Source organism: Cuculus canorus, chromosome 11, assembly GCF_017976375.1.
Source record: "Cuculus canorus isolate bCucCan1 chromosome 11, bCucCan1.pri, whole genome shotgun sequence".
In the NCBI taxonomy this organism is placed as follows: Eukaryota; Metazoa; Chordata; class Aves; order Cuculiformes; family Cuculidae; genus Cuculus; species Cuculus canorus.
In genome coordinates this window covers 11,749,482-11,819,820 of record NC_071411.1, presented here as the reverse complement: position 1 = coordinate 11,819,820, position 70,339 = coordinate 11,749,482, and the positions used below count along the sequence as shown (strand labels likewise).

General features: G+C 40.3%; 2 long non-coding RNA genes across 7 annotated transcripts in view; both read right to left on the bottom strand.

Moving 5' to 3' along the window:
* Nucleotides 1-13,259, bottom strand: part of LOC128853313 (uncharacterized) — an 18,808-nt gene extending 5,549 nt beyond the window's left edge. For 2 of the 6 annotated variants that reach the window (XR_008451770.1, XR_008451771.1), the window contains exons 1-6: nt 13,103-13,259; nt 12,462-12,687; nt 11,158-11,356; nt 8,317-8,378; nt 3,846-3,949; nt 193-2,878 (exon numbers count right to left, since the gene is read on the bottom strand). This is a non-coding gene — a long non-coding RNA (uncharacterized LOC128853313). Of the gene's footprint in view, nt 2,879-3,845; nt 3,950-8,316; nt 8,379-11,157; nt 11,357-12,461; nt 12,688-13,102 lie in introns of all 6 variants that reach the window. The other 4 variants (XR_008451769.1, XR_008451767.1, XR_008451766.1 and 1 more) reach the window with 4 other exon arrangements.
* A 3,328-nt stretch (nt 13,260-16,587) lies between these two features.
* LOC128853287 (uncharacterized) lies at nt 16,588-65,413 on the bottom strand. The gene is made up of 3 exons (XR_008451727.1): nt 65,232-65,413; nt 63,323-63,603; nt 16,588-16,702 (listed from the first exon to the last, which is right to left on the bottom strand). It is a non-coding gene; the product is annotated as an uncharacterized LOC128853287 (long non-coding RNA).
* Nucleotides 65,414-70,339: the final 4,926 nt, after the last annotated feature.

The following is a 70,339-nucleotide window of genomic DNA, read 5'->3' as shown; positions in this document are numbered from 1 at the left end:
CCAGTAGGTTTCAGAGCCCCAAGAGATGCCACAGGGCTGGAAGCCCAGGCAGTGATTGAGAGATGAATGAGCTATGGGTTACAGACCATGGGGCATCCACTGTGCCACTGATGTGCACACCCACTTTTTGCATAGACATGGACCTGGTGGTAGCGATGTTTTGGCTCCCATCCATATCTAAAATATCCAAACCTCCAGAAATTGAGATCTCCATCTTATCCTGCCCCACATGGCCGTGGCTCATCGTTGTCCTGTCTGCTGCGGGTGGTGGTGGGAGGAGAGGTGATCAGCAGCACAACGGGGGGGGCAATCAGGAGGAACAGATCACAACAGGCAGCAATCTGGAGACTGTAAAAATGAATAGTTTGTGTTTCACTGATTTTGATGTGGTCATTTTGATCTGTAAATTATATAGCCAGCTATTTTTCCAGTTAGCCATTATTCTGTCAAGCAACCGGCTGCCAGTTCCAGCCCTCCTAACAATATGCATGGCTGTAAACCTTGAAAGCAGCTGTCTCCAAAGCAAGTCAGTTCAGGAAGAATAGGGAAACAAATTACATAAAAGCAGATTAACTTCTTTTTAACTTCCTTCGGGATATTTCCTCCTCACCGCCTCTGTAATCCCATTTTTTAAGGGAATTTGGTCTCTTTATTTGTTGTACTTATCAGTGTGACTTGAATTTAAAGCTTTATAATTCATGTTTCTGCCCATGGACCTGTTGCAATTAGAATGCTTGGGTTTTTTAAATGGCAGAACTGGCTCTTTGAGCGTTTTTCAGCCTGTTGCAGCGATACATCCTGGAGGAAAAAGACAGCCAGTGCATGCTTGATGCATTTACTTGAGTAGCTCCTCGGTGGGTAGTGGCAATGTTCTGGCAGTCTTGGGGTTTTCATTGTTTTCTCTTTTAACTTACATCTACTCGGATATATAATTCTCAGCATCTCACAGATGGACAGCACTGAACCAGACACACCTGCCAGCCACAGGCTGCGTTTAATCAGGACTGACACGATGGAAAGATACCACATAAGGACATTTCTAACAAGAATGATATTTCACAAAGGTCCAAAAAGTGTCATAATTTCTTCCTAAGGAAGCCAATTATTTAGAAGTGACTTCTAAAATAATGCTGAAATGCTTCTGTGTGCATTTCCTTACCTAGCTTCAGTACAATAGGCCTAAATGCAATATAGCTTTCCATACCCCCTCCATTCTGTTCAAAAAAGTTTATCTTTTGGTCTGAAAGTTAAAAAAATAGGGAGAACAGCTTACCAAGTGGCTAAAACGAGTAGGAAGCACTCCTGTATGGTGAGTGCTGCACACCAACGGCAGAACAGGCACCAGCATGAGGCCGGAGCATCCTGGCATCCAAGTGGGGTCTGGTCACAGCTCAGGCACCCCAGGCTGCACGAAAGGTCCTACCACTTCAAATCAAGTGATAAGAGCTTTATTTAGAGGATGTCTCTGACTTTATTCCATATCTAGTGTGAAGAAGTGGTCAAAGGTGAAGGTCAGGCGACGAAGCTGCACAGAAGTCCGGTGTGGGACCATAAAAGGGTGAAAAGCACATGGAGCCCTACCCAAAATTAGGGTGCTGCACGGGAGGGTGGGAGTCCTGGGTGACACATCGCTGAGGCCACAGGTATGAGCAAGAGTGTGGTTGGAAAGTGAGAAGAGTGGAGGACACGATGTTAGGGCTGTTGTTTTAGAAAGCCAGAGGGTACTCAGAAGTGGATGCAAAGGCTGCTCGGTGTTTGTGGCCAAGGTTCACTTATTCTTCCCTCTGTAAAGATCCTCCTCTCCTTTCCTTACCCAGAGAAAGACCTTGGGGCTTACAGGGGAGCTGCTCTACTGACCTGGCCTTGCCTTCCCTGGATCACAGGCAGCTCGCACTGCTTCTCCACTGCCATAATCCCATTGGGAAGGGCTCAGCACAGTGGAGGAGTCTCGAGGAGGGAGCTGGGCATCCATCCTGTTTTGATTTGCCAGGCTCAGTGCTCTGGGAAAATCGCGTACAACGTGGGAGGAGAGGAAGACTGGTCCCTTTGGGGAGAGCGAAAGATCAGAGAATTAAAAATTGAATGAGCTCCCTGTGCCCTCTGCAATTAAAGGGAACTTAAAAGAATTTCAATTTGGTGATATCATTAATTTCCCCTCTTCTTCCTCCCTCCTACTGCAGTTCAGAAGAGTCCTTTTCAACCGTTTATTGACTGTGTGATGAAAGACTGAGCTGAAGAGACCCTAAGAAGAGGAAAGTTTGAAAAGTTTTCAGCCCTTTCATCAGTTCTTTAAACAATGTTCAGAAAAACATGAGAGAAAGACTGTGTTTGCGAGAAACATTGTAATTACAGCTGCGTGCATTGGGCTTTGCTGTCCAAATGCGATTCAAATACTTGCAGCCCTATGCCTTGTGAAGATTTATTTTGCAATTTTGGCACAAACAAGGTTGTTAAGAAACACGTTTTTACTTACCCAGCTATTTCCTTTATTTACCATGGAACACAATTGCTTTAGTACACTTGATAGGTAGGAAATGCCACATATTATAGTTTAAAAAGAAATGTTTGTTCAGAGAACAAGCACACAGCATGAACCAGGGATTTTGGGGAGAGTGGAATCACACAGTATGCCAAGAACCTCCAAAATAAAACCCGAGCACAGTGCACCCCACACATTCTTGTTTCATCCAAGGAGTCTGCGCCTGTCAAAGAACTTACAGCAATGTTTTTTAACACGTCCATCTTGTTTTGCCAAAATTTCCATCTTTCTCAGGACCACACCTGAGAATTTCTGCCCTGTGTTTCTTTTCCTGTAATTCCTTGCAGTCTTGTCCTGTAGCTGGAGGGCAGCTGAATCTGGATAAGTCATAAGATTGTCCTGTAGATGACGGGAACAACAGAGGGATGGGTTTCAACACCAACATAACAACTAGTGTATAGAATGTTTTTGTCTGGGTCTACTCAAAAAACACAAAAAATCCCAACAGGAAGAGCTGCCAAGTCTTGCTTTTCATTACTCTTAAAATGGAAGAAATTAACAGAAATATCCTGAGCCCATCAAGTTTCCTGGGCAGAGTTTGCCCACAGAAAGGATCAAAGACTTCAAACAACTCCATTTCATTGGCATAGATGGATCAAAGGCGCTTTCAAAGTCTAGCCAGCCAAAAGACAGTGACAGGGACCAATCCCTAATCAAAAGTATGTGGATAAACATATGCGGTTTGCCGGTAACCTCTTATCAGAGCTTCCATCATGTGACAGCTTCGTTGTCATGGCAAGAGATGAAAGTCTGACAAGGAACTGCTCGCTCCTGGATGTGGTGGAGGAGAAGGCACAGCCATGTGCTCTCCAGCTAAGCATGGGGGTCAGCGCATGCAAACAGCTCCCAGCTTCTCACAATTACAGTTAAAAAGGAAAACCTCCAGAACTATAGACCTTGTCACCACACTGGTGTGAAGACACCAAGTCGGAGTCCATGGGGCAAGGCTGCCAGCTGGCTGCAAGCTGACAGCCCATGCCAACAGTGACCATCTGGGCTGCCCTTGGGACTGGCTGGAGAAGGCTCCTCTAAGTATTCATTTTTGTTGAGTAAAGCTTTTCTGACATACTGTTAAAATCTTCTGGAGTCTGTTAATCCATTGATACAGTGAGGGGCTGAAGGCACCTGACATTTGACTACTGCCCCGCAAACTTGGCAGTAGTTACCAGTAGGAAGCACAAGGAGGATCAGGAACTAAAAGAACGAGATCTGTGGGGCAGAACTGAGTGGAGCAGAAAGGGTTTAACATGGTAAACAAATTAGAAAGCAGTCCTAATTATTTCAGCAATCAAAAGCAATGACTTACCTTACACTAGGCGGCTACCTAGTGCCATCACAGACATTTTGCTTGTTTATCTTCTTGTCTTCTCAGACTAGAAGGAGAAAGTGGAGGACTCCATTCCTGGCCATCTGGCATTAGTGCAAAAAATACAGTAAGAGATACACAGTCATTAGTAACTCCCTTCTTGATGATAAATTCACACATATCTCAGATTTGTTTTTTTTTCTACTGACCCATGACTATGACCCTAGGAGATTGCTCCATTTACAATCCCAACCACAATCAGCTTACTTCAGATTTTTTATTAAAACTGTGGTTCTGACAGAGTAATTTTTCTCAGAATTAAGGATGTCATACTTTGGAGTCACAGGCAATGGGTCTGGCCGCTGTCCATGCTTTCCCTTGAAGGCTGCCCCTAGCATCTGCCATTGGTGTGACTCAAAGCTCCGGTAGCTGATGGTGGAAGTTCCCCAAAGAGCTCATGGACTGACCATCAGAGACAAGCCAGCTTGGCTTGGTGATTGGCAATACTACATTTTTCCACTATTGGCTTCCCTAGCACTACAAATTTAACCTAGATCTGGTGTAATTACATGATCACACCACTATATGTGGGGACCAAGTCACGGCTGTCCTGGAAGCTGAGTAAAGTACCGAGGTCAGTGTGAGATCCCTCACATTTCAGGCATGATGCTCTCTCCCTAGCAGCTTTCTCCCTTATATTCTTGTATTTGTCTCAGAAAGCTTGAAAAAAAAAAACCAACCCAAAAATAAGCTCCCATCCAAGTTTGATTCTTCTTCTCTCGTACAAAACTGCACTGTAAATTGCCCTCAATGCTGCTGTACAAATGAGGCATCTGCTGAGAGCACCACACACACGGGAAACAGTCTCCTAGCAATAAGGAAGATGTAAAAGCCCTCAAAATAGCTCCTCCTTCCATTTCTTTTCAGTGACTCACACTGTACAGTTTGGGTGTTTTGTTAGTTTGTGGGGTTTTTTTTACTTTCTTACAGCAAAACCACTCATACTGCATGTGTCAGGTGAAATGAGGCAAGGAAAAGGGTGCATGCGCTGCCTTCATTTAAGAACGCATGAGCATCCCAGATGTCCCACACAAAGCTGAATGCATTTCACATTTTCTTGCTGACATAAGTGAACAAGCTGTAAGTGTTGCAATGATTTGCAGTTACGAGGCATTTTGCACAGCCTGGGCAGGCTAACCAGCTCTGCTGCTTCCTACGTCGTACCAACACTTAGTGGATATGCTGCAAAACAGAAGGTAAATAGTTTTGAACGTGTCTTGTGTTTGGAAATCAGGAGGAACTGCACTCAAGGCAATGGAGTGATGCAGCTCTTAAATTGGTGTGAGGGAAGAATTATGTTGTCTGAGCTGACAAGGGTTTAGCAGCAGTGATAAGGGAAAAAGAAGCAGGTTTCCTGTGCCGCTTTTGGATTTACACCATCTCACAGCCGAGCTGCTGCGAAGGACTGTGGAACTGTCCAAGAAGACAATAATTATTTAAATAACATACACACCTAATTGAATGGTCAAATTCATGTCCAGCCCCAGGAGAACTATGTAGACATGTTTCTGGGAAACCCCCATAATTTTCTTATCTTTTTTTTTCCATGAATAACCCTCATCCTCTAATTCTGATTGAAAACTATCTAAAAATAGGTCCAGAGAAGAACTCTAATGAATTATGCAATGGACATATGCTCACACACCAAATCTTGATGTTTACTTCATCTGATGTCATGCAGAAGATTGAAGCTTGGGACTGTGCTGGGAATGATCCCAGATATGCTGTAGGATTCTAGGTCACATCACTTCATTTCTGATCAGGCGTGGGAGCACCTGGGAGAGCAGATGGCTAGACAATGTAGCTATCACTGGTGGTTTTAATTTTCCTGGATTAAGAAGCAAGTACTATTCAAGTAGTTTGATTTGCTAAAGACACAGCAGCAACCTCAGCACAAGAAAACCTTCCAGAGCTTTCATGACAAACTGCTTTCTCACAATTTCTGGCAGGACTGCAAATCTACAGGCAACTCATTCACCACTTTCCAGTTATTGCCATTTTTATCGTACATCTCTAAAAAATATTCTGCCAAAAAGACAATTTAAAATCTAGCTTCCAACCATACCAAATGCAGTGTGCTTTCTCCAAGTGTGACTCTAAACAAGGAGAGAATAAAAATCTTCTGTGTTTTGTAACTCTTTGCAATTATGTCTCCTTACCACTGTGCATCCGCAGCCTTGAGATCTGCTAGCTGCACACCTAGGTTGATTCCAGAGAATCCTCATCCAGCATTACCTTATTCAGAGAATATGCTGCATACCACCATCCTCACCCAGGTGAGCTGGCTTGCAAGCCAACAAATTAGCTGCTGTCTCCTACACTTTGGTCAAAAATGCAGCTGGCGTGAGCTGGGGCTACTCATGAAAGTCACAGCTGGCAGCACCAAGCCTTAAGAACTGTTAATTTTAGCAACAATCTCTCACTAGGGCTGAACTTGGGGGAATCGCGTCCTGAGCAGTAAATAATGAAAGAAGTGTTATCCTGGAGAAAGAATTGCTTATCTTAACACACTACAATTCTGTTCTGTAAGTAATTAATTAGCCAGTAGTGAAAAAGAGCACTATCTAAGAGAAGGATACAAGGGGATAAACTTATTCCTAGTATAACACTAATGCCTTCCATGGAAATACATTAGGAGTGGATTTTGTCCAGTGTGGATGTACAATATATAACAACTTCATCCCTAAACCACCCAGACAGATGAGAAGATTATCATGAGGGTTCCCAGATTTAGAATTCATAAATGAATTTCTTGGTTCTCTATAAAAAAGGGCATAGCAGGATTATGCAGAGAAAATGACACATTCATATACCAGGTTTTAGTTAGAAGCAGATTCAAGATAAAATTAACCAGTGGTAGCAAATGTATCATAATAAAACAACACCGATACTAAAAAAAGGGGGGGGGGGGGGGAATTACTCACTTACTTTCACACCTATCAAATTTAGAGGAAAGAAAAAAAATCTACAGTACCACTGTGTGTATTATCAGGACAGTCAATGAGACATGAAACAAGGACGAACTCCATTTGCCTGGGCAAAAAGCCCAGTTTGGAAGTAATTGCTGTAGTGGTGTAGCAGCTGCAGATATAGCCAGATCAAATCCAAAGATCAAATGCTTATTTCATTTTGATAAAAGTCATTAAACCACAAATCAACTTACTTTGGAGTACAGTCAGGAAATAACTCTGTATATACCATCTGCACATAACTCTCCCATAATAAATTAAAGCAGTGACAGCAGCTTTCTTATGTGAAATCCCCAAACTTATATTTCATTAAGTATCAACATTTCTCATTTAGGTTTTATTTAGCAGATAAGCCACCAGACCATGTTTAAAATCAGACCAGAGGATTTCTGAGCTGAGAGGGGGTGTTGAGACCGTCTGCCTCACTTGACAGCTCAGGACCAGGCTTTCAAACGCACGAGACATCTCTCTGCTTTTGCATCTCATGATGATAGATAGAGAAAGGAATAGCATTGAAGCCTTACTATAAAATTCTGGAGGCACCAAGGATGCTTTGGAGGCTATCAAAGATAGTCAAAATATAAGCAAGTGAGAAAGAAAAAAAAATTGTAGAATGTAGTAATTGCATTGGAGCAATTTAATTACTGAAGTGCACTTTTTTCAATACATTAACTTGGCGATTTAATCAGTCTATGGAGAGTTTCTGGACATCCATTTGATAGAGCTGCTCAGCAGGCACAGCCTGCACAAAGCTGGTGTAACACCAGCAAAATGCCCCAGAGCACTCCTTGGGTTGGTAGAGATTTGCCACAGTGGGTACAGGTTGGGAAGGAGGATTTCGTAGCAAGCTTTCTACTCCTCCCTGCTTTGATTTGAAGGTTAGAGAACACTTCATTAATTAGATGATCCCAATACAGACCATGATGCTACCATGCATCATGGTTTCTCAGCAGGCTGATGCAGGTTGTGTCACAGAGCCAATACAAAGTTAATAGCCTTCCTGCACTTATCTAGCCTTGCCTAAACTCAAAGTAATCAGGACTATATTATGAGAGTCAAATTATAAGAGTCTCAGTCTTTTTGGATAGCATTTTATTCTTCTTTTTAGTTCATCATTTAGAATTTAAGAGAATAATTTTCGTAGTAATGCACATCTCTGCCAGAATCTGTGCCAGTTATCTATATCTACAAAACAAATTTCAGCTTTCAGGTTGTGATTATGGCAATCAATCTCAAACTGTTACCTGTGCCCTTCAGAAAGTTTCTGTATTACTTATTGATGGATTTAGAGCTAAAAAGATCACTATTAAATTCATGATTAACAAAAAGTTGTCAAGATAACATTAGCCCAACTAACGCATAGATTGTGAAATTTTCATATAAATTCTTTTTTTGGTGGTAGTTGTTTTTTCTATTTCCCTGCTGCAGAAAAAAGGACTCACCTCCTGGTCCTGTGTTGAGCTGCCACCACTCCTGGGTTGGTGTTCTGTCCTCTGCAGAGGGCCTAAAGAAGAGTTTGGTTTGGGTTGAGGAAACCAATACTCACTTTTGACCGTCGTCTGCTATCTGACACATACTCTTTTAATGAGTTTCTCTTCCACCTGCATTAATGATTTGATTAGAAATTTTTGCCATATAAGTGAGAATTACTTCTAATCTTCAAATTATTAGACTTCTTAGCATCTAGGAATGATTTTTGAAGATAAAAAGGAAAGTAATAAATTAGTTTTGAAATATTCTTCTGAAAACTAATGTAATAGTATAACCATTGGATTTTTTAATAAAACCTCATCAATTTGAAGTAATATATTTATATTAATGGATTCTCTGCCTATGCTAAGCCTCGAGATGTTCTTAATTCAAGCCAAACTTTTCAAATATTAACTAGGAAGAAAGGGAGTTAGTCTACAATGCACAGTCATCAGGAGACCAAAACAAAGTTAGTCTACCAAAGGTGATGATATTAATAATGACATTTATGCTGCAGGAATTTAATTAGACCGAAAAAGAATTTGTAGTAAAGATGTCACAATAACTCAAAACAAAATGAAAATCAGTCCAAAGTCATTCAGTCCTTAATTACTTCAGGAGCAGTGGATTAAAGATAAACTTAGAAGAATCAGTAGAGTGATTGACTATTAGGGGCCACTAGAATGTATAATGTCATGTTAGATTTTTCACTTTTTGATGCTTTTAGCTAAGACAAAGTGTAAAGTATTTTTTAAAATAGAGGAGCTGATTTTTTTTTTTTTTTTGCTTTTAATAAACCTAATGACAGTCACAAGCCTTGGCTGTTGGCATTGATTTTTTTCCTAAACATAATGAAACAATGAGCTGCATGACACCTTTGTTATCCATGGAAAATGGCAACTCTGTGTACAGACAACATTCATTTTATATGTACTGCCTTTTGAAAAATGAAGTGCAAAAAACTGTTTCTGATCATCCACAATAAGTTATTTTCTTGGCTTGTTCCGTGCAAAACACATGAAAGGAATAACAAAGTAGAACGTTCATAAAAGAACCAGGAAGATTTTCAAGCTCTGTTGATTGATCTGTATGTGTTCACATTGACATAAGAAGAAAAGGAATTTTTGCAAAACATCTTGCAGTGACCAGTAAATGGATTGTAACACCATGGGACTCTGGTAGAGCTTTTCCTGCTGAGCCCTCGTGTCCTGCCTTGTGTCAGGGGCATCTAGCTGCTTCCTAACCTCACTGATGTCAACAGCAAAGTCGCACTGACTTTCAACTTTAAGCTCAAGACATAATAAATCGACCAAGCAAAAGTAGAAGCCAAACACTAAGGCCATGCAAAGGACCTCATTTTATGTTCTTATTAAATCAGGAGACTGAAGGAGGAAGTAGGTTCATTGAGATCAAAATCCTGGGAAGCTGCCATCTCCGACCAGGAAGTCCTGCATCAACCAACATCTGCTACAGATCCTCTCCCTGACTCAGGTACCAAAGCAAGTTAGGTAAGTTGCCAATTCTTCATCTTCAAGTAGTATTAATTTTAAACAAAAAGTAGGTAAAAAGAAAACTTGCAGAAAAAAACAGTAAAGTACTATCTGCCTGATTCGGTGCATCTTGCGGGATGGCTCTCATGACCCGTTTTGATGTCACACAGTAGGTTTTCTTTTACTTTGTCCCAAGTGGAACAGACTCAGCAGATCATGGAAATTCAAAATTAGGAAGAAAATACATTTAGTACGAAAATGTAGCATTACATAGATTGCAAACATCCTAACAGTAATAGCAGAGGCTATTTTGAGAATGTTATTCAACTATATTCCTGCTTTAAAAAAATTCTATATCAAACTCTATCTAAAACAAAAAGACAACAAAGAAATCAAACCAGCAGCTCTCACTAATTTGCATTCAAAGTGGTTAATTTGCTAGATTGGCTAATGGATTGCTTTTTATTGTAAACTTCATGCAACTATATCAATACTCCTTTCTAATCTAAAGAAATACCCAACAACCGTACTAGATTCCTATTGGCACACTGCATCCCTGCAAACACCTACAGAGCCTTATTAGCATCAGCACCAGTATTTTAAATAAAAGCAAAGCTGTACTTGCCTAACATTAAAAGTATGGTCTTAAACTGTCCATCTTCAAAAGTTCCTCTCTCTCTTTGTCCTTACTCAAGGACAGAGACATTTCCCCATCTTTAGGATAGCTTAAAATGCTGTTCTCAGCCTTTTGGTGCTCGGTGCATATGGTGCTCCCCATGCCATTTCCCATTGCAATCTTTCTGCCACTTTCCTCGCTGGCCTCAGGCTTTCTGTACAGGTGCTGCAGCAGACTGCTTCTTTACTGCTGATTTGTGCTGTCGTTATTCACTCTCTACTCTTCTCCTTGGCTCATGTCATGCTGTTCTCTTCTATGCTGGATTTTTAAACCAAAGTATGAACAGCATCCTTCAAAAAACAAAGGGGGGGCAGTGTTAAATCCAGTAGGCTTTTCTTTAGACCTTCTATAGGGTTGAAATAGGTTGAAGGTTTTTAGACTTGTATCTAAACATTTGTCATTAAGGGAAACAACAAATTACGTTACATACATCAGTGGTATGAAAAAATGCTGTGAGTTTTGGAGCAGGATTCCCACAGCCAGTCAAGAGACAGAATTTATCTCACTGGTGCATAAAACAGATTACTGTTTCTTCTAACCTCATTTTGTTTTGGTTTCCTTATTAGAATCAAAAGAGATTTCTGAGTGAGGAGCCAAACCATAGTGTCAGTCGGTGATGTGTAACTTGCAGGGAAGACAGCACTTACACCCATCTCCTCAGCAGTCTTGTGACACTGGTCCAGCAGTGGTATGAGGGGGATCAGTTGTCAAGAAGGCTTAGCAGGACGAAGGAAAAGACAGTTCTTCTATCATGAGTAGGCAGGGAAGTGCACAACCACAGCAGATGGCAGAGAAGAAGCAACACACAGTGGCTTGTGCTGGCTGACTAGCTGTCAGCTGGCATCTCTGGAAAAAATAACCAAACTGCCATATAATTACATAGAGTTCTCATACTTTCTTTCTCCTTGCATAGAGAATCCACCTTCATAACTTTTGGAGGACTAAAGGCACAAAAATAAAGGCATTGCAACAGCACAATGCACTGGCCAACTCCTGATGCGAAAAATCAGTTTGTGCTTTGCTAGGCAGTAGCGTGGCTGGACCACTGCTGGCTCCATCGCCAGCTGGTTTAACAGAAGCTCAGACTTCTCTGCCCGGCCATCTCTTTCACCACAACACATACCTCAGCAGCACTACGCATAAGTCTCATACTCTTGACATCAAGGTCCAAGCTAGAGCAGAGAGTTTAGAGCTTAACAACTTATGTAAAATTAATTACCCGTTATTTGACAAAATAAATTGACCTTAAAATAAAGTTTCTAAAAATGCAATTAGTGTCATTCTTTAAAATTACTTTCTGTACACAGTATCAAGTTCTTTCCTGCCTTACACCTCCTCTAATGCTGTACTCGGCGAGTATGAGACAGGGAAGAATTCAACATCTAATATTTAAGTGGCATGTACTTATTTCCCTAGAGAACTGACCCAGTCTAGAACATTGGCTATTTATAATAATTCAAAAATTAATCATGAGGCAAAGGGGTAGAAAGGCTGTTAAGAAATATTATATTTGTTGATAAGACTAGAAAAAGTAATACAACTGTGCATTCTCATATAAAGTTACCTTTATAGTGTATTTTAAATTGTTACTAAAGCCACGCATTACCCATAACTAAGGCAACTCCCCAAAATAGGCACAGCAATGCTGCACGATCAGAGCTGTGAGACAGCACAATGATGAGAACGCGTATTGCATCTATGACAGCAGCCCTGGAGAGTTTCCTCTTGGAGGGAACTAGCTGGCTTACTTCAAAACAGCATCTAGCACGGACAGGCAGACAGCGAAGACCAAGAGCCAACAACAGAGTGAAGTTATTTGGCAACACAGAAGGGCCCTGAGTCATTTCTTGGATCTGGTCTTTAAACACAGTGCGACAGTCGGAGCAAGTCAGGTTCTGGAAGAGCTTCACAAGGAGCAGACAATGGATAAATGTGCCAAACACCCTCCTACCTTGTAACTGCCTTGTTCTCCCATTGCTTAGTCTTGCCTGTTGCTGCAGTTGCTGTCAGCTGACCGCGTGCACTATGCTGCAGCTCTGGAGACAATTTTTGTTATTTTGAGTGGTGAGGTGAAGACACTAGGGAGTTTTGATTCAAAAGAATCTACAATAGTTGACGAAAGCTCTGATTAAGCTGACTCTGCTGGATGATCCTTCTGAATTACACCTGGATTTCACCTGGAGTAGAGGAAAGATTAGAAATTTCCTACCATTAATTCTCACAAATATAGATTTTCAAGCATTCCTTATAAGCCCAAAGCATCACTTGCTAATGAAACTACTTTTCACTCTGCCACATTCAAAGTAGGCAATCGCAAAAGAAGGTGGTTGTGGTCAATATTACCCCACGGCTGTGCATCTCAGCACCTTGGAGCTGGCAGGTGCACAAATTGTGGGGCACACGCTTAGAGTTTGCAGGAACACCTGCAACTGGAAAGCAAGAGACGTCATTTCAAAAGGAACTAAAATTCTTTCATTCTCTCCTTGTTTTCTTGGTAGCAATGAGCATTTGCCCCTTTTCACTCCCCTTGCTAACTTTTAACAGCAGAGAAAACCATCAAGGAATGAGACTTTTAACAGAGAGAGAGCTTACCTGTGCCAGCAGAGCAAGACTCAAAGTGTCTGCACCAACTTCTTATGATGAAATATTGATAGAAAATACTGTAACATTAGAAGTTTAAAATCACTTGGTTCTTTATATACAAATCTTTTTTTGTTCATAAGACATTATAAATTTTCGATCTTCTGGGTTTTTTTCCTGTGGAAAAAAAAAAAAAGAAGAGGAAATAAAATGAATTCAAAGAATTTTCTTGCACCAGAATTACTCAAAACCATGATCGATGTTCTTCTAACAGGAGAACCTGAAGAAATCAAAATGTTTTCATGAAAAATTCATTGAAATAATATGCTGACAAAATAGTTTTTCAGTCAAAACCTTTCACTGTGTCTACTTAACGTGATACATCTATGTTCAAAAACTTGTTTCTAGCATACCAGAAAGGCAGTGGGTTTTTTTGTCTCGCTTAGCTGCTTTTTTTTCAGAATAAGCTCTAGCTGTCCCCTGAGGTCTCTGCAATCACTTTATGGGGCTGCATAAACTCTCCGCTTCTCTTACGTGTGCTGAATCGACTCATACCCTAACTGTAGGGTCATGATGGTGCTCCAGTCCGCAGCTATCTACCCAGCCTCGAGCCTGGGAGATTTCTCAGCTGCAGAACAACAGATGCAACTATGCTACTGCACCTCCTAGTTCAACATCCAGGTAGAGACAATCCCCTTCGTGACCAGAAATTCCAGTTGAACACAACCATGGATGCCCAGCCAAGGCTCCTGTCCTGTACACCAGCACTGCAGAACAGCAAGGTTTCCAAATACCTTTCTGAAGCAAATGTTTTGCTCCACCACTCGACAGCTAATGGTCTGATGAAGTTTAAAAGTACTGTATGCTGATCATTAGTAAAAATTACCATAACCATATAATGACTGAGATGAAAGAATCAGGTGGCATCCCAGGAGCCATCAACTAATTATTTGGCATATAATTAAGGACATAATTTATTTATTGACCTCTTTGTCAAACTATGCAGAGTTCTAATTAATTGAAAAAAGCTGAAACTATCAAAGGTGTGCTGTAGTTTTGTTTGGCCAACTTTGACAGAGAATTGGTATGTACGTTCTCTCCTGCACACTGTGTAGAGTTTAGTGACACAGATCAAGAGGAAACAGATCACGAAATGCTGCTAAGATGAACTTTGCAAGATTATGTGAGTAAAATATTATTGCCTGAAACCATGCCACCCTTCTGGGATAACATCCAATCTCTCATATCAAGCTACATAAACTGGGGTAATGAGTGAGAAGCACCTCAATGGTTCAGGAAGAGGGACTCATCAGTCAGCATGTGACATGCTGTCATCTTGGTCAGAGGCACACAGATTTCTAGCCATGAAGGAACAGCTTGCCTTTGCACAAGGGCCTTTTGGATGAGTGGCAAAATCCAAAGGGCAGCTAAAATAATTATCCTGCTGTCAAAGTTTCTCATGTGTGTTTTCATAGTGTGAATATAGCTCAGAGATTCAAGAGTCTTTTTTAGGCTCTTCAGGAATAAATGAAACCTTCTATTATCCTCTAAGGTGTTTCGAAGGAAAAACTGTGCACAGATTGCAACCGCACCATGCAGCCTACAAGCAAAAGGAAAGAAAGGGTAGCCAAAGTGGAAGACACCTTCCCATATAGAACATGCTTACTTCTTTCCTTGAGCATTCTCTTTCTCAATTGCATCTTTTATTGACAGATGCAAAGCAAGACTAATGAACTATTGATAACACTGGCACAAAGGATTATTAGACAAAGCAATTTTATTTTGTGGGCATTGATTTATATGTCACAACCACAGTACAAATGAAAATGGTACTTTCGATAGATGAGCTTGAATGCTAAACAGGTGGCTATCCTGTTTACTCCTAATACCTGGCCTAAATGCACCTACAGATATATTTCTGTGTACCCCTGTATACTTTATATACCTATAGATACTCTTGCAGATTTTCTAGATAATTAATGGTATTTGGAGAGGAAGCAAAAGCAACCCAAACATTAAAAGAGGGATGCTGTTTTGAAAGGGCACAAAACTTCACAAGACGTCATACTGAAGAGTTTTAATTTGAACAAGTGATTACCAAACTCATACACACAAAATAGATGTCCAGGCACAGAGAGAATCTGCAAGTGAAAATAAGTGAAAAGAAGAGGCTTGTCCTTAAGCAGCCTGCAATAATTATGATTTTTTTCCTGGCCTGAGAAAGAGTGGGCTAAAATAGGAGGACAGGTTTTACCATTTTACTGCTGGAACAACCACAGACTTGTCTACCATCAGTTCATGGAGACATCCAGAAACTTTGTCCACAGCCTCTTGGAGAGCTGGAGCCTGTCCAGAACCAGCGAAGCTGCTGATTAGCATCTGTGAGGAAATAAACTCTGTCTGATCCTGAGAATCAGGCAGAAGTGGCATCCAAATTTTAATTCTCATGTTCTGTGGTATTCATCTGACATTTAATTTGATGGCAGCTGCTGTGTTATAGGACTGTCTTAACCCAGATGGAATTATAAAAACAGTAGTGAAATTTGTCCCCTTACCTGGGTGAATGGAGAGTGAAATTTCAAAGACTAAGACACAGAGACCTGCTTTTGCTGGCTTTCCAATGGCAAACAGGTAGTCAGCACCCATGTTTTGCCTTAAAAGCTTCCTCTATCTCTCCTGGTGAGTAATCAATCATGTTGTAAAAAGAACTGCCATTGGCCTCTCCACCATCATGATTAACACTCAAATCACTCCAGATTACAAGCTCAGATAAAACAACAGGAAAGGCACGTACAAAAGAAGTGATCTGACAATGTCAGGGCAAGAAAAAATTCCCAGGATTTCCAAGAGAAGAAAGTTCTATGGGCACTTTCAGCCTGGAAAAGGGTAAGATATGACTGTACGTAAGTGAACTTTTAGAGGAAAATGGTTTAATATTTTTTTTTAATACAAGCCACAATGAGAGAACACATCCCCTGCCTTAGGCCCTTTTAAACATGACACTCAAAAGGCATCTCCAGTACTCCAGGGATTAAATTATTTTCCGAAAGCCAACTCATTCCAATTGTTATTACTGGTATAAAGCTATGAGGGTTTTTGCTTCCCCCTGCCTTTTTTTTTTTCTTCAGTGCTAGAAATAGATTAAACTGGCACTTCAGGATGCTGAGCTGCAGTTTCAGCTGAGCTCTGTGGTTCACAGAGATTTATCAAAAATGACAAGATTCAACATCTAGGAGATGTCTTATAGTGCCCAGGAGCTCAAAGAAGATGCAGCAGTTCCAACAGTAACCAGACAGAAACAAGGGAAGTGTTAGAAAAAGAACCCGTGTAGTCCTTGAAAATCAAAGGTCCAACATCAATGGGAAGATGCTGTGCTGATCAGCACTGTCCATTAGTGGGCAAGAAAGAGTCACTGCCTGCCTCCTCAAAATGAAAAAAGCAGGGAAAGCTGCCCTTCATTTCAGCTCCGAAGGCTTTTATAAACTTCCTCACAGTTACCTGTCAGAGCCTCTGAGATGCAGAGGTTTTCTCCTGTTCCATTTGCAAACAGCATGGTATTAGCTGGAAAGTGACGAGTGTCTTTGTGATCATTTCTTCTAAGTTAAGGCATCACTGGAATAGTAAAACATAATATTCTGTAAGTACATTCTCTTTTTCACACACACGCATGTGAAGCAAATTATGATATATCTGAAAAAGGCTAAGAAAAAAATGGAATATCCGGACAGTAAATACTTATGAGGCACATAATCATCTTCTCTGTATAATCAGCCTTTGCTTGCATAACCTACCCTGCCGAAAGTAATGCTTATGATTGAGAACCACCTTGGTGCCAGGCTGCATCATTTCTACTAAAATTAATGTAATGCAAGGAGAATGGAGGCACTGACGGAGACTGGATTTCACCATACCGGAAGCAGTGGCATCCTTTCCTTGCCCTGAAGCAGGACCAAGTGCACCTGGTGCTCTGCTGATGCAGAATTCCTTCTCACACAGAAATAAAATACAGAAAACCTGAGGCTACTTCCAAGTCACACAGTGAGCCAGGTAGGATTCTGCAGATAGAGACTGGCAGAATCCTCTTTTGTTTTTACTCTTTAATTCCTACAATGAAAGTTAAGGGAGAAGTTAAGGATTCACACAATGAAAATTAAGTTAAATGGAAACACCAAACACGGTGCTCTTATTTATCTCTGAGCAATTTTTGTTTAGCAGTGTCAGTCTCTTGCATGTACGTGGCAGCTGTCTGCACTGTCTCTCCCAATGTTGTTCCCTGTACTTTCACCTTGGACAGACCATGCTTTCAGCACACTAGACATTCTCATATGCTTGTCTGCAGCCAAGGGAACATTGCTCTGTGTAACACTTATTGCATCTACCTTTCATTTAGGTGTATTTTAGAAAGGGCTTATTCCAAAGCTGTACACAGTAATGAAGAGACAACATAAAAAAAATAAAAAATCAGTATCATAGCACATAAACTCAACCACCTCAAGTCTGCTCCAATATTTCATTTGCTATTTCACATGCATAAACTGAGTTGAAGTAACGAGCTGTAGACAAGGGCAGTGAGGAATAACCTTGGAAGATATGAGAGCACCCAGATTTCTTCCAAGAAATAATGATAAAACCCTGTAAGAGACACATAACACAAATCAATAAGCTTGCACAGCAAAAATGAATCTGAAAAACAAAGATCCACAATATGAGAAGTCCTGCACTCAGGTACAATTTACAGGTCATCTAATTCCTTCACGGAAGTCCAACACAAATTCCTCCACAAAGAAACAATGCGCTGTCCCTCCTTCCCACCCTCCCATGCACCAAGACCTTCTCCTTTAAGGATTTGGAGATAGCCCGTTAGGATAGCCTGAAGGAGTTGGGTTAATCCAGATGAGAGTGAAATGGAAATAGCTCCCACAAGACCTCTGGAAAGCTTAATCCAATATTCTCTTGCAAACTAGATATTACTCCTTCAGTGGTGATAAACTGAAGACAAAAGAGATAAGGAACTCTCACACCTCACATTTAACTGCTCATAGTAAATACACTTCGTACTTTTGCTTATCTTACAGCCTAGTATGGATTTCCTTTTAGTAACCTCCTGAATTACAATCAAATTATACTTTGAGGGCCACTGAATTGCATGACTTGCAATACCTTAATGGGTTCTGTTCCGGCCTCTCATGAAGAACTTGTAATCTCCATTTTCTTCTATATTTCAATAAGACTTAAGAACACGCTTCACTGCTATGCAGAATACCAGGTACCTTAAATTTAAATTTTTAAAGTTCCACACAAACAGCACATGGGCAAATGCACTGCCTGCTGTAAGAAAAATTTTGATAGCATATGTTTCTTCTTTTGCCTTACAGTGACAGTATGGGGTTTGGATGGTACAGTAATTCCAAATACTCTTACAGACATTTATTAGATCTGATTTAGTGGTGCACAGTCTATACACCAGGTGACGGCTGCTCTGCAAACGATTTTAAAATAAATGAAAGTATTAATGCTGAAAAATGATGCAGAGTGCCATGTTCCTCTTGACACCACAGACAGCATATTTCTTAGACAAAGAAATTGCCACTTTGTTAGTTATGGGCTACATAGCAAAGAAAATATAGTATCTGGTCCATATTTTTCTTTGCCGAAATCAATTTTTGAATTATACAAACATTTAGGTCATTGAAGTAAAAGAGAGGGAGAATAAATACAATCTAAAAGTTCTGTGGAGATCTCCTGTCAGGACTGATTGCTCTCCCTTGAAATTTCAAATCAGGATGGAGTCCAATGTAAACGTGATGATTTGTCAAAGGTCAGTTCAGCGTAGGGATGTGCAGCTGTTCTCCTCCATCCTGGCTCCCCCACTAAGGATCCAACATGAAAACCAGAAAATATTTATATATTTATATTACTCACACAGAGCTAAGCTAAGAGCTACAGCACTGTGCCTCTTTTCTCTCAAACTGTGTAACACGGTAAGAAGTATATTCTCTAGTCCATGTTTGCAGTCAGAATACCCTGTCCTCTCATGGTGATCATCTGGCCAAGATTTTCAGTTGTCAACATGTTGGTTACATCTTCGACTGCGCAGACTCTGTGGGAGAAGTTCTCAGCTCTTTGGAAGGTTTTGGAAATCCGATTTTTCAGGGTGTTTTATGTGGACGTAGAGATGAGTTAATAAACGTGACAAGTAACTTCCCCCTCTCTCTGTCCCTCAGTGTATAGGTACTAAGGCGCAATTATACTGAGAAATAAAATAATTTCTTCAACAAAACATTTCCCGATACAGTTCAATGAATATATGAATAAGCAAGTAGAGCCATAGACTAAGGGATTTTTGACATAAATGAGTAAAACATAAAACAAGGTATTGAGATCACACTTCGAAAAAGTGGATGAATTATCTGCTGTTGAAAACAAGTTATTTGGGGGGAGCGTATATGACATCTCCAGAAAAAGATCCCATTAGGTATCTCTGAATACTCCCTCCATCGATAGCAAATAAGGGCTATTTAAGTAATTAAGAAATTCTGCGTAGAAGACAAAGAATGCAGAAAAGTTGGTTTACTTTCAATACTGCTGATTTTGAACCAGTTAAAATAAGTGCATTTTATCACACTGCCACCAGACACAGCCCTAGATGTAGAAGAAATGGAGTAAACTGAGCTAATTTTAAAAGTTTCTATTGGTTTGAGCAAAATAGCTTTGGTTGTATTCCCAGTTGGGTTTGAAATTCCATGCAATGGGATACTTTATTTCTCTTGACTTTGCTTGGTATCTTGAAGGTCTACAGCACCTACAAGAAAGTAGTTATTAAATAAATATTACAAATACATGGATTGTTTGATCAATGCAATTCTCATTCTTTTCAAAAAACAAAACTAGAAGTAAGCTTAGATCTAAAGAGGATCTGAAGGGATTTTGGGTATGCAAAATACACCTTTACCTACCAAAGCAGCTCTTATTCAGCAGCTCCTACAGCTACTGCACCAAAACAATCAGCAGAGGCAGCAAGGTATTATTTAGCCTCACTGTAGGTCACACAATCTGAAAGCACAGCACAGAGTGGTGAGGACATTTTGGAAGTAAGAACATCTGTGCCTTCAAAGAGAAGACAAATGGGAAGACTTCACTTTCACATAAACCAACCACATGGCACGTAAAAATTACTACGTCTGTGGTGTCGAGTTTCCAGCCATGCCACCTCCATCAGGTGGGCAGAAGTCATCTCCTCCACCATTCCACGAAAAGGGAAAGCCCACACCACTCACAAGATTACAGTGGAGACCTTCCTCCATGTTCCAGTGAGAGTGACCTTGGGAAGCCAACTGCCTGTGACACTCGGGCTTTTCAGCTAAGTACTTAATCGCTCCGTCCACTAAGAAAAACTACACCTTCCAGATAATCAGAGTAAGAACTTCCTCTGTCTACAACTGCTAGGTGGGAAATAAAAAAACTCTCTTCTGTCTTTATTTCATCGTGCTTTTTTAATATGTTATCATCTATTTTCCTATTGTACTCTCAATAAACCATCAGGTAAGAAACAGTGTTTGCCAGCCTTGAAAAGAAGTAATCTTTGTTGGCAACATAATTTATCGGGTTAGGGGAAGAAAAAAAATGTTCAAATAACATGTAGGAGGAGATTTCCCCATAAGACAATTTGAAGAGTTGTCGACAGGCACCAGATGAATGTAGAAAAGTGCTGGATGCCGCATGCCGAGCAGAGAAAAGAATGCTTTTCAGCAGCACTGGTTTCAAATCGGAAATTAATTTCTTTCTGACTGGGTCCAGAGTGCTTTCATCCTCACCTTCCTTTAAAGATCTCAGGATATGAGTCTGCCGAGTGCAGTGTGATGAGAAGTGATTCAGCAAAGGAGCTACATTTCCAAATGCATCCCCTACAGCTCCAGCTCACCCCCTACGGCAGCGATGGGGTCACCTTTCTGATAGTCACAAACTGAGTATATTTGACCACAATATGGATTATTTGTGCCACACACCCAGGGGAGAAAGCAGGCCTCTGTAATTTGTGAGTTTCTTTAAGGCCTCAGTCAGGCAGTAGGATTTCTGCTGGTCAAATCTTGCACCAGTTTTTTCGAACATTAATGTTTCTGACAATAAACCAAACCACACAGATGTATTCCACCTTAAAACAGACACGCTGCATTCACGTGAGTAGAAAGTGGATGAATATTAGAAAGAATGAATATTCATTACTGAATATTAGAATTCAGTAATGAATACTGAAATACTTTTGCAAATTAGGAGACTTCATTTGTGTCCTTGTCTTTAGTGTGTTTTCCACAAATATCGAAAAGGCAACTTTCTTGGTAGAAACATTCATCAGAACAGAAAGTTTTAAGAAGTAATTCACTCAAGTTACAGCAAATATTCACGAAAGAGATACTTTAAAATGGTGTGTTTTCACAGGAGAAAGTTGATTCTGGGAACCACCAATTAGGCAGCAGAAACTTCCTACGGCCTCCTCAGAAAAGAACGAAAGAAAAAAAGCTTATTTTGATAAATTATTCAGCAAAGATTTTTGAAATGGCAAATATGAATGTGAGAAAAAGACAACCTTCATCTGTAAATTATTCTCTCAGTATTGTGAGGGGGGGAAATGCCACAGCAAGTCAGGCTGGAAGCAGCAGTTACATGTAAGTCAAGTATATTAGCTGTGCGCAACCAGCAGCTGAATAAGTCATGTGTACTTGAGTTCCCTAAAAGCTCTAAATTGGGGTCCCCAGCCCAACAATCTTCCTAATCATAGTAATTTCTACCAGCCTATTCTTGCATCTTAATGCACAGCAGCATGTTAGGGCAGTGAGCTTCTGTGTGCAAAACCCCATGGCCACCAACTCCGGCTTGCCTCGACCCTCTAACTCTAACTAAGGAAGCTATGTGTTTCATCTTTAAAACAGATTTTAAATTTTTCCTTTCATAACTGCTTACACTTCAGAGGATACCGGTTTTATGTCAGTCTAGAGTCTATGACAAGGTGCCTCCAAACTTTAACAGTATTGAAAGCATTAGCAAAACCAAATATTTAGGTTCTCAATTTAATCATGGTAACAGAGAGACATGAAAACTTGCCCATGTAATTCCACCTGAAAGCTTTCTTCTGCATAAAGAACATTGTATAGTCCTCTAGATTAGTTAGATTTCCTCAAGAAGATATCTAATATCCTTCAAACAAACCAAATTCACAATACTAACAGATGCATACGTTTTTCTTTTTATGAGAACGTGGCATGAAAGTTCTATGGACAGGAGATGATAACACAAGCAAAACCAGGTTGGGTTTTCTGGTTTGAATGCGGGGTTTCAGATACCCTGTCCTGTCTCTGAATTTTATATAACTTACACATTTTTTTGTTTGTTTGTTTACAAAAAGGGCCCAACAAGCAGAACTAGACTAGAAACATGCCTGACTACTCTAATGCTCTCTGTCAAGCATATAGGCTAACACCTATTTTTATTAATTCTATGTTTTTAAAGGGAGATAGAATTGTATTAGAAACAGTATGTAGGTGGCTCATTTTTCCCTCCTCACGTTCCTTTTGACAGTACTGTGAAATTGCATTCATCAAACAATATAAAAAAGTTGAAAGAAATTAATTGAGCAACCCAGGAGGAAAAATAAGATGTCTTTTCAACAGTACTTGGATTATTCAGTCTTACAGTGCTGCACATTGTAACTTTCTGAGCAGAAAAGGCAGAATAATGCCGTACCTCTGTGCAGCTATGAAACATCACATTTTGAAAATCTGTTCAATTTACTGTTGGTAAAGTAAGTTCTTGTCCTCAGTACCTGCAGCAGGATCCCACGCAGCCAGCAGCTCTTGGCACAGCCCAGCAAACATCCACTGAAATTCCTTCACTGTAGCAGCTTAGGGAACACAAAACTCTGGCTGTTCCACTCAGCTCCCCATGCACTGAGCCAGGGGACACAGAGCCACACCACCACCCTCCCTGCATCCAGCCAAAATAACCAGAGTGGACCTGACATTCACATCAAACCTCATGGTCTAAAGGAATCTTAGTATAATAGGAGACTATTCACAAAATTTATTTCCATGTATCTAAACCAAATAACTACTTAAGCCGAAAAAAATGGTTATGAAAACATGTATGTGAAGTATCTATTATTATTATTATTATTATCTATTTCTGATCACTGCAAGACTCCAACTACTTTATTGAACACAATCCTCAGGTAAATCTTAATTTAATGTGCGTATTATCAGTTCCTCAAGGTAATAACAAAGGAAAGACCACCGATACAATGGCACCAGGTTCCATTATCCACAAGGAATCTGCTCAGTACTGAGAAGCCATGAGGAAGGGATTAACTGTAACTTATGCAAGAAGCTTCCCAAACACATAGATAATCACTCTCATCAGATGCTATTTTCACACGAGCAGTGACTTGAGCATCTTTCTGTCTTTCCATCTACCCAGCTTAAGGGCTTCTAACCCTCACCAGCATCATTCCAGAACAGAAGAAGCTTGTCGGCAGCAATGCATCAACCTGACTAAAACTATCTTGTACTCAAGGACAGGACTGAAGGCAGGAAACCCGAATTGTCCTTTTCTGCCTCTGTTGCTTCACTACCTTGGGCAAGTCTGCTGAAGCTGGATTACCAGCAGAGCATCGTCCCTTCTGCACTTCATGGAGGTGGGTGCTGGAGTACAGCACCTTGCAGACCAGGATCTGATCCTCTCTGATGCTCTGTTTCACTCTGTAAAGCAGGATGGGAAATGCTCCTGCTCCATCCAAGAGGCCCTGGAAGACTTAGCCTGTAATTGCTTGTAAACCACTAAAGTGGTAAGCAATACAGAAATCCAAAGCGGTAATTGTAATAGAAGCTTGAGATTGATCAATTTCTGGCATGTTAGACATACTTATGGACTTGATTCAAGGTCGTTACTGAAAACTGTAAAGTGTCCAAAAAGAAACAGAAAAAAAGTTTGATTAAAATCATTTCAGAGACAAATCTTAAAAAAACCCACTGAAATCTATTGTTATGGCCTGCCGATGAAGCTATCTTGAGCATTTTCTGGTCACAATAGGAGACAGAGACCTGGAAAGAGCCACAATAAGTTTTAGGTCAAATAAAAGGTGCTCCAGCTTTGCACTCCCAGGAAAGTAAGTGATGAGAGGATGCATTTCCTCTCCTGCTTATCCCTGAAGAAAAACTGTGCTAGGAAAGTCAGTGATCAGAGGTAATGGGAGTCTGCCAAGAGGGGTTACAGCCCTCAGGGTTAAGCTTTTCATCATCCAGGATTCAGGCTGAGATCACTGACACTGAAGAACAGACTGGGTTACATTTTGCTCACCTGCCCTCAAGCGAGCGGCGACCAAGAGAAGACATGAATTAGTGACCATGGCATAGAAACCATGGACAGAGAGATATAATTTGGTATTATTCTCCACACAACACAACGAAACTGTCAGTGCACTAATACACTATTTGTTATGAGTAAAGGACCCAGAAATCCTTGATTTATCTCTCTGTCTCCCAGAGACAGGTAGCAGCATTTTGCTATTAGGTCCTAGAAACACAAAGCTACAATTTTCCAAACTTTCTACCAATTTTCATTTTACATAGCCTCAAGGTCAAGATTATCCTCTATTACAAAAAAAAAATCATCTCCTTCCCATTTACTTCAGATTAGTGGATGTTGTGTCAATATGGACAAATGAAATCTTTCGGCCAATACAAACTCTGTGATATGAACGGTACTTCTTTTATACAGACTTTGTATGAAATAAAAAGTGACTGACACCACAAAAGGTTTTAATTATTTTTTTTATAAACTATCAAATTAAGTTTTAAGAAGCTGGAGATGTTATCTCTTATTAAACTGAGACTGAACTCAGAGCTATAACTTTTAATGAACTTTTCCACACCAGAAAGCTTTTTTTTTTTTAAAATCATTTTCAGCAGCCTGCCACATACAATGTCTTCCCAAAGCCTCTTATTTTCATGTTATTGCAGTGGACGCTTATTTGACGTGAACCAGTAAGAATGTCCCCACGTGCAAGTTCTTGCTCAGCCACAGTCCAGCCCTCCTTATGGAAATATCAGTGATTCGCTGCTGTACATCATCATGCTCACAGGTCCCAGTGGCCCAGCGGGTAAGAGGCTGTCACAGGCAGCCTTTGAGCCTTCCAGCACCATGCACGGCTGTCGTTGGAGTCCAGTCCAACCACTGTACCCACAGCAGCAGGAGCAATATCCAGCCCTTCTGAGCCACATCATTACTCAAAGACCCCAGTATTTTATCCGGGATTTTTTACTCACTGTATCACGAAGTACAGTCCCAAACAGCAGCATTGAGTATCTCAGCGATGAGGAATGCAGCACCAGGTAAGACACAGCATACCTGGAAATCACATACATTAATCAACACTCGTTGTATTCAAGGGAAAAGTATTTTCACTAATTTAAGCAGCAGTATAGCCGCAAATTAGCAAAGAAGAGGAGCTGGTCTGCAAGTATTTGGCTTGTAAAACTTAGTGATCAAAACATGGTACATTTTGGGGCCAACCAGCAAAATATAAAATCTGCAGGAGTCACTGGATCATATTTTTGGATCATGCCTTAAGGGAAGAAGAGGAGAAACTGAGATGAAAATGAGGCAGCTGGCAAGAACATGAAAAACCATAAAGAAGAATAAGATAGAAAAGCAGAGAGAAGAAGAACTACTGAAGTTCCTGGGAGAAAAAGGAAAGGCAGAAACAGAAAAAAGATTGTCTGCCAAAGTTTTCACAATTTCATACAATGTATTAATGCAGCAAAGAGAAAGGAAGAATAATCTACAAACTGGTTTCTGCCTTCATTGGAGTGGAGTACACAGGTGATTTATTTTCTCATTTCAAGCTCTGACGGTCAGCGTGGTTCACCACAGTGAATCCCTGACCTCCCTCCCCCGTGCCCTTGTGCAACTCATTGCAGCTGATCTGTTGACCAAGATCTTTTTGGTCACACAGGAATGGTCCCAGGGGCTCAATTTCCATGTCCTCCTTTGGGCCAATAATACCTAAATCAGATCACTAACAAACCATCCCTAATCAAGTCATGGATATAAACAGTAATTTTTCCAACTTTTCCAAAAGGCAATTTCTTTTTTGTTAGCAGTAAAATACTGGTCTACTTTTTTTTTTTCCCCCTCCAATTTTATTCATGAGCTAAAGTGTCTTTGGGCAGTCACAAACCAATTTTTCACTGTGCTCTGAACAGATGGTTGTTCCAAGAATACCAGTATCCTGGCAATGTCAAACAAACTTGACCTTCCCAGGCAGTGCTGCAGATTTTTTATTAGAAGCAAAGAAATAAAGAACCACTTGCATATTTCCAGACTTTTTAGGATTATTAAGATACAGCCCATGGCACTGGGCAACGCAGGCACACACCGCATTCGGGGAAAATCTGAAATCCAGCCTAGGAAGAGCAAGAATGGCTTCTGGAGTTATTGTGCTATTTTGGTGGTGTACAGCCAACTCCACTGTCACGTCAGACCCAGTTTGCAGAAGAGAAGAGGGATGTGGTGTGATCCCCTCCACACTTGCTCTCCAGCTCATCCTGCCCTAAGGAGAGCTGCTGTGATGGGCTTTGCACACCACAAAGAAAAACCTTCTGCCAGCCCACAAAATATCCCAGCCTTAAAGTTCAAGATCTATTCACCAAGTGTCTCAGTTATAATTTCTCCGTTATAAATAGCTGAAGTTAAGTGTAAGCCTTCAGCAATCATTGGCTAGGACAGCTTTAGGGCTTTACAACCACAGAGCCTTCAGAGAACGCAGCTCATTTTTTTTCTGTCTTAAATATAAATAAACCTATTTTTAAGATCATTTAAATATGATCTGTACTAACTTTCTTTCAGAAACCACACAAAAAATCCACGTCAATTTTACTGCACTGTTTTTTGTTAAATCTCTATGTCCTTAATCTCAAGGAAGAGAGAAACCCATTATCTTCCTAGAGGCAATTTTGCTTTGTTACCGTATGTGAAATATTTTGTACCTGATTTTTTTGTCTATAAAGACATACAAAGTTTGAGGGACAGTAGCCAGGGAGTGACTCTTGCTACTAGATCAATATTTCATTACATATTAAACATAAAAGTTAAACTGTCCTCAGTTTCCAGTTGACGAAGAGCAGCATAAACACCCACAGTGTCGTTTGGGGGATTTTGTGCAAATTACTCACTGACCTTCTAAAAGCAAATGAAAAGATGTCACCCTTCCAGCAAGCACTGCCTTTGGCCCATGAGCTATAAAAGATTGCAGAGGGATTTTGAAACAAGTCCAGTGTTAGCCAGATAAAGCGAACACAATAATCTCAGCTGGTGTCCCCTTAGATGATAGCACGAGGGTTGCAAGTCAGATGGAGTCAAATAGCTGAAGCTCTATCGCATTTTCAAGACAACCATGTGTGAAAAGTGGTTGGACTAAAAGAGTCGGACTGCTGAAGAACTGCTTTAATGGAGGAGACAATTACAGACTTATGAGGTGTGAGCACTTCTGAGCGAAATCCCTTCCATTTTGAAGACAATAGCGTACGAAAGTGATAGACCAGTTTGGAAAAAGACAAATTCAGTGCTTTAGTGTAAAGGATATTGCTTCACACAAGTTGCCCTGGGTACTCTCTGGCTTTTAATGCTATAGGGAACCACTCGTTATTCCTCTGACTCAGAGGTTTAACTAATGCAGAGCAAAGCTTTGTAACCAGGAAGCATTAGTGGAGAAGAAAGCTCTGCTCAGATCTGTAATATGCCTCCAGCAGAACATCTTAACTGTGGACAGAGGAACCTGTTATCTTCTCTTTTACATAAGGCACAGAAAGAGCATTATGGAAAAACAAAAAGCACTTCTGCTGAAAAGCCACAGGGGAAAAAAAATGTAATTTCTGTTCAGAAATATTTAGCATACCAACTGTAAAAGTTTCTCTAGTGTATGGGCAGTGGGCATCTTCACCACCAACTCCATCCTCAGATATGGGATATTCCAGTTTGTGTTTCTAGTTTGGAGAGAGATATCCAAGTCAGCAAAAATGCAGCCCAACAAATGCAGTATCAGCAATCCATGCTATGCCTAAAAAAAATAGCATTTTTCCTTTGCTTGTACCCCTAGTTTACTGTCACTTAATACCAAATGCTATTTTCCTTCCTTAATTGTTTAATGATAGGTGAAAAAGCAGAGAAACGATGAACCTCTCGCCCAGTATGTGGTATAATGGTACTATCGAAGCAACAATCCAAACTCGACTAAGTGGAAATTTGGCCCTGAAAGTATTCATCACATTTTTTCTGACTTCACCATTTTACTTCAGCTGTCAAAGCATCAATATGAAATAACATCATATATTCATAGTGCCATCTGCATTACAGTACAAAACCTCCTACCAGTCAATGCAAGTGTCCAATGAACACTTCCAATTTGTCACAATAACCTTCAAAACTTGACAGAAAATCATGCAAATTATTCCTTTCTCTGTGTATCTTGTGATTATTTTACTTTGCCAATATCATTCTAAACATTCTCATTTGCATTTCCCATATTTCTCAAAAGAAAGGTGGAATATGTACATTCAATCCTGCTATAGGTTTATTTTGCACTTTGTATCCCTGTTTTGTATCTCTGGACATTTAAGAAACATTGCTATGACTGCAGTTGGAGGATTACCAAGAAAATCAGTGTGAAAAAGGCTTTAAACAGGCATGTTTCAGAATATCAATAATCAAGCTGCCTTGCTCAATTCCACTTTCTTTTTTTACCTTCTTTTATAACAAATTTTAGATTTTAGTGCAAACAATTATGCTAAACAAGTACTTAATTGGTTTTAGTCGTTAAGCATGATAACTTCATAAACTTCAGTTTTAGCCTTTAAAAAAAATACTTTTTAAGGCAAAAATACCATGTGGCAGAGCTTTCCTGAATGAGGTGTTCACTGGTTTTATGACTCAGGAGAGAAGCTCGTAAGCCATTTACTGCGGAAGTTGTAACTGGCACTGAGCTTGTTGGTAAGGCTCAACCTGAGTGTACTTTCAACAGCAGCTGGTGACACCTTTCCTCCCTCTATGAACATCTGGCCAGCTGCATGTCCCTCAGCTATGTGCTGGGGGTTTACCTGCAGGCTGGAGCACCACAGTGCTCAGGCAGATGCTGCTCGTGCTATTTGCCACTTCCTTTAGTGAAGATTGATCGGGGGTAGATGGCATTTAGGCTTACGGGAGAAATACGTTCAGACTTATAAACAGCCTCACCAGCTGGTTACACTCTGCTCCCAAGAACCCAAGCAAGAGCCTGATCTGCTGATCTCTGCTAAGAATACAGACCACAGCAACTTGCTTGGCTTTGCAAGGCATGAGAAAGCAGGTCCTCAAGCTTCAAAAACAAAGGCCATTTGCTCTCAGCACACAGCATTTCCTAAATACATTCAGTATGGGGAAATGCAGATTACATTGCAAGTCTATAAAAAGCTCAGTTTAAATAACAACTATAGAGCTCCACAGGAGACAGTTTTCCAGGACAATGGGCAGACTACTAGGATGTACTTGTAAAGGTCGCACCATAAGCAACTGTCTGTACAAATTTTATGACTGGAAGGTAATAAACAAAAAAAGTGCAGGAAGTAGTCAATATCCATTACCAGCCAGAAGAATAGACCACACACACTGTAAAAAGAATTTAAAAAATCATTAGTGGTGGATGTGCTAAGAAACCCATTGGAGAATTTACAAAACTTTCAGAGCAAATCCAGTCACTGCTGCTTTAAATCAGAATTCTGCACTCGCATTAAAAATTCAGAGTATTTATAGCTGAGTTTAAAAAGAAAAAACCAAATGCCATTGGTGTTAACCACCTGTTGCAAATGGTTATATTGGGCAACACCTTTTCTGAAAGCTCCTGTTCTGAGTGAAGGAAATGAACTGTTGAGAGCCTGGAGTGCTGTTACCTGAGGTGCTGCTGGCAGATGCTCTCGGCTGAGCTGGTGCAGCATGCTGCAATGCAGCTCTTGTATAACCACCCTCTACGCTGGATTTGTGCAGCGGCTCTCTTGGCTGGCAGGACACGATTACAGTGCACAGGAAGGTAGGCTCGTGGGTGGAAAGGGAGTGCCTGCAGCACACGTTTCCCTGCCATGGCAAAATGAGCAAACCTGTTAAATAAAGATATTCCACACTTTGAGATGAACGGGGCTAAATGCCATGCTGCAGTAAAACACGATGACCTGACCCAACTGGTGAAAGGTGCATCCGCTGCACAGGCTGAAACAGTTATTGCCATTCAGTCTTTGGCTGGTCAGATACTAAATAAAAGCCTCTAATGCTACCAGTAAGATAAACGCTCTAAAGAGTGACACAGCCTTGGGGCCGGTCCCTGTATCCGGCCCACATGGCTTATACAGCGCACACATCTACTGGGGCTTTCAGTCCCAGAGAACCTTCTTGGAAGTAGAAGTTGCAAATATCAAACACACGGGAGAAACCAGCCATTTATTCAAAGACAATATACCAAATAAAAAGAAAGAAAGGCAGCATTTGTCAAATTAATTATGCTCTACAAATCATGACTGACTTCCCTCAAGAATTTCAATGGCGTTGCGACCATTGCTTCCTGACCTCACCGTGTTAATGACGGCACCTGCCTAGAAACAGCTGCACGCTTCCACAGCGCTCAACAGATCTACAGGAAGGACAGACAGAGACTTTGGCATACATCAGCAATAATGCAACATCAATCACATGGAAAGCGCATATCTATGGGGTTTTTTTTGATGTGGCTAAAAAAAGCCATTGTGATTTCTCACTAGTTGAGGTGCATAGTGCCATACATAAAGGTAAGCAGAGCAGATGACTTTTGACTTCATGCAGTTAGTTTGGAGGTTGAACGATAACTGTGAGTAAAAGGTGACCTTTGATATAATAATTTAATTTCTCATCTATTTACTAAGAGAATTAGAAAAGTTAGAGAAGAACAGTGGTCTGTGAAATGAGCAGAGTAAGACCTCCTGAATTTCAAGGTGTTCTGCTTAGTTCTGGTTGACTTCTCATAGTTTGTCCTTTGCATGTAGTCATTTTTGTTCATTTAATTATTGTTATAAATGAAAGCTATTGACAACAATTACTAGGAAGAGGTTAGAGCACACCCAAACACTGTAAAAAACTTCTATACTCAGCTCTGCAATAGCAATGTTATTTGATTACAAGACCTCTAAGATTTAAAACTTAAGCTTCTCTATAACTTGTTCCAGCTATACGAAGTTGTTCCAGATAGAAGAATCCACACAACTTCATTCCCTAATTAGACCTGCACTAACAAAAACATAGCATAGCAACTAAATTACCAACAGTTATAACACAGCAGGATATACAGTTTTCTAATTGAATACACTAAGATACAAGCAATCAATAAAATAAAGAGTACTCTTAGAATAAATAAAAAGATACTGTTGCATAAAATATATTCTAATTAGAAGAAATGATGACTGCTACAAAAAAAAAACATCACCAAGGTACTTTTGTCATTGGTAATCTTTAACCAAAGACACTTCTATGCAAATTAAGGGAAGCAAATGTCTGAAGAAATAATAAAGCCTGGCTTAATAGTCCTATCATTTTTACTATATGGGTACTACGGATGCTGTGTTATAATTGGTGCTATGTGGTTTCCCTTAAAGCTTGCAAGTTTTCCAAAACAAGAATTTTTTTTTTTTTAAATCACTAAAATTTAGCTTTTGAGCAGTTCATAGAATGACATTTCTTTTCATAAATACATTATATATATATATAAATAATATATATAAAATTATATTATATATATTATATATATATAAATCTAGCTAATGATTAATATGGAACTCTCTGTCAGGGGATTGAAAATGTGAACTTCTATCTATTGTACTACATAATGTGTTGGTCACGACAATCTGCATTCACTGTATGCCCTGATTTAACAACTAGTACAATCAATAGCAGCGCTTGGATAGGGTCCACAACACCTATTACAGTCTAAGCAACCTTGACCTAAAGTATTAAAACAAATCCCTTACTTCAATCTGATCAGTACAACTATTTATGGCCAAACACACCTGAGTTTTGACTGGTGGTACAAGATACACATCAGTGGCCGGCTGTGCATATGTGTTTATTTGACACTTTCCAGATAATTAATCCTGTGATTGAGTAAAGACACATATTTAGGGATGCCCGCAGGGTCCAAAGCTACAGAGGTGTCCCAGTACAAGATAAACATCGAAATTTTGCCCCTTGCATTTCTGATGTCCTGTTTGCATCAGCGTATGGAACTGATTGCCACAGTACTGCAACAAGTTTAATCCCATTCTCCACTGCCTTGCCCACCAGTGAGACCAGGATATCCCATCAGACAGAGCACTGCACCAGGATAAAGAGATGAGAACAAGTTTCAGTACAATGACCTGATTTTCCCATCGATTCTCCTCTTTCAAAACCACATTTGCAATACAATTCTTCAAAGTACCTTTCCTGAACTCACAAATTGTGTAGCTCAATAACTGCTTCCAAACGTGCACTGTAATGTTGTCCAAACTTTCTATAAATTGCTATAGGAACACATCACAATAAGCGATGGGCTCAGTGGCCACCGCTCAGTCCAGACCCTGCTGCATGACTGTTAGATGCTTATTCGCATTTTTTTTGTAACATATATAATTAACATGCAAATTTATTCTCAAACTGACATAAAGCACTAATGAATTTAGTAACCACCTGGAAATTAACTGTGGTGCTTTAATGTTACACGTCTCAAATGAGAGCAGTTGTCTTAGGTACTGCGTGTTCTCAGAGTGGGGAAGGATTAATCTTTATTACACAGCTCACCAGTTTCATTTCAATTACTTTAGCAATTTACTACTGTATATGGAACCTTTGGGGAACAATGAAAATATTTTCAATGTTTTTTTTCCAGTTCACCTTCAAGTTCTAGAAAACGTGGTTCCTGATTTTCCCCACTGAGAAAGAACTTACAACTTGAGGAAAAATACACCAGTTTAGCATGGTGAACCACAGATCTCACTTATTGTTACGATAATGGTCCAGCTCTCCAGACTGATCAGGCTATAAAAGGGGTGAAAGACAAACATAAATGATTAAGCAAATGTAACCACCCAATTTCAGAAATGATACAACTCTGCCACCAGCACTGGATCTCCCTTTTACAGAAATGTCCTTGGCATAACAACTGCAATGACAAAGCCAAGCCCAGCCTAAGCAGGATGCACAATTAGGAAACAAAGGAAAAAATGCCAATTTTTTTTTTTAACCAAAGCTCTATATTTTAAGCGGTGTCAAACCGCCAGCCATTAAATGACACAGCAATGACCTCTGGGGATGCAATGAAGCTCCGACATAACGAAGTGCCACTGCATGGGAACTGATATTTCAGTCCAGCTCCCTTACACCGAGATTGCACAGGACTGTAATAACACATGATTTAAGGTTTCAGAGGACAGAAGCAGCAGGCAAGGAGGAACACAACACTGTGCATGAAAGCCCTGTCATGGACTTGGGAAAGCCCACAAAGCCATCAATCCTTCAGAGAGACTTCTCTGGAGCACACCAGGAAGGGCAGATCCAGCGCACACACAGAAACCAGTAACAGATTGCTTTACAGAGCACAGCAAATACAGAGCATACAAGTAAAGCTCAATTTGAATAAATCTGCAGCCTTTCTTTCAGTCAAGGTTTCTGTTTCTATTTAATATCATCTAGCTCTGCAGGCATCATTCCTATTGTGTTGCAGTCTAAATATAATGTTTTTGTAACTTCATTACTAAGATTGAGATGTTCTTGGGAGCAGTGAGTGTATAGACTATTTAATACAAAATTAATTTTAATCATTAATAATGAGTGAGGATTTCAGAAAGAAGTTTGTGTTTTGTTTTTTTTCCCCCCTGTTCTAAACAAAGTTTTCCATGATTAATGGTATTACCCAGGAGGAGATAGCAAGCTTTATTGGCTTTTGCTTGTCAGATGCCTCCACACTGGTGACAGATCTTATCTATTAAATAGCAATCATCATCTTCATTTTTGGTGCAGATGACCACATGTCAACATATTTCTATCAGAACAATGTAAATTGAAAAACATTGAAAATACATTCAGTAATACTTGGGAAAACTCTTAGTGAGCATTGGGACAGTGAATTTAAATACCTTATTTGGATTTGTCCTCCAATTTACTGTAAAGTTTATTTTAAAATTAGCAGTCTATTTTGAGTTATGATTAATCTTCAGCTGCACATACCAACAAAGGATTTTGAATTAATTCACATCTTCCAACTTCTTCCTTAATGGATTTTTAAGGTCCACTGCAAAGAATCAATCAATACCAGGCTGAAAGCTCTGGCATGTAATGCATCCTGCAGCATCATAAGGCTTCTGTGTGAAGCAGGGTGAATTATGATAGTCTGAATTAATCGGAATTATTTGCAGTTATTAAGAAAAGCAAAATAATCATTTGCATTAATTTAATTCCAGGATACAAAGATAGCAACTCAGTTTGACTTTAAAAAAAATGTACCAAAAGTCTTTTTTCTTTTTGGTATTAAATACTTTACGAATCTTCCCTTGAAAACTTAAACACTGAATATTTCCTTGTTAGGAACAAAGTGATATTTGCATGTTAATTTTGTAGCTTGCATGACTGCACGTAACACTACTGTAACTGGCAAGTGGAACAAGTAAATAGAAGCATTCCAATTATTTTCTCTTTTATTTTTCCGCTACTGATTGCTTTCTTTAATTGATAGCAAATTTTGCCAACTCAGTTTCACTGTTATTTTCATAAATCATACAAGAACTTTAACAGATGTTCAGCTGTGGTGCACACAGAGAAGTTGCCACTGGCTGAGCTACAATGGGCCCAGGCCAGTGACGAAGGTTTTGCCCACATACACAGGTGAATGATGAGAATATCACCAGAAAGGGGCTGGACAAGTTGTAAATGCCTTTTTGCAACATTATTCCTCTGGAAACAGGATTTTTAAAAAAAACATTTCAATTACCAGAAGAAATAAGAAACTGTCATGTCGATGGCACCAGTCAAATGCCAAGGTCACTGGTGAGAACAATGACAGAAAATTTGTAACATTCGGAAAAATATTTGGATTCTAAATTAACAACGATTTGGAGAATTATTGAGATAAAAAAATACGAATGATTCCTCTTAATTTGATTTCCAAATGGAAACCACAGGCTACAGCTCATTGTTTACACTGCTTTGGGCAAAGACAACATCACGTTGTAAAACAACATGTTAAAATTGGAACCGCAAATCTCCAAAAGTAATTTTTTTACTGATTACTCCAAGCGGTGACAGAACGCTGAACTTTTTAGTGTCAAAATCTTTTGTGAGAAAAGGACCAAATCTACTGGCTGACAGCAAGTCACCAAGCCCTGCTGAATACAGCGTATCTATAATTTACTTTTACATTTTACTATTTTGGCATTTATTTATTATGATCTCCACATTTTATTACTCTCTGTTGGAAGAGATACAGGCAAGAGTCTCCACATGAGAAGATCATTTCAGTGTAACATTTGGAAGTTAACTAATTTCACAAAAATAGCTATGCCCTGAAAGATACATTGAGTTACAGATCTTAAAAATCCTAGAGAGGGCAAAGAACAACTGTGCCACGTCCAAGGAATCGAAAAATAGAGTCAGATATTTCACCTGGGTGGAATCCAAAGTTTATCTCTTGTGGCAACAATAAAATAGGTCAAAATGTGGACAGAATCAAGCTAAAGGTTTGTTCTGAGATATACAAACCTTTAGGGGAAAGTGGGGGAGAAAAAAAGAAATGATTGCAAACATTATTTTCTTCTTGATACACAGTAAAAACAAATATGATTTTTGTTTTGACATCTTGGTTTGTTTCTGTTATTGCTGAAGGACGTTAAGGTGAAATGCATTCAACGTACAGGCAAATATCTTCCTCCTGCCTCCTCAGGAACACAGGAGTCTTGCTATGAGCTCTGAAGACCATATCCATTATCTTTCTGGCTCATGCAACAGCTTGAGAGATAAGATTTTTGTCCAAAGTTGCCTATTATTTGCAAAAATTTATAGAAGAGTTACTAGTTACTGATCTCTGAATATTTAGAGCATCTGAATTTTTTTTTTATTTTTTCCTTTTCCATGCAGATCTGTATGCTTTCCCACTCATTAGAATTAATTAAGTATCTGTAAGAACACAATTAGCCTTTTTGAGAAGAATGATACCAAAAAAAGGGCCTTGCATGTCACCATCCGCTGGATTATCTGCATTTGCTCTCTCCCCCCATTCAGGCTGCACTTACCTCTGTTTTGTCTATAATGCATAAAAATATCTGTGCCAGTCATATAGCTGTTAAGCAGAATATAGGTAGGTAATACATCAAGAATGCAATACACTATTAAAACTAAAAGATGCTTATCAAGCAGGACTAATCTTGACAGTTACACAAGTTCAATTTTGTTCCATCACACTGTTATTTATACTACAACATTAGTATAAAAGATTTTTTGAAAATCATAAGAACATTTCACATAGAGGAGATGGGACAAGTAATACTGCAATAAAAATTCATCATATTTTGCTACCTTAACTATTCCTATTACTCTGACATAACTTTCACCCCAATATTTCAGCAAATAGAAAATCTATACATCAGTTTTCTCTGAAAGGATCATATAGCATAAAATTAGACTTAAGAAAAAAAGAAATAAATTGTCTATTTTCCCCGCTGTTCGTACTAAACGATGTAACAGATTATCATTAAAACACCCTACGATACAGACACCCTGTAGGCATTTTAGAATGTGTTTTGGAAGCAGTCTGCACGTTTTAAACACCACTCTGGTTACTTTACAGAAGATTAATTGACTATCGTGTTTATGTAAATAGGAAAGCGAAGATTCCTGTGCATCCTTATTCATAAATTAAAAACAATGGTTTCCTACAGTTATCACTGTAAAGGGGAAATAGACCTTGACTAGATGTAATGAGGCATTTGTGTTCGCCATAACTATAATTTACTATTACTGCTTGAAGAGCCATCAGTTCTTGTTTAGTCTGTTAAGTGACAATAAGTGCGGCTAAAATAAATTCTAATGAACACTCTTGGGTCACCTTACTGAATTTATGGGGCATAATACAGCATTATTTGAAACAACTGTAATCTTTGGTGCTACATGCATTAGTCTGAAGCACTACTTTGATTTTTCAGGCCATATATATGTCTATACATACTGATTGTTGAGATGCCTGACTTTTGAAAGGATGATCTCTAAGTGAGCTTTAACTCTCTGCAAAGCACCAGGGAAGGTTATTCGAATGCTCACAAAGGATGGCAAATCATGAGACTGCTTGCGCATCTCATCTCAAAGCAGTATATTCAGCAATAACGGAGTTGTCCAGCCACCAAGGTGCTCACCAGGACAGGGGAAAGGGACCATCCTGCACACCTGTCCCCACCTCACCAGCTGGTCTGGTTTACCCTCCCAGCATTTTTTGTGTGATTGCTCTTTATATTGAGACAAAATCAGAAACAAACTAAGAGGGCAAACACAAAGAAGGTTACAAGAATGACTGCCTTGATGGAATAAATGGTGTGCCAGTTCAGGTCCACAAACTGATTGACACCAAACTATGCCTACATTTATAGAAGAGGTTGTGAGAACTCCTCTGTTCTCCTCATTCTCCTACAAAGATGTCTACATACTTCTCCTGAAAGATAAAACTTTGGAAGGAAAAGTATCTCTTCAAAATTTCAAGGCATCATTTGAAAAGTAGATAATTTTTCTGCTGTTTTATATTAAAGAGAGAGAGAGAGGGAGAGAAAAAAAAAGATAGAAGAAACAAACTAATATCTTTTCAGAAAATATTAAACAAGAAAGCACATATTTTCTAGCTGGGAAAAATATTCCAATGACTGAAAAATCAAACACAAACTCTCTTCTCACTTGTTGCCTTATTTACATACACATACTCAGTGGATTTTCTTATAACGTATTTTACTGAATAAAATACTCGCACGCATGCACTACAGAAAGTGCTCCATGGCTTGTTGCCAGGAAAATACTTAATATATGAGAAACATTCTCATAGTGAATCAGACCAGGCCGTGATCTATTCTGCGCTTTGGGCAGAAGAGCAGTTCTTCCTTCCAGCAGTGGCCATGAGGGACATGAGTACTCAGAGAAAGCCCCAGTGGTCTTCCTGGGCCTGTCTGGCTTCAGGAAAGACCTCACTATGAAAAACTTCTTTAAGGCAGGCAAGGGACTCTTCTCTGTGCTGCAACACTCAGGGCAGCAATGTCGGGGAGCACTGCACAGGACATGCTCTGCTCCAGCACTGCACCGGCGCAGACGTTATTGCAACCAACTTGCAACAAGGAAGAGGAGAAACAGAAAAGTCTGTGCCCAAGCCAGGGCTGACAGAGGCCACTTAGCACCAATAAAACAGCTTTTTGGAAGATCTCCAGTCAAGTAGATCTCTCCAAAGACTGAGCTATCTACTGTCTGCAACTCCTCTTCTAAAAATGTGCTGAGCAGAAGTTAACAAGTGCATCTTACAACCATCTAGAGTCAAAAACATCCAACGAAGAAACAGCAGCCCATACTTGGACCAAAACACTGAAAATTGAGGAGTGAAATTCAAAGTCTAATTTAAGTAAGTGAAAAAAATCTCATTGACTTCAATGAGACAAGATTAGACTATATATGGAGATGATGGAAAGCCTCGGGTTTTTTTATTCCCTCACAGTCCGTGACACAATCTGTTCCCAAGAAGTGTAAGGACATCTTGCTTTTCAATTAAAATAATGTACTCACATAACGTTACTGCTTTTCACTCTATTGTGCCTGGTCCTCACTTCAGGTGCTGATCACTGTGATCCAGATTTCTTTATCCACCTTTGTATCTTATTCCAAGGGAGTTTGACAAAATTTCAATACAGGATCAGAGTAGTTCTTTAGAAACGCTTTTCCAGCCCCATTATGTATCTGAGGGGAAGATATATAGTAGCGATTATTGTCATGTTGCCCTCTTTCATCTTCCTAAAGCAGAAAATATAAAAATGCTTGAATACAGGTTTTAGCCTATTTTCAAGGGAAATAGAAGTCTGAGCTCTCTACAGTGCCTAAACACTAATTTTGAAATCATGAGAAAGACTCTCGATTCTTCTGTTGTTAAGGGGAAAATAATACACAGTGAGATGCCCTCCATCACATGAGCCTTCTTCATGGATCATGCTCTCATATTCATTTAAAATAATATTAACACTTTCTCCTATTTATTTAATGCTCTTCCTCTTCAAAGCACTTTTTAGATATTAGCTAATTAATCTAATGACTTGTGATATTTCAAGTGTGCTTCTTCTAGGCAAAGCTGAAAAAATGGCTTTGCTCAGAGGAAGGAAAAGAGCATTTACAGCTGTTTTTGCACAACTGCGGTCTCTGAAAGGCAGGTCAATACTTCCAGCCCCATTAGCCTCTTCAGAGGAGCAAGACTGAAACCAGGGTCATGCCCTTTTGGTCTTCGAATGTCTTTCTGCTGCAGCTTCGCTCAGAGTACAGCGCAACCGCTTACAACCTTCACCTCCTCGAGACATGGCTACTGCAAGAGCTCCCACTTCAGGAACACGCTTTGGCAGAGCTCCGAGATTAAAAAGCCCAGCACAGTCATCGGAGAGCTTTCCTCCACTGTGGGCTCCACCTCCTTAACGGCTCAGTTCTCCCCCCAGTATCTGCAACATGAGTTTTGCTACAGGTGCCAGCAGAGCCCAGTTCAAACTGCACATACCCAGCCAGCTCCCCCTAAGCCAATGCTGTATTGCACATAAGGTTCTCCGTAAGCATTAAACCGCTTAAGATTTATTCATCCTTATGATAGTTGTGCTGAAGACTCCTATGTACCAATATATTCACATTCAAATTCTATAGGCAGAACAATTAACAGCACAAGAACCTACAGCTCTCCTTCCCCAAGCAGTGGCAATTTAAATGGGCCTGGCCCCCTCTCCAGGGAGAGATAACATCACTTCCCTCTGTTAATTATCACTTCCCTCTGTTAATTATGGCAGTGTTTTACTGTAGGCAGTGGGACATAAGGACGTGCAACACGCTTTAACTGCCCCTTGATGCGATAGCTGGAGCAGCAGCCAGCCCAGTGACCAGCCACCGCCATGCACACCAGTAAGCTCTCCACGACCACAGCTGGGAAACTGGCTGCACTATACCTGCTCCTGGGCAATACTGCACAGTGAGGTAAGACTACATTAGATTAAAATTAGTGTTTCTAAACACAGCGCTCAGCACACACAATATTGCACAGATCAGATGATAATGCAATCCCGTGTAAAACCACCTTTACCTGTGTTGTTAATAACAAGGTGACATTTATGAAACTAATAAACTGTTAATTCCATTATGCGTTATTGCAATTTCTCAAACACGATCTGTATAATGTATTCATTTACTGAAACCATCCGAGTAATTTAAATACCATTAAACCACAAAGGAATTAGTTCTCCCCTGCAGAGACAGGTGTACCGTGGCAAAGCTGTCTTAGCCTCCGTCGTGGCAGGGCATTCCCCCCCTCTTTCCCTAAAGCTGCATGCTGTCACCCACGGCACAGGGACATAGTCTGGAGATTCCAAACAGATTTTGGCAAATGAGCAGAGACGGAGTGAGGAAAGCCGTGCAGACACAACCACGGTGCAGCTGGGAGCCACCCACCAGGGAGGTGACACTTCTGAAGCACCATGAGTCGGATAAGAAAGCTGTATTTTAAGTGGTTTTGAGACACAGATGGCAAATTCAAAACGGGTTTGGTGTTATAGGAAAATTTTAAGTGAAACAAAAAAATCTCCTGCTAAGATTTACATCAGTCAGAACCCAAAGCTACATACTGTGTCTTTTTTTCTCCTAAAAAACTCCGGTCACATCACACCAGATCTGTCGAAAATTTAACCTTGTACATGCAAAGGAAAAGCTTCTTTCAAACTTTCCATAATGTTAGAAAAGGTAAAATTTAGCTTTAAACTATGTTCCATATAACAAAGCAAGAAGCATGTCTGTTTTAGGACCTGGATTCAAATGTGCAGTTGGGCAAAACAAAGCTTTCTTCTAGACTACCCTTTTGAATGGAAATTAGAATTATGAACTTGACTTCCAACAGTGTTTGCTTGTGTCCTTGGACCACCTCATGATTTACAGACCCTGTTGCACACCTATTCCAGCGCAGATAATGCTGTCTTGTGTGTGAGGACCAAACCCTCCAGTGATAAATAGACACCACTGGAGCAACCCTCATTTAAGCCACCTCAGGACTGCATCTACAAGTCATTCAGACTAGGATCTCCTTATAAAATACCCTCTGAAAGGGTTGTATAGCACATTTCATTCTTGTGTTTCCATAACAACAATTAAAACTCCCTCTTGGGCATCTCCCTCTTCATCTCAATCAGGATCCAACTGCAAATCAATTAACAGCAGAATAACTTCCAGGTATCTTTCACATAGAAGTGATTTGCTGAACCAGTATTTTGGCAATTTGACTGAAATTTCCGTGCGCTAATTTTTTTCTCCATTGTAGAAGTGACAGTAGTAGTAGCACAGGATGCAAGGGAGCCTTGTTGCTTCCATTCCTTTGACTTAAACGAATGGAAGCATTTCAGCTGGCTCCTGTCAAGGAGAATTTGACTCCTAAATAGTTTTATTCCCCTGAAAATATATTTTTTGAATGGGAAATAAAATAAAATGAGGCACTTCTAGCACGCAACCATTTAAGGTCATCTACTTTCCTTACTGTTCCTGGCACTGAAAGCACTGGCAGCAGCAACCCAAGGGAAAACCCTGTTTCCAACAGTATTCCGCAATAGTCAACTGCCCAGAGCATTCCCTCTCTCCCCAGTTCCTCTGAGAGAAGGTGGGGGTGGGGGCAGGATAAAAGTAATTTCTGTTCAAAGTGTGTTTCTAGATAGCTTCCAGTCTCCAGGTTTTAAAGAGGAATATTTTTATTTTTTAAAAACATTGTGCTATTGCAACTTATTATTTTATCTACTGCACACACAGCACTTGGTGCAATTAGATATGCAAGTGGAAGAGCTGAACCAGCCTAGGAGAGCAGATAACAGCACAACACACGCATTCACTATACCGCAGATTTCCAGTACAGCGCTCCTTCATGGCACACTATTGACCAGCCACATGATATATTTCTCAGGATACTCCTATTTTGATGCTTCTTGTTGGGCTTCTCTTCCCATTACCCACCTCAAACCACTTTCAGCATCAATTAACACAAAAGCTGTGTCTTGCTCTCCTTAATCAATCATCCCATTGATCTTTCCAAGGGCAACCTCTGTTTTCAGGCAGAGTTCCCCGGGAATCATTTTTACACACTTTACACACCTTCTCACAGCCTTTTATCTCTTGTTTTGCTATTCCTCAAACTTCACTTGCTGAGCAGTGGGAGGAAAAGCAATAGGACTTTTACATCCAGGGCTCATACCTTACTTTCACAGTCGCAAAGGACAAAGAAACAGCAAAGTCCTCGCTCATCGTAAGAAGTTTGGTTTGCATCAATATTGCCTCCCTGCAATAACATCAGGTAAACTGACAAGTGCAATGAGAGATTCAGGCACAGGGAAAACCATCATTCTTTTGACAGCTCCCAAAACCTACATTTCCTTTATTTTTGTAATTGTTAGCTTGTCAAAGACTTCAGAAGACCCCGCTCTCTGTAGAACACTTGTCTGTGAATTACTTTGAAGTCTCTAAAGACAGAAAAATATAAGTGCACTGCTGAGAACTGCTCCTACAATTCTGAATATAATTTCCTAATACCTGTATAACTTTAATATAAAATCATTCATATAGATTGAAATCCATCTGACAATATTTATCTAAGCTGTTCTCTTTTCTGTCATGTCCTTTACAGACTAAGTTCCCACACAATCACCTCTATCAGTTACCTCCAGGCTAAGTGCCACGTCAAGCGCCAGCCAAGTTTCAAGGCTTCATTAAGACACCGCATGAGACCTCAGTACATTTACACTCATTTTCAGGTTCTCTATGATCTTGGTATAACTCGCTCAGAGATTGGCCTGGCCCAGCGAAGTCCTTTCCTTACACTTCCACTTGGAGTCTGGGAGGATTGAAGTCTCAATCTCTCTTTTCCCTTTCAATAAGGTCTTCATTGCCTCTTAAGGCTCCAGCTCTTTGGGCATTGACCACCTCCATGAGTGTTTGCACAGTGCCAACATAATGTAAGTTACATACACACAGGGGAGATACCAACAGCCACCTCCTTTCACAGTACAAACATTTCCATCTCACTCAAAGAAGGGTCAAGATGATTGTTTGCTCCCATTCCAGGGGCAGACATGTCTCATCTTGTCTCTCACCATACCACTTCTCCAGCTTTCCCTATTTGGTACTAATTCCACTAAACCAGTTGTGATACCGCTCCATTGCAGCTCCACCTCTGTCTTCAGTGATTTGTAATCCAATCTCAGCCTCTTGAATAGGTGATGTCAAACTTTAGTTTATTCTTTCTATTGTCCCAGCCTCAGGGCTTCACTGGGCTAAGGTTTCTTTCACCTTGTAGAGCAGCAGTTCTGCAAACATAAGCAATCATCAAGACTTCAAGCAATTTCTCCTGGTATTTAGCATCTCCCCATGTAGCTCTTTATATACATACGCTTGGTAAAAAACAGTAGTAACTAATAAATCATGGAATTCATGTGACATACCGTTCCTTCTTTCTTATACACAGTAACATTTAACTTGCAAAACCTCAAAGAGGATAAGGTGCCTCCAAAAATATCTACATACAATGTACCAATGTTCTAACCTACATATGTATAATTAACAATAATATAACTTAATATGGCACTACTACTTTGCAAAAGGCATCTACAGACCATTTTCTAATACTGTAGTTTAGCAGTATTAGTTTTTCCCAAAACCTGACTTGCTGCCTTGAAATAAAAATAACAAACTGACTCTCAACAGCGGAACTCTCATCATTGCAAGTTTACAGTATCATTTCTTTGGACACTTCTGGTACCTGCCCACTCCCCATTCTGCATATCTTAATTAGTCTAACCAGTCTTGATTGTATGATACTGGAAGATTCACGAAATAATGTCAAAATAATCAGTACACGATCAAAAGCCTAAACCACAAGTCATAGCCTGGAGCTACGGTGGAAGGCAACTACAAAAACCATCAGACCTTTAGCCATCCTACAATTAATTCATCTCAGACCTGGCTCTGAAGTCAGTAACTTGGAGCAAGATCACACTGGATGTAAGAGACATTGTTTTGGATTAGAAATTGAGGCTGCTGTGCCCTTTTAGCCTCAGCTGGTATTAAACACAAAAGCTGCAATGCAGATTAGAAGGTTAATTCCAGGAAGTCTGTTTTAGGACCTGCTGGGATGTAGATCTGTTACTTTTACCCCTTTGGGTTTGTTCCCAGGTCTTAGTTGCTGTTCCTTCTTTTCCACTACAAAAACTCCATCAGACGAAGACTCAAGTTAGTTTTCTAAACCCGCATGAACACATTTTTGTTTCATGGTTTTAACAGTGTAATCCTGGATTTGGATTATGTTTTTGGCACCATCATTACACCAATAACATTAGAAATCATCACTTTTAGGCCTCTATGAACTGCTATAGCGACCTGCTACTACTATGAAATGAAGAACATCTCAAACTATCAAAAAGCCATTCTACCCATCATGGATACATTAATGTATATTGCTACCATTTTCCACTAAAATTAAGCGAAGCCAGACCTCAGCAATACAGGGAAAACACCAGCCATGTGAGAAATTAGATCATGAAGCAAAATTTTGCTTCAATGAGCCACAAGTAACTAATGAGATTCCATGTCCTCACAAGCCCACTGCTGGCACAGAAGAATCATCAGCTGGAATACCTCTCTTTGTTTCCTACATTTCAATGAGATTTTACTCTGCCCATGAACATGTCTCCTTGGTATAATCTCAGAGATGCAGGAATCCACTTATTTAGCACATATTCATGATGCATAGAATTCCTACAAGCCTGTGCCCTTCACAAAGAAGATTTACAGAGCCATCAACTGAACAGGCACCAAGCCTGCACCTGGAGATAGAAGACAGCTTGGGAACTGAGGACAGCAGAGCCACTGCAAACCCTATACCCCAAGCAGGCTGTGAAGGAGTTAACACAGCTTCATGGCCATGTCTCATATCCCAGGAGAAGTTCTGACTGTCCCCATCAATGCTACCTGCCAGCAGCTTCAGCAGATCAGCAGGGACAGTTGTTGCTGGCCACAAACCTCCCCAGAGCATCTGGAGCAGCTGTGGGAGCATATGGTCTGCAGCTACCAGGACAGCAAACTCTCCATAAATCTTGAGAGCCACATGGTCCTTCAGAAATTTCAAAGCAGAATCTGCCCAGTTCTGTGAAGAAAGGGTACAGCTCCTCCCCAGGGGCCGCATGCCCTCCTCCCAGAAATTGCTGAGCTGGCTAATTGCTCCCTGCTTATTCTCATTGAAAATGGCTGAGAACTATGGAAACATAAATCCCATCATTAGAGCAAGTGGTTGCAGAAATATATTTTATAACCAGATATTTGAAAGTACACCCAAAGAAAGTTTTTCTCCACTGTAAGAAATAGGTGGGAAGTTTTCTTAATAGATTATCATGGATAACCTCTCATCCCCCACAACAATCTTCAGTATTTGGTCACCAAAATGAAACCAAGGGGTTCACACAAACTCCATCAGCAGAGTTTGGCGATTACTTTGCTCTGCTAACAAAGCAAAGAAACATATGGAAAAAAAAAAAAACCAAAAACCTCCAGGCAGGACAGGGAAAAAAAAAAAAAAAAAGCAAAATCACCTCCAGAGGAAAGAGTGATCTCCTCTCTAAGAATAGCGAGTGGGCAAGAAGACAGAACGAGCACCCGGTAGAACATCTGAGACCATTCCTATGCATTGCAATGCACCCATGCTTATGAGAAAGTGCAAGCTGGAAAGGAGGTTTTTCAGGTGAAGAAGGTTCCAGTTGCCAGTCCCACTCCAGATTTTCCCTCCAGGTCTTTTCTCACTATTTGAAGAATATGAGACAGTATTTTCCTCTGTAACTCAGCAAGGCAAATTCAGCTCCACTTCAAAACCATGTGCCCCCCCATTACTGATAATGATCTAAAATATGATAAAAATATTTAAATTGAAAAATAATATAATTATACTCCTTTCTAGTCTTCTGTGCTTGTATTCCCAGGCTTTTAGAGAAAATTTTTAGATATATCAAAGTATCTGGAAATGTACTAATCATTTCAATGATGACGTGATCCCAATTGGCAAAGTAAATATAATTATCAATATTAATAGAAAATAAAATCAGCAACACTTCAAGGCTCTGTGGGCTCTAGCTAGCAAATATTGTTACAGTCTATCATTCATCACAAAAGGAGACTTGTTATTCTGGTAAGCAAAGCTGCACTAATTTAACAAGCAGTCTAAATGACCTTATGAGCCTCCAATATCGCTGTTAGCGGGCAAAGCGCAGAGTGAATGAAAAGACATCAGATTTTATAGTTAGATTATTTTGACTTGATTGCAACCTGCTTTGAAATCCTGCAGCTGTATTTTCTTTTCTTAGTTTTTCAAGCAAGTTCCGAGTTTCAGAAACCTTGGGTATGGATGCTAAAAAGCTAAGAAAGTGAAAGGATTTCACCGATTTCAGTTTCTACTGAAAATCCTCCCTTTCAGTAAACTGAAAGGATATCACTGGGATCTTTTGTTACATTTGTGAGCCTGCAAAGGTTGCTTTTTCTTTTTTTTTTTTTCTGTTTTGTTTGTCTGCTTTTAAATAAAAGAACACCAAAATATTTAGACCCATGCTTAAACTAAGAATCATTACTCTTTCATCTCTATAGGCCTTGTTATGTATTGCAGAATTATGTTTACTTCTGGCTTTGAATTACTGTGGGATTTCTCTTCCATTTTGTGAGCACCTCCTGGAGTTACACTATCTTCGTTTCCCATCCAAGAAATAGCAGTACTACCTCTCAAAAATGTCACGGCGATGAGTAGCTACTGCTCTAAGTAAGGGAAAATGCCTCTGCACTGGCAACAGAACTACGTTATCAAACTAGCTGAGAGGCTTATCATGGTGAGGGGTGCTGAGCACACAGGCAGCATCGCCCCACACCCTGAGGACTGGAGCTGGCACAGGGCAGGCAGCAAAGATGGAGCATCTTCTCTGCCTTCCCACAGCTCAGCAGGAGCTGCTGCCACTGACACCCAATATATTAAATTTAGAACCCCTGACAAAACATTTCCTTCAACATTAAAATAACTGACAGGGATGAGAAAAAGAAAGAAGTCAAAGGCAGGCAGTACCTGCTGGATGATAACCTGAGTGCTGACAGCCTCAGCGGGAGCAGAGGCACTTCCCGCCCATGAGAACCTGACCTACCTGCTGAAGATCCGTCACCAAAAAGCCAGGCTGATGTCTCCTCAAGACACAGAGCTGCCAGATAAAGAATTTGCTCTTTTGCTACTAATTTCCTATACTTTTGACAAAATACACAATAATAACATTTTCTCCTTTGGCTATCAAAAAAGTTCTATAGCCTTCAGAGTCAGCAGGACATCCACACACCACATTTAATCACATGTTGCGTCTGAAGCACGTCCAAAGGACTAGAGTCAACATGGGAATTAACATCTCACTTTCCAGTATCACTTATCTACCCTATTTCTTCAGGCAAAATCCAATTAGAAATTTAAATAATAATTAAAATCTTTTAAATCTTGACTCACGTATTCCACAATTTTCACCTTTCGTTTGTGTGCCTCTCCATTAAGCTTTCTCTGTCACGGCTTCTTACCATTATACATTGGGTTTAGCGTTAGCTGACGAAGCATAAAACACTATTTAAATGCTATCATTTCAAGAGCAGGCAAAGAACATTGCATTTATCTTCACTAACCTTGAACGTGCCTGTCCCATCTAATGAAAAAAGTGATTGAAGGGACTTATTTTAGCTTGCTATCCCAGGGCCCTCATAAAAGCTGAATGGTAATTTAATTAGTTTCCTTGCTGGTGATTAACTAGGAATTTCTGATCATTTAATCTGAGTGCACTTTGATTCATTAAGTATCTGTTTCCATTTTTTTATGAGGTTATTAAACAATACTGCCCAGGTAACCGCAGTCATCGGTATGCAGGACTGCTAAGTATTCTGTATGAATCAGGGAGGAAATATGCATGATGTGAACTGGCTTTTCAAACCTATTCGGGACTCACCTGACTAGATGATAAATTAGCAGTTAATTTATTCTGACAGAACTTGCAAACCGTGAGTCAGATTCTGTGATGAAGAAAATCGGTGCAGATCTGTGACTGCAGTTTTCACTTACTGCAAACCCATCCCCTGCGCGATGCTGCATTGTGCACTTACAGCCTGACCCCAGGCAGGCAGGGGGTGACCAGCTTTATCTCCAAACCAGTGGTGAGGACTAATGCAAAATCCAAGCAATTAAAGCTCTGGGGATTCTTCCACTCAAGAACAGCATGAGTGGGAGCTCTCCTGCTTCCCTGACATTTCTCCTGACCGAAGCAAGTCACTCAGTCTCCTGATACATAGATTCCCCCTTCAGTAACAGGGAGGCAGTAACTGCAAGCCTCGCTCATAAAGGATGATTAAATAAATCTATTAAAGTGCTATGAAGACTTAGAGCGTGATATACTTAACTTTTTATTTAGATTTAAAGCATATTATAAAGACTGTACATGCTCTCCAGGCACCCATACAAAAAAGGAAACTTACAATCCGTTAAAATGTTGCTTAGCAGCATAATGTAATAAGAAATGTTAAATTATCAGCCAGCCAATACTGCAGCAAAATATATTTCATCAACCCCACCCAAAACTTTCCTTTTGCAGCTCTAACAAATAGCACACATGAAAGCGTGTTGGAAGGCAGACATGAAGGTCAGCTTCTCCTTTATCACGGAATTGATACATTTTCTCTTTATTTTCAATCATACAATAGATACCAGGCCAGATTTCTGAGCGCTGCAATTTATTTATATCCATTATACCAGAACAGTAAGATAGGATTTCGTTCCTTGTATGAAAAGAAAAAATAAATAAAAAAAAAAAAGCAGCCGAACGGTGCCTCAATTCTCTTTTCATTTATTTTGATTCCCAGATAAGACGGATATAAGGACGCCTGATCATCCTGAATGGATTCTAGGGACAAATTCTAAATCTAGCAATACTTACTTCCAGCACAGCACGTGTCACTCTTCATAATCCAAACAGCAGCACTCCAGAGAAGAACAAAAAGTATTAACATCTATCCTTCTTCCACCACTTACAATGCTCTCCTATACAACAACTGAAAAGCACCTATACCAGCCTTCCACCACACCCTGAAGGTCAACAGCTTTAGACTCACTGTATAAGCCATTTACCTGCATCCAAAGCCTGGGGCAACTACAGGTAACCCCTGTGCGCCAGAAGGCCGCTTGCCACGGCTGCATTCAGGGCATGCAACAGTTCCACGCGAGGCTCATGCTCTCCACTGCAACCTTGAGGAAAGTTTCATGCGTTTCCTTTACTGAGATTTTCCTGGTTGCTGAGCCCATAGCTTGTAAGAAGTGTTTTACAGGTCACCAGGAGAAGTATACTACATATTCTCATTGGTATTTTCACATTAATGGTTATAACACATTCCAGTTTTAAGAGTAAAGAAAGATTTCTACAGGCTGTAAAAATAAGGTAGAAACATGACAACCCCGATTAACATGGAATCACCTAATAAATGCTTCTTTGTTAATGATAAAAACTTTCAGTAGTTAAAATTGGACCTAAAACTCATTTCACTAAGACTTTAACATACAGACAGAAGCTGTGAAATGGTACCCAAGGAATGCCCCAATGCCAACTGTTAACCCTAGGCAGCCAAAAACCAGTCTCAAAGCTGTTTCCCTCACAGCCCTCACAAATTCTAAAATTGCTTTAATTGCCACAGGGTTTTATTCTCCTTTAATTAGTTAATTTGTCTTTTTTTTGTCTTTGGGATTCTGATCCACCTTACCCTCCTCTCACTCCCCAAAACCTACACTGAACAGACACTGGTTTTTATTTGTAAGTGGAAGCCAAAACATAACCCATACAACATAACATTTTACAGGAGTATGACAAAATCTTTCAACTCTGACAGATAGGTAGAATGATGGGCTTTGGGACTCGGCTGATTTCACATATTGCCAGCACAGCTCTGCATCCCATCAGAGCTGGCACAGATTCACATGGGCTGTATTTGTCACCCTTACCAAAAATTAATCCATTTCTCTGCCTGAAATCATATCAAAGGCAATGGAGCAACATAAAGAGAAAGGTGACAGCCTTACACCGACACATCATGAACTGTTTTCATTTTATTAAGGCACAGTTCCCTGAATCAAGGTTTCCTTTTCCAGTGCTGAAAATGCAAAACAAATCTGCATGAAGCACAAAGAAAAACTGACAACAAATAAAGAACGTGTCCTACTTCTACAGCCTGATGTACAGCCCAACTTGCCAGCATAATTCGCCTTAAAAACAATTCATTCTGTAACACTATTCCTTGCCGTGATGAAGAGCCAGAATTTTGTTATTTCAAAGGAAGTCCAACTTTTTAATTATATTGAATGCTTTTCAGAGGATAACGCAAAGGGTGTCATAATTCAAATTGTGAATCAAATCAAGAAAAAGTGTCATGATAGTAAAGATGTATCAGCTGATATTCAGTAGAACAATACAAAGATGGGAGCGTGAAGAAAAGCCAGCAATTATTCAATGTAAGCTGAGATAGTTAATCATTTTGTTGGACTGGAGAAAGACTGCTGTTTTGAATTTTAAAGCAAGTTACTGTCTATCCTTTTCACAATGTGTCATTTTGTCGGAAGGGAGCCACAAGTTATTATCGTCATCTCTGCAAATGAAGTTAAAAACAAGCACAAATCCAACCATGTTCCCATAGCAAGTGTTAGCAGGTCGTCAGCCAAATCTTCAAGGAAAGGCCTCAAGGATGAACTACACGTACCAACTGCATTCACAGCTTACAGCGTACACACCGATGCCACGATGACTAAGCAAGAAGGTAATGTTCACAGGTTGAAGAAGTAGATAATTTTACCCACTCCAAATTAAGTGCAGAACCAGCTGTTCTTGCTGACTGCCTCAAAAACCCAAAATAAAACAAAACCCCTTGAGAGGCAGCTGTCTCAGCCTTTATGATCAGGAAATTTTCCTTTGCAGTCTTCAGGGAACTAGACACGAGAATAAAGATAAGATACTAGAAACTGTACAACATCAGATCTAGGGAGGCTCTGGTCCTGAGGCTGTGCTGCATTCAGCAGAGGAATCCAAAGGTGGGTTCTAACACAGGCTGGAGGGAGGTGAAACTGGACTGCAATGGCTAAATGCATTTACCAGAAATGCACACTTGCACAAAGGTGGCTTAAGACTGATGTCTGCAGCATAAAATGCTACACAGGTAAAATTGCCACCTCAAAAGAAAAATTGCTGAGAAATTTGATTTAGTGTGGAAAGCGAATGGCTCACAAAACAAGGCAGATGACTGCCTCTCATGCAACAGCTAATACAGTCCGACCCTGCCACTGGAGCAAAACAAATCCAGCCCTTGCAGTACCGGAATGAAGACTAAGCAGTGTGGTCACCACTGTCCCCTGCCCTACAAGAGGACACCCATGCAGGAACAGTTCAGGAAAGATTTGATAACACAGCATATAAACTCAGCCTTTACAAGAAGGAGCTTTTCGTCTGAAGCAGCATTCCTCTGGATTAGCATTTCCAGTGGCACTGCAGCCTGTGCCCTGCGACCATGGAGGAGTGCTACGATGAGACTGCAGGGAGCGGGTTAGAAGAACGCAGGGTTATTACAACAGTCAGGGATCAATGGACACTGTAAGAGATATGCAAATTGAATCCAAATGTTCTACCAACTTCCCAAAGAGTCACCTGTTACCAGTAGGGATTTCTCCTGAGCAGCTATACCACAAGTGCATCAATGCTTAGCATAAAGCTGCCCAAGTGGGACAACACAATTTAAAGTGCAGCTGGGAATGAAACATTGTATTGGTCCTTGTGTGCTGAGGCACCATTTCCTTTGCATTTATATGTGCACACAGCAAATAGCATCACATGTAGTATGCCCAGAAGCCGCACAGATATATGCTGACTACCCGCGGAGAAGAATTTCCGTTTGTATTAATAGCCGTGTCTCTTGTGAAGCTCCTGCAGAAGCACATGGCTGGGCTCGGGCCAGGGGAAGGAGCCTCTAGGAAACGAGGCTGCTATAAACGATGTTTCAGAATTCCCCAGTATGAAGTTAGATGACGATACGGCAGGAGAAGATGAAGATGAGAAAGAAATTACAGCAGGGGTGTATTGTTCCACAACCCATAAATCCCTTTTGGGTCATAGTCCACTTGCTGTTACTGTATGCACATTATTGGAATACACGTGAGAAATTGCAAGAAAAAGATTAAATGTTCAATCACTTGCAAATGCTCCCCAGATGAATACGAGTATGTGTTGGAAGAACAGCTCTAATACAAAACACTCCACCGTGGTCTAATCTTGCTGGGAACACAAAACGAATTATGTGGATGAATTCACCCAAGAGTTTATCCGGTTAAGGAAGTGCATTTCCATTGTGAGCCTGCATGGGCTCCCATCCCAGCTTCCATCAGCTCCAGCCTGGCCTGGCAGTACCTGCAATATCAGAGGTACCCAAACACGGCCCCCAGCAAGGTCCAAAAAGGCTTGGAGGTACCACAACAGCCAAATTACAGCCAGAACTCACTTAGACTGCCATCAGCCACCAGCTGATGACACCACAGGATGTGCAGGATTCCACGTGGCCACTGGACATCAGAGTTGTCACTCATTTCTGGTGACCTGCATTCACCTGGCAAGACCTGGTTATGGTGGGATGGTGATGGAGAGGCAATTTTATCATCAGATCGTTTTTGCCAAAACCCACATAATCTGTCAGACAGCACGTTTTGTTAGCATGGTGGCATCCTTTAAAACATTTAACCTCTTGTGCAGCTCTAGCAAACAGAAAACTAAATTCAAAGTTGGGTATGCAAAATTGTATCACTGACCTGTGATTGCCCAGGCAATTCTCAGCAGGCAAATGCTCAGTCCTTCACCTAAAGCACCCCAACTCGCTCTTACATCAAGCTTACAGAAATAACCTGCAGGAGAAACAGGGAGAGGGCTCAAGCCACTGAGAATCAGAGCCTGAATCCCTCTTGCTTATTCTCCCCTTTAAACATCTTTCCTGAGGGTTTTGAGAAGAGGTTTTAATCTAAGAATCAAAGTAATTCTAGACAAAATACAGCCTACTGTATGTAAACATGACTTGTCTGATTTCATTATAAGAAGTTTGCATGAAAACTGTGGAAAAGCCTTGCCTGACTGACGCAGAATGAAATGGCTAAAGTGGTTTTAACGAAAACCCTCCCAATTTGATGGGAGCAACACTGAGGCTTTACGGGAAGCTGATGGAGGGGTTCTGTAAGCACTTACATATTAGGAAAAATTTCTTTCATGGATACCACATCACTGACATACTAAAATCTGTACTTGTTTATATTTCCATGATTTTATGCTGTTTTTTCACTTCATCCATGCTGCTGCAAAACAAATCCATACTACACTTACGTAGTGGTATAGATTTTTCTTTCGATGATTTTTTCTCTATTGTATTGCTTTAAAAAAAATGGAAATTATCTGGGATCCAAAAGAACCTGCAAAATCTCACCTGCTGCAGCTTGTAAGATCTCTGGTCTTGAATACTAACCCATACCCGGTAGGGAACATCTGTACCAGGGCCCTCGCTTGCTACCTGTGCTGAAAAGCCCCCTCAGCTCAGTCATGCAGCACTCCATGGGGTAAGACATCATTTCTAAGGCCTGAATTCTTTAGCTGCAAAATCCGGCCTTGCCATGTCTGGGTTATCAGAGAGGAATTGCAGTTTGCAAGCCCCAGTAGAGTGGGAAACATGCTGTTCCGATCCCTCTGAGCTGAGTTTGCAAGTTTTATCCCTGCATGAACAACACCTTGCCTCAGCAGTCACTCTTACCCGCACGGTCCTTCCCGAGTGGCCCTACCTGCAGGGCAAACACCCTCTGTGTTTCCATCCCCAGTGAAGCTGCAGCAGCATTAACATCAGTGGAAATTACAACTGCCAGCAGCAATTCCTTCATTTTTCATCCAGGCTGAGCTGCAGAACTTCTTGGAGAGCTGTGTCTCTATCCAAGGTCAGCCACAGCCACTCTCTACTGAAGACCATACCCTGAAGTGATATAAAAAGCATTTGATAGTGCTCCATAGAAAGTCTCCATTAGCTGTCTAACGAAAAAATGGGAGTACAGTTAAATACTGACATTACTGAAAGCTAATTCAATAGGAGAGCAACAAACATAATTAGTGTTAGATAAAAAGTTCCTTCAGAAAATTCTGCACCGAATACCTCTTGCAGTACCATCAGTGAAAAATTTCCATCTATATTAACTCATTTCTTGTTCATTGATTTTTGTTTTACTACTTGGAAAATAACGATCCTGCACTTCTGCTTACCACCTTTCAAATAATCTCCAATTGCTGGACATATCCTAAGAAAGGTATTTGCTATGTTTGTACTTATGAAGCATTGCTACTTTCCCCTGAAATGTTATTGCTCTGTAAATGAGGTGCCAATGCCAAAATCCTGCTTTCATTATTACTGTGACAGAGCTGAAACAACAGTCGCAATAAAGCCAACAGTGAGGCACTCACCCTTTCTCATTTTCCATAGAGAAACACTTCATAGAGTCTCTTTAAAACCTTTCACATCATAAACTTTACCAGGTAATCAGATGACTTATTTACTAAATTCCTGGGATGAGACAGGGGAATTTTGTAGAAGACATTCCCTAAATGATGGGGAAATCCCAGGACAAGTTGCTGCCCACACTCTGTGCCGTACCTGATAGCCCTGCCTGTGCTGGGCAGAGCTGTCCTAGTGCCAAGAGCCAAGAAACTGGGGAAATCCCAATAAACTGTGCCTGCTGCCTGAAAAGCCATGGAAACTGTATGCGTGGAGGTTCCAAGTCGGAAAATCAAGAGATTAGTACATATTTCCCAGCCTTAGTCATACAGCTTATATCAGGCATTTAGACCCTCTGCACCTGACCGTGACTTCAAAGAATGATGCTATAAGAACAGATACTTTAAGCAATTACATATTACGCTGCTAACACTTACAGGTTAAGCAAGTTGACCCCAATAAATGGCTGTATTTCTTGCAGAGAAAGAAGAAATAATATTTAGCAATGAACACTTTTGCTAGTCAAGCTATTCAGAACATGACATTAAAGATACATTCACCTAGTTTTCAATGGTCATAGTACAGACCTATGATTTTTCTTGTGGTCTTGAAGACCAGAGACAAAACATCCATGTGGCATTCAACCCTTCCCCTGAGCCCAAAGAGATCAAGATCAGTGCCCAGGGTGTTGCATTCCAGGACTAGCACGATTTTGATAATCTTTTCCCTTAGAAGAAATGTTAAGGTAACTCTATGGCATCTAGAAAATTAACAAAGACACATAAAACCTCTTTCAATTAAAACGCACAACACTGAAAAGGTCGCTTCCTTCCACATGCTTTTACTTTTTGTCTCGAGAGAGAGGAACAGGAGTGGCAAAACAATGAACCAAATAAAAAAGTATTAACATTTACATAGCATAACTTTTTCTTACTGACTGCCAACATGCCAATATTCACTTTCCAGATCAAACCTTGACAGAAGCAGCCAGCACTATTTCTGTTGTTATTCCAAACCAAAGTCACCTTAAAGCATCTTTCTTGAAGACTTTTGGAGAACTTACTGTACTTTGAGGCTTTCACCATTTCTATGTTAATGGATGCAGTGAATTTAAATTATTTAAACCACATCTGCTTAATCATAGATGCCTTTTTAAAGATTCGTTAGCTTGAAATATCATTTCAGCTTTTCTGCTGTTTTTCTCCCCTCGCTCTCCCACACACAGTATGCCAGCAAGAATAACATCTACCCACGCTTTGGAGGGACACAGCCCAGGACCTGCTACAAACTCATCTTCAAATACAGAGATAAAGTCTGGCAAAAGGTCTGAGAGACAGGTTTGCGTTGGTTTTGTTTGCTGCACAGCAAGCAAACATGATTCACATACTGAAAAGCTCAGAAAATGGACTGATCGTTGAGAACAGGTTGCAGTGGCATCCGAAGCCTTGAGATTTCATGACATCCCCAGATTTGGGAATGCTACTTTAAGAAATGGGATGGATACCAAGAAATAACTTTCTTCAGCTCCTTGAGGGAATTACTTGATTTCTGCCTCTGAAATTACTTTCTCACTAAACTGACTGTGTTGTGTATTTAAAAATAAGAATATAGAACTGTACCTTCCCTCTAAAGTAGTACCACCACAGATAAAAAACAGAAAGATATTGCATAGCTTTAACAAAGAAGAGGAAGCTGAAGCCCCGTTCTTTCCATGGCACCCGCAGCCCTTATTGTGTATCCACGTCACCTATCAATGTACTGTACACTTCTATTTCTCCCACAATCCTTATTACTATCATTATTGTTCCCATCACTATTATCATTGTTGTTATTATTATTACTATTATGAATATTACTGTTACTTCAACTACTAAAATCCATGTTTCTCAAGGTAATTTCCCTTCCCAGATGAGGGACAGAGAAAAAGATTTTCCTCCCTGTAAGAAAGTGACAGTAAAGACTTTCAATGTGATTCTAATGCGGAATCGCATTGCTGCCTCTCAGAAGCACTTACCAGCCTTAATTCATACGGGGATTTTTTATAAGGACATATCCCAGATTAGCAGCCTCTTGCTCCAAAGGCTGGGCAGACGCAGGTGATGCTCGCTTTGCAATCATTCTGGACACAGCTAAGTCAGATGATGCAAAACTAAACGTGTCTGAGACTAGACATGATGACAACTAGTTGTCACTGAAGTGATATACAGAAATTGCAAAACATAGTGCAGGATACGAACTAGCACTGACTCCCCAGCAATCTGAGGGAAAAAAAATGAAAACTAAAATATATGAAGTAAAAAAAAATGAAAGCTGATGCCTTTCTATTTTTTTTTTGACACCAAATGAAATTGGTGGTAAACTCCTTGCAAAATTATTACTTAAAAACCTCTTTGCAGCCAAAGGCAAAAGTTTTTACAGCTTCTTACTGGATATTACTTGCGTGTTACACAAGGGAGTAAAAAAAAAAAAAAAAGCTACACTTTATAGCATCCGTAGTTACTTGAGCCTTGACTTTTTTCCTGAAATGTTTTAATGGCACTTTCCCAAAATCTTTTTCTACCTAATAACATCATCATAGATTTGCCTTCTGCTTTCCAGAGAAATGAAATGCAGAACTACACCTCACTGGCTACCAGCGGGAAGCGTTTCTCAATATCACCCTGACTGTCGTAATCTATACCTACGTGGAGAACAAACACCAGATTCCCAGAAACATCCCTGTGTGGAACAAAACCGAATTACCTATTGGGCAGAAAAAAGGTACATTGAACCACGGAAGTGCCTTTTCTAGAAAATAAATGCTGATACCAGCATGTCCTGCTGCACAGGTACTTGGGTCCAGCAGTCATCCCAGTGGATGCACAGGTGGGGGAGCCCTGATGTGCACCCAGACTACATTAAATTCAGATTCCCCAAGGCAGTGCCACAGCATCAAAATCCTTGATCTCCGGTGTATTGATGAGTAGGTATTTCAGGCCACAGGAGGCTTTTCCTCAGTCTTTCTCCTTCATATTAATGCTCCCAAGGATATCGTTATAGTACACTAAAGTGTCATTTCTAATAAGTTGATATTATACGGGAATCTTAAATGACCTTGGCCTGCCTGCCTGATCCCAACCAGCTAAAAACTCTTCTGGCATGATTTTCAGGTTATTCGTCTTTTATCCAGGTGTACGCAAGTAGCACTGAGTCATGCGCCACGAACAGATGGAAACTATCTTATATTTATGACCTGCCATCTTTCTTTCCCTAGAAATTAATTTTTCATTAAATCACTTTGAAAAATCTTTGAATTAACTTAACTTCATTCAAGGAGGAAAGAAAACCTAGAATGGGCTGTTTCTAAGAAAACTACAATAGGACCGTCTGTGCTTAACCAATCGGCAAGTTGATCCTCCAGATAATTATGCAGCGTTCGACAGTCAAAGAGCAAAAAAAAGTCCAGGGTAGATGTGGCATTACCACTCTTTGTCAAACTAGTTCTCCTTGTCTTGGCTTTCTTCGGTGAGGAGCACTGCTCAACTGCCTCATTTTATGTGCTAAACCACTACAAATGATTTATAACCACAAATATCAAGAAAAAACAGATATTGGCTGTTAAAGGGAAGGTATGTCAGTGAAAAGGGGAACATCCTGGGGACTGTGACCATGCCAAGAAATGAATCCTTCTGTCCCTTTGCCGGAGGAAGGAAGCCCTGCTCATAGCTACAGAGCCTAGGAAAACTCCCGATCCCATAACCTGAGATGCATCAGTGCTGCTGCACCCCAAGAGATTTTGAAACATACAGATGAAAAAATAATACTTCAGAGCACAAACCCCCAGGTTTGCGGTGGGTACTTTGTCAAAAGATTTATAGGTTTTGGGTGTTTCAGGAATAGCAGTGAGCGCAGTACAAGCACCAATCGTTCGCAAAGACTGGTAGGAGAAATACTCTTGGATATTTATATTAAAAAGTAAAACAACAATGGAAAAGAACCAACAAAAACATATTTCTGAAATATCTAGAAGTTAGTTCAAAGAAGATTGGTTTTGCTGAGTCCCAACTCTGGTGCTTGTGGGAATACAGAGTTGAGCCATCATTAGGGTTGGCTTAGATACAGCTGCAACACTATGGCAGCAGAACCATCCCCTGCTCACAGCCCAAAACACCCAGAATATGAACCAAACACATTCCTGCTATGGCATATGCTAAATTGTGCTTTTCCAAGCCCTTAAAAAAAAAAAAGGTAAAATTACACACACAAAAGGCACTGCTAAAAGTATATTATATATTTATACAGCAAAGCCAAGTAACCTTGTGAATTAAGAAATACCAGAAACGAAATAACTTCTGCTCAGACTTAGCAAAGCTGCTCCAATTGCACGACCACATACGAGTTTTTCTTCCTCATTATTTCTCATTCAGTGAGTAAGATGAAAAGCTAAAATTAAGGCTGCTCAGGGAACCTGAATTCTGACATTTAGAGAAGCAGTGAACTTCTCAGATCAAGAAGCACTTAATACATAATCTGTGTGGGTAAAATATGCACAAATTATGCATGAGGATAGGCCTATAGATACTTGACAGTACATCTTTATATACTGTATACACATAAAGGCCAAATTTGGCCTTTGACAAAACAAATCAGGCCTTTAAGCTCCACTGACATAGGCAGAAAGGGACCAGAGGAAACAATTTAGTCCCAAATATTTTCCCTGTTGGTTTTACACACTCACTGGAGCCCTGCTATTTATATGCATGAATGATTTATTTCTCTATTACCAGTTACCTCCTTTGATTAAATATATTAGCGCCTTTTAAGTTATTTTAAGGCTACAATCATTTTAAAATTAAATGATTCTTTGAGTACCCTTCGGGAACAGTACGCTAAACTGACATTTCCATAATGAAAAAAAAATTGCAGTTGTGCTCATTTTATTTAATTAAACTTTACTCTCGATCACATAAACCAAATGGGAGAACACAAACCATATTTTTTACTTCTAAAAAATTAGTAAAATACAATATTGGAGACTATTTATTGCCATGGTAAAATTCAGTCTGTATTACAACAGTTGACAGCTTCAACTGTTGCATTAAGCCAGCTGTAATTTCATTAAGCTTCAGCAAAGGTCCCCAAAAGAACATTTCCATGTTTTACCCTGCTAACATTCGATTATGTCCAAGGAGGAAACTTTTTAAAAACTTTTCTTCCTTTAAGCTCTGCAAAAGATCTGAATTTAAATGGCACATTTAAGGCACTTAGTTTTCTGTCTCTTTAGAGGTTAACAACAGCAGCCTCGCTTTTGAAGAGCACACAAAAATACTTCTGGCCAGAAAGAAAGGAATGAAGTTACAAAAAGAGGAAGATAAAAGCAACTTCAAGTCCCAAACCTACAGAATCCCCTCTGTCTTGGCCTATTCTTTAGAACTAAGCCTTGTTTTGCAAATCAAAGGACCAGCTGCTAAACTTGCCTTAAAAAAAAAAAAGAAAAAAAAAGAGGTAGGACATGAATGCAAGGCTAAGAAAGTCCAAGGGATGCCAGCCCCGCTATCAATCAGTCCCTCCCGTCCCCCTGCTCCCACCCAAAGCCTCGCTGTCCCTGGATGGATCAATGACTGGAGCCTGAATCTCCCCAGGAGGAGTAGCAAACCTGGTCTTCGCCCTTGAGAAGAAAGCTCAGCCTTCCCAGAGAAATCTCTACCCACCAGGGTGGAGGAAGACCCCCACAGCTTGCAACCCCACAGAGCTGCTGCACAGTGCTACTGATGAGACAAAAATACTTCTAAATTCCAAAATTTCACGTGCAATTCTTAAAAACAGATTTCAAATAATCCTTGAAACATTTCTATCTTTCACTAGTTCTTAATACCATTTTCCTATGTGAAAAGACAACCTGAAACTGTATTTGTAATCACATCTATATGACTTATTTCCTTTCAACATCTAAATGATAGCTGCTTTATAAACTTTATTCTGGACAATTAATATATCAAGCAGGGAATCACATGACTTATTTTCCCTAAAGGGTTTCTGGCAGTTCTGGGCTGCAGTGGGAGCTCCTGCCACACGCTGAGCCAGTATATCTCAGCCCTCTAAAAGTTATTAAACGGCCCTGCCCAAGGATGTCACAAAATTAAGGTAAAAAGTAATTTTGTTAAAATGAACATGTCACTTTCTCTACCCTAAGACAACATACATTCCACCCGATAAAAATCTCCACTTTCAAACCTGGAATAACAGGTGTTTCAGGGATAAAAGTCAAGACAAAAGTGCTAAAGCCTTTCACATACTTTCTCCAATTTCTACAGCAACAGAGCTTTGACAGAGGGCTTCTGACTGCTCAATTTGATGGCCAGGCAAACTTATAAAAGCTGAAGCGCTGAGTTTCCCAGGGGAAGACATAATGAAATAAATGCACTCATGAATATGTATGGCGGGAGGCGGCCATCTGTTCTCCACCAACATCTTTTCTTAAAACAAGTTTCAAATATTTTGGCAGAGAAGTTGTATCTTTATTTCCATGTATAAAATTAGACCTTGAATTTTCACTATCTCTGGTCATTAAGCGCTATTGTAATGGAAATGTGTTTTTTTTTCCCCCAATAATAATCAAAAGATTGAGTGATAATACAGTTTTACAAAGTTCAGGTGGAGATTTTAGTGCATCTGTGTTGATGCTTCAAAATATTGAAGTCAGGGCACGCATCACATAATGTAAGTATAACTTGCACTGTCCTCCTTCAGAGAAACAAGAGCCTGTGATGTGCTGCCCTTATTTGTATCCTACATCCATCTGATTTCCCTTTCATTTTGAAAGAAGACATCATAAGGCATTTTTATTCAGTATTCATGAAGTTGGTGCCAGTGTGGATCCCGATTTGCATCAGGGGAGGGAGACAAGCAGACAAGCCAAGTTCCTTCTAACCCTGGCTGGAGGTGGTAGTGATCCAGGAGCGCACTCATGCCCTGGGATGCTGCTGAGGATTGCCAGCAAAGCCAAGAGGATCCCGAGCTGCATTTATCTGCACTTGCATGTCCTCCTCAGTACTGCACTGCAGCGAAGCCAAGCCTGAACTAGCCTGCCAAGGACAAAGCCTGTTCTCCCTTAATATCAAACATTCCTGTTTATTCTGTTTACACTCCTGGATAATGCAACACACCTTCCCCATGTAGGAGTTCCCCCAACTGAAGAACATTTGCGTGTGGTTTACGCACACATCTCATCTCAGAGCCCTGCACCAGGTCTTTGGCCAAGCGGCAGGGCTGGTGCAAGGGCTGCCAAGTCACCGCACAGCACCGTTGGAAGGGTGGGGGGGGACGACACAGGGTGAATTTGGTCAAGTGGTGACCAAGCTGAGCCCAGAAATTCATCCCTCCTTGGTATGCAGTAGCCAGACCTCCATTTTTGGGGGGATACCCAATGGTTTCCCTGCATACCAAGGCAGAACTAGGGATGTCCCATTCAAAATTATATTTACAAAACATTCATGTAACAACCTATAAAAGCCTGCCGGCATAAGCCCTCCTTTGAACAGACCTGGCAGCAGAGTGAGCGTACAAATACGCACCACTGAAAGGCCACAGTTGCACAAGCAGCACGGGTTTGGGTACTGACTGGCAATTGCTGGCAGCCTTTATAGAATTTCTGAGCAGCAGAAACTGAGACACGGGATGGGAATAGAAAACCCAAATCACTGTAAATTGCAACCTGTGACAACAAGAGCAGAGCTTAAGTCTCTCCTAGGAAAAATATCTCTAAAGTATATTGCCATCAGTTACTCCATTCAATATTAATTGATAGATAATTGAGCAAGAGTCTTAAAAGGAGAAGCTGAGGGAACTGGGGATATATATTCTGTAAGAGGCTGAAGGGAGACCTCACAGGTGGTTGTAGGGAGCTGTGTGTTGGTCTCTTCTCCCAAGTAACAAGCAATAGGACAAGAGCAAATGGCCTCAAGTGTTTCCATGGAAGGGTTAGACTGGATATTAGGAAAAATTACTTCACCAAAAGGGTTGTCAAGCATTGAAACGGGCTGCCTGCAGAAGTGGCTGAGTCACCATCCCTGGAGGTATTTAAAAGATGTGTAGCTGCGGTACTTCATGTCATAGTTTAGTGGTGAACTTGGCAGCATTAGGTTAAGGGTTGGACTTTATGATCTTAAAGGTCTTTTCCAACCTAAACAATTCTGTGATTATCTGATTCTATAGTCAGCTCTTACTAAGAGCAATGATGAAGTTGAGATAGCCCAGATGAACAAAAATCTGACTGATACAAAAGAAATTAGTCTATAAGAGCATACATACATTGGCACAGAACTCTCCTCCTGGAAGGAACCCCTAGGCTGGCCAGCATCACCACCTGCTTCCAGCTTGGCAGGCTCCAGGCAGCAGCTGAGGCCCCAGAAGCAGCGCAAAGTCTTCAGCACGTTTGCACCGTGAGCTGCTATGTTCAGCCTCAACCACTTCACAGGGCGACTGCAATTTCCAATAGCATCAGAATGATGTTCAGGAACTGGACTTTACATTTGATAGGAAGTTTACTTTCAAAATGGAGCAGATGTGCACGAGATGTCCTGTGCTGAACTCTGCAGGAAAAAAAAAAAAAAGACAAAAGTAAAATTAAGGGTTTGTTTGAATGTTTCAGTCTTGCAACACAAAACATTCCTTTCCATTTCAGCCTATTGAAAGTATTTACCTGTCTGTTTTACCAATATTTCAAAACAAATGAAAACGATGTGCTAAAAGCATTAAACTGAATATTATATAAACAGTTGGGATTTTTCTAAGTATATCTTGAAAAATCAATACTTGCCCAATCCTTTCAATTTCACTGAAGTGAGGTTTTGGTCAGAAAAGAACTCCATGAAAAGACTTTCCCACCAGCCCTTCGCAGGCAGTGAGAGTGAGCAGTGATGCTGAACCACATGCTTTGAAATGCAACACGGTTATTTCAGACACAGTTTCTATGCAAGCTGCTTCTTCCAGCCTGGCCACACCATTCTCAGTGCTCTGCTTAGAGAATTGGTCTTCAACTACAAAAAGACTCTGACAAACCCAAGACAGGCCCCCAGAGTCACAGCGGCACAGCACGAGAGATCCCACCATCCCTCAGCCCCTGGCTGAAGAAATTAATTAGCCCAGCCACCCAAAATGAGCATGCCCTGCAAGTTGTTATCACAGCCCCATGGCAGGTTTGGTCCACTTATTGCTCCGTCTATGCTCTTAAATTAAAAGGTAGGAGTCAAGCTTTGCTGAAGAGCCTGCAGCTGCGAGCACTGTGCCATACAGCTAGTTAGAGAGCTCGTCTCCATAATTACACAGAACATTAACCCTAATACTGTCAGCACTGTGCAGTTAGCATCTCCCCTCTGGAAGTGTGGTTCCCTCATTTATAACTGCAAGTGGGAAAACGCCTCTTGGAAATGGCCAGGCTTGCTTACTTGCAAGCCTCTCAGCCCTAGTCACAGTCACACCTAGAGACGGAGAAAAAGTTGGGTTGATTGCTGAGGTTGATGTCCTAAATTAATTTCTGCAGCTGATCTTAAGCATGGGCAACCTGGACAAGTTATACGGTAACAGCCTTTCCATTTGTGTCCAAAATCTGGGCATTATGCTCAATCTGCTCATCCACTTCCACTCAAAGGTACAGATTAATAAATTTGCATAATAACTATCTACAACTAATTATCCACATTTGTTCACGGAAACAGCCACTTTCTGTAAGGCTTAAAATTACCATAAACTGTGCATATGAATCAAGCAAACATTGATGCATCTTATTAATAATGGCAAGGAGTTTACACATTAATTAGCAGCGCATTTGAAAAAGTGCGGTAAATTGCTCTAAGGACGAGTTCACTTGACAGCCTCAAAGCAGTTTTTGAGATGCTGCAGGTCAGCACTGATGCAGAAGAAAATTAGAAACTCCAAGAGCAACCAATGACATGAAGGAAGCTCAGAGGGGGCTGCCATCCTGGCGATTTCTGTTTGGCACAACAGGCACACACCATGCAGAGACGGCAAAGTTGCAGAAACCTGTGCAAAGGTTATTTAAACGAGACATTTGAAGACCAGTAAGATAAAAGCAACCTCTTTACAACAAGAAACCAAACTCAGCACGACAACAGCAGCAGCAGTGTGTACATGAGCTTAGCAAGCATTCTGATCCTAGAACATCTGCAGTAAGATTTGCTTTCTGCATTTTTTAACATACTTTCGGATATGCTTCTATTAAGGTGCAAAACTGAGGCCCTGTCTCGTAGGGATCTTAAAGGACTTGATGATCTTCTCAGTGCTCTTTTCCAGCAGCTGCTGGAAAGCCTTTCACTACTACAAGCTGCCTCAGAGCAGTTCCCATAATATCCATTGATGCTTCATTTTCTCTCAGCAGCAGGTGGTACAATTTCTGTATCTGCAAACGATAAACATTCAAATTAAGGTTTTTCTAGTTAATAGCTATTATACAACTGCAAAGCATTATCGCTACTACACATTTTTAATACCATCAGTAAAACCTAAAGTAAGAACTTGTGCTTGAGAAAAAGATGTTCCCACGAACTATTAATTGAGGTCTTTCCCTCTGGGAAAAGACTACAGTTACACAGCCTCTAAAATACAGAGCCCTTTACTCTTGCCTTTTTCTTATGCTCCAGAGATCCTCCTTAATTTTCAGTGAAGTGATTGCTGAAGGCACCTAAGTTATGCAGATGCTCAGAATTGGACAAACTCCTCAGGCAACTTGAAAACTTCCAGGCAAAATTAAAATTCAAGTGAGACCTCCTTGCCCCTCGTGGCCCCCTTGTGCAACCAGTGGTGCCCAGCAGTTCTGTACAGAATTCTGGACCTCAGGATGAATGCTGGAAGGGGATGGAGGGATGCTACAGGAACCATGTGCTGTACAGCAGGGCGGGGGAATGCCCTAGCTCTGTGCTGGTGTAAGCAGAACCACAACCAAGTTTTCTTTCAGAAGTGAGAGAATCAGGCTCCACTGATCCACATCAGGCAGAAAGGAGAAGTCAGTAACTCATCTGGTATCCGTGCCTTATACTCATACCCCAAACCTTTCCTACTTCCAATAAAAACTTCAAGAATACAAAGAACAAATGAGAAACAGATTGCAATAAACACAACTTCTATTTTTTCTTAAAAGACCCCAAATCCAAAACCTTTGCTTTGTAGTGGTACAAAGAACATAAATGTAAAACCCAAACCAAAATAATTCTTCGCTGCTTTTCCATAAAGGCAGACTATAACACGTAATGGAAATGGTCTGTTTTCAAACAAACACGAGTTGCACTTAATTTTCACAGAAAATAGGTCCGCTATACGTCCCCTTCTGCTAGGATTTTGAACACAATACTTTCTCTAGTAAACCCATGAGAGCGTGGAATCTGGTTCACATAAACTGGATGACTACAAATCTTTATTTCATGGTAGCGTGGTAGGTTTAATAAGAGGATGGGTTTGACAATTCCTCTTTGTCAGCCATTTCACTAATTTTTTAGTAAAGAAATTTCTGGGTTTTAGCACTTTTTAAGGAACTAATTTTGCCTTAGTGATCCTGAGAAAAGCTGTAGTGTAATTGCCAAGCAGTTAATCCAGTCATTGTGCATATTTTTGTTCTTTATTTTCCCAAGCACAATTTGAACCTTCCAGAGAGATAACAAAGAACAATAAAGGCATCTTTTACAGCCCGTCAGGCGAGATCCTCATCACACACCAACCCCATGCAGCTAAGAAGCAAGTTGCAAAACCTGTATCAGCTGCTCTCCAAAACTGTTTTCCATGTCGATAAAGTAGCAAGTCATAAATACATAATATGTGCAATGGCCAGAAGTGTCCCAGCTTTTCTGCAATCTGCTGGAATTATTGTCCTAGACATATGTCAATGCGTAACATTTAGGCTTTATTCCTTCCCACATACATGCTATCATCTCCCTCTCTTTTATCACCTGCTTCCTGAAAGTGGTGTCCTCCAATTCCTTGCATGCAGCACCCCCAGTCCAGGCATGCATGCAGTCATTATTATCATTCACAGCCTCGTTTTCTGCCAAGGGCTCCTAAAACACACGTAGGCTCTACATACAGCTGACAGCATCACACTCTTTTAAGAGCTCCCTCATCTTTGCTACAGACCTATCCAAATGCCCACGGACCAATGAGGCAAATAGAGGAATAACTCCTTGGGTTTCATGCAAAAAAATATCTTTTTAAAATGCAAACCAAGCATCTACTACATCTTCCTTGGGCAGTGTTTTTAATAAGGAAAGATGGACGTTCAGGATATCTTGTTTAGGGGCGGCTGAGCACCTGCAACGCAGATTAGAGAAATGCAACTATTCTTCACAGATGGCCAAGTACTTTTTGCAAAGAACGTTTTTAGCCACAAAGTTAATTTTGATCTTGAAGAAAAAAGAAACATCAAAAGGGAAATACCTGTGGGTATATGCCGTCACTCTTAGAACAAGCATAGGCTCATGAATACTAGTTCATAAATATTCAGTATAAATATTGTACCATCTCCCTGCAGGCTACACTAATAGTTCACCTTATTCCTGCTCTTGTCCCCTTGCAGCCTCACAGATGCTTCCTACCATTGGAGTTTGGTTTTTATACCACCGCAGACTGAATCCGATTTTCAATGAACTGCTCCAAGTTGTCTCATTTAGTGGCTTCTTCCCAGGTTTACCAACAATTTTGTTGCTGAATTGATGTAAAATAATATTTCGACGTCATTTTAGGGTAGTGATGAGCTTATAAAGGCAGCACTGGGTGCACGAAGCAAAGGAAGGCTGAGGCTGTGAGCAGAAGCAAGGTCCTTGCAGCAAAAATTATCAGTAGCCCAGGATGAGACCAAAAGGACAGTTACTGAAAAAGACTATTATCACTGAATTTCTCAGCAAAATGTGCAGCAAGAAAAGAAAACCTGAGTGAATCTTGAACACATAAGGCTTTACACAAGCTTCCCATTAATAATTTCCCACAGTGTACAAAATTAATTTTGATTTATCTTCTACACTGTTGTTTTTAGAAGCAACTGAAGAACAGAGGGGAGTATAAAATTTCATTTTAAAATCCACTATTTCAGGCTAGCACTTACTAGCTTCGAAAAGCTGTTTACAGTCATGTTCTTCACATTCTCCTTTAAAGACCTGCATTATTTCTAATCTCATCCTGAGAAAATGTTTGTAAATCTGCTAAATGACTCAACCTTGAATTTGCAGTCTTCTCACGTCCAGCTTGTAGAATCACTATATCCAAGAGTTTCTCTGCCCAGCTAGATTTTAAAAGCAAGTCTATAAAGCAGGGGTCCATTGACAATCTAATAAGTCTATAAAGAAACTGTTTCTGTTTTCCACACAATGCTGGAAACATCTTGAAACTTTTAAACAAGTAGGAGACATGACAGCAGCAATCAGTCTCTCTTAATAGCTAAATACAAAGGAAGGAAAATACTAGTAGAAAAACTGTATCTGTGCATATATAATATAGTTTTGTTAGTCAGGAGCTTTTATGAGATGCAGAGATTTGACTCGTAGTAATTAAAATGTTCTGTAACAGTAGTAATTACCACATCAGGTAAGGCACAATAGAAAGCAGCATATACTTAAAATATGACTGTTATTTAAGTTTCGTTTCAATTTTTGTAACTTTTGAAGATTTTAAGCAGCTTCTACCGCAAGCAATTTTTGAAGCAGTGCAAGGCATAACAGCCCAGCCCAAGCACCTTGGAAGCACCTATTGCTATTTTCATTACCTTTCCTGTTCCTACACTCCAGAGCACTTCGCTTGTAGAGAGGCCAACAGTATTTTTATAAAACGCAGTTTTGTTAAGAGAAATAGTTATAATAAACAAATTGATCAAATTAAAACCTGTCTAGGCATACCCTGACAATGGCAACAGCTACGAATGTTTCAGATGTTGTAAAGAGAGAGGTGTTAGGCAGAAGTCTCTCATGGCCCTCCCATACCCCTGAGCATCTCTTCCTTCAGACACAAAAACTCCGTAAACTTCTGGAACCAACTCAGAACATCCAAGCTGCTACTGAAATGACAAAAGACCCTTCCCTCTCCAAATGCTTTTGAGGTGCATTAACCTTCAGGGTACTAAAATTTATTCGGGGGGAGAGGAGTGGGGTGTTAAAACCTATATTAAACCAAAATAAAGCTTCTGATTATTCCCTGCTATATAGAGCATTCTATGGTTTGGAGACTTTGCGGAGCATTTTCAGTACTACGGGAACACAAATTATCTCTCATTTCCTGTATCAACCCCTGATGTCATGAAAAATGCTAAACCCTGTCAACTCTCTCCATCTTCCCCAGTTTCAATCAGTCCTTTGCAAAGTGTTCCAACAACAAAATAAACTCTTTCATTTTGGAAAAGGGCAATAAAGATGATGGATGCTTTTTGGAGTTTATTTTCAATCTGTCCATAAACATTCCCCTAATAGCTGATCACAGCTGATGAGGAGTTTTGCAAAGCCAACTGCTGTTGACTGAAAATATCTGACAATTTTTTTTCAAGTATGCTGTACAGAAGGAATTATTTATATTTGAATAGCACTTTCCTGTGATCATGAAATATACATATTTGTCATAGTTAACGCTGGGACCAGTCACACAGGCACTGTTAATGAGCTTTTATTAAGAAATCTTATTTTAGTCCCTTATCAACTCTAGTCCCTTCCTCCAGGGAGGCAGTGTGCTGCTCTAGATGCTTATCTGGCACGGTTTATTTTACACTACCCACTAAGATAATTAAATCACTGTACCAAATTCAAGGCAAGAGCTGAGGCCTCACCCACTTGACTTTCTCTCTGCAGACATAAGGATCACTCTGACTAGGAAGTTTCCAAAAGCAAAATAATTCAGCCCTGAATTCCTCTTCTCCTTGCTAAAGACCATGGGAACGATGTAATATTGTTTTAACGTAGGCCTAATCTGAAAGACGCTTTTGGATTTATGTTTCTTTAATTATGTTTTTAAACATACATTGCTGCCTTTCAACCTTTAAAGAAAATCACCCTAGAGAGATAAAATAAAGCATACCCAGATTTTAATGCTCAAGAGGCACTTTAGGGGGAGAAATTGGTGCATCATGTGGAAATACCATTGTTTAAAGCAATACCTGGATTTCTAGGAATGAAAAGTAAAAACCAACAGCCAGACGCAAACACATTGAAAATGTGTTTGAGCAACTTCCACCACAGCCTGCATATTTTCAAGGAGGGGAAAAGACAAGTGCGCAGCCTGATGAAGGTGCAATCTCTCAGCTTTTGCCTCTGGAGCAACTGCTCACTGGAAGGAACATGATCAGCA